General features: G+C 37.4%; 1 protein-coding gene across 1 annotated transcript; it reads right to left on the bottom strand.

The window, feature by feature from the left end:
• Positions 1–36,414: 36,414 nt before the first annotated feature.
• Positions 36,415–38,487, bottom strand: LOC112778415 (uncharacterized). The gene has a single exon (XM_025822732.1). It carries the CDS (start codon positions 38,485–38,487, stop codon positions 36,415–36,417), a length of 2,073 nt encoding a protein of 690 aa, XP_025678517.1.
• Between the last annotated feature and the right edge of the window lie 33,602 nt (positions 38,488–72,089).

Raw genomic sequence — 72,089 nt, forward strand, 5'->3', positions numbered from 1 at the left:
GTAAGCCATAAACCCTTAACACAAAACCATAAACCCTAAACCCTAAAAATCATACACCATAAACCCTAAACCATAAACCTTAAACATAAATCCCAAAACTTAAACCATAAACCCTAAACCGTAAACCATAAACACTAAACCCTAAACACTAAATCATAAACCCTTATCCATAAACCATAAACCCTAAGCCATAAACCCTTAACCCGAAACCATAAACCCTAAACCCTAAATCATACACCATAAATATTAAATCACAAACCCTAAACCCTAAACACTAAACCCTAAACCCTAAACCCTAAACCATAAACCCTAAACGTAAACTGTAAACTATAAACCATAAACACTAAACACTAAACCCTAAATACTAAACCATAATCCCTAAAGCATAAACCCTAAATCATAAACCCTAAACCCTAAACCATAAAGCCCAAACCCTAAAGCCTAAAGCCTAAACCACAAATACAGAAGCCTCGACCCCAAACCATAAACCCACAACCCTAAAACGCTACACCCTAAACCATAAACCACAAACCCTAAAGCATAAACCCCAAACTATAGACGACAAACCCTAAATCTTAAACCATAAACCCTCAACCTAAAACCAAAATCCCTAAATCCTAAACCTTACTCCCTAATGCGTAAACCACAAACCCTAAAGCCTAAACCTTAAACCATAAACCCTCAACCCCAAATCCTAAATCATAAACTCCAAACCCTCAATCCTAAATCCTAAACGATAAATCCTACACCATAATCCCTAAACCACAAACCGTAAACCGTAAACCCTAAACCCCAAACCCTAAACCTTAAACCCTAAACCACAAACACTAAAGTCTAAGCCATAAACAATAAACCCTAAACCATATACCGTAAAACATCAACCCTAAATAATAAACCCTAAACCCTAAACCACAAACCCTAAAGCATAAACCCTAAACCATAAAACCTCAACCCCAAACTATAAACCCTAAACCCTAAACACTACCACAAACCATAAAGCCTAAACCCTAAACTATAAACCCTAAACCCTAAACCATAAACCATCAACCCCAAACAACAAACCCTAAACTATAAACCCTAAACCACAAACCCTAAACCCTAAAACATAAACCATAAACCGTCAACCCCAAACCATAAACCGTAAACCAAAAACCATACACCCTAAATAATAAACCACAAACCCTAAAGCTTAAGCCCTAAACTATAAACCCGAAACCCTAAGCCAAAAATATTTAACCCCAAACCATAAATCCTAAACCCTAAATCATATACCATAAACTCTAAACCACAAACCCTAAACCCTAAATACTAAACCCTAATCCCTAAATCTTAAACCCTAAACACTAAACACTAAACATTAAACACTAAATCCGAAACCTTAAAGCATAAACCCTAAACTCTAAACCCTAAACCAAAAAGCCCAAACCTTAAACACTACACCCTAAACTATTAACCACAAACCCTAAAGCCTAAACCCTAAACTATAGACCACACACCCTAAATCCTAAACCATAAACCCTCAACCTGAAACCATAAAGCTTAAACCCTAAAACCTATACACTAAACCCTAAACCACGAACCATAAACCCTAAACCCTAAATCTTAAACCGTAATCCATAAACCCTAAACCAAAAAGCCCAAACACTAAAGCTTAAACCCTAAACCACAAATCCTAAAGCCTCAACCCCAAACACTAAACCCTAAACCTTCCACCCTAAATCATAAACCACAAACCCTAAATCATAAACCCTAAACCATAAACCCTAAACCATAAACCATCAACCCCAAACCATAAACCTTAAACCCTAAAGCCTAAACACCAAATCATAAACCCTTAGGCCGAAATCCTAAACCCTAAACCATAAACTGTAAACCATAAACACCAAACCCTCAATCCTAAATCCTAAACCATAAATCCTACACCATAAACCCTAAACCCCTAAACCCTAAACCATAAACCATAAACCGCAAACCCTAAACCATAAACCCTAAAACACAAACACTAAAACCTAAACCCTAAACTATAAACCCTAAAACCTAAACCATAAACCATCAACCCCAAAGAATAAACCCTAAACCATAAACCCTAAATGCTAAACCATAAACCCTAAACCCTAATCGCTAAACCATACACCCTCAACCCCAAACCATAAACCCTAAACCCTAAACCCTACACCCTAAACCATAAACCACAAACCCTAAAGCCTAAACCCTAAACCACAAAAAGTAAAGCCTAAACCCTAAAGTATAAACCATTAACCCTAAACATAAACCATCAACCCCAAACCATAAACCCTAAACCACAAACCACAAACCCTAAAGCCTAAGCCCAAATCTATAAACCCTAAACCGTAAGCCATAAACCCTTAACACCAAACCATAAACCCTAAACCCTAAATCATACACCATAAACCCTAAACCATAAACCTTAAACATAAATCCCGAAACTTAAACCATAAACCCTAAACCGTAAACCATAAACACTAAACCCTAAACACTAAATCATAAACCCTTATCCATAAACCTTAAACCCTAAGCCATAAACCCTTAACCCGAAACCATAAACCCTAAATCCTAAATCATACACCATAAATATTAAATCACAAACCCTAAACCCTAAACACTAAACCCTAAACCCTAAACCATAAACCCTAAACGTAAACCGTAAACTGTAAATCATAAACACTAAACACTAAACCCTAAATACTAAACCATAATCCCTAAAGCATAAACCCTAAATCATAAACCCTAAACCCTAAACCCTAAAGCCCAAACCCTAAAGCCTAAACCCTAAACCACAAATACAGAAGCCTCGACCCCAAACCATAAACCCACAACCCTAAACGCTACACCCTAAACCATAAACCACAAACCCTAAAGCATAAACCCGAAACTATAGACCACAAACCCTAAATCTTAAACCATAAACCCTCAACCTAAAACCAAAATCCCTAAATCCTAAACCCTACTCCCTAATGCGTAAACCACAAACCCTAAAGCATAAACCTTAAATCATAAACCCTCAACCCCAAATCCTAAATCATAAACTCCAAACCCTCAATCCTAAATCCTAAACCATAAATGCTACACCATAATCCCTAAACCACAAACCGTAAACCGTAAACCCTAAACCCCAAACCCTAAACCTTAAACCATAAACCACAAACACTAAAGCCTAAGCCATAAACTATAAACCCTAAACCGTATACCCTAAAACATCAACCCTACACAATAAACCCTAAACCCTAAACCCTAAACCACAAACCCTAAAGCATAAACCCTAAACCATAAAACCTCAACCCCAAACCATAAACCCTAAACCCTAAACACTACCACAAACCATAAAGCCTAAACCCTAAACTATAAACCCTAAACCCTAAACCATAAACCATTAACCCCAAACAACAAACCCTAAACTATAAACCCTAGACAACAAACCCTAAACCCTAAAACGTAAACCATAAACCGTCAACCCCAAACCATAAACCGTAAACCAAAAACCATACACCCTAAATAATAAACCACAAACCCTAAAGCTTAAGCCCTAAACTATAAACCCGAAACCCTAAGCCATAAACATTTAACCCCAAACCATAAATCCTAAACCCTAAATCATACACCATAAACTCTAAATCACAAACCCTAAACCATAAATACTAAACCCTAATCTCTAAATCTTAAACCCTAAACACTAAACACTAAACATTAAACACTAAACACTAAACATTAAACACTAAACCCGAAACCTTAAAGCATAAACCCTAAACTCTAAACCCTAAACCATAAAGCCCAAACCCTAAACACTACACCCTAAACTATTAACCACAAACCCTAAAGCCTAAACCCTAAACTATAGACCACACACCCTAAATCCTAAACCATAAACCCTCAACCTGAAACAATAAAGCTTAAACCCTAAAACCTATACCCTAAACTCTAAACCACGAACAATAAACCCTAAACCCTAAATCTTAAACCGTAATCCATAAACCCTAAACCAAAAAGCCCAAACACTAAAGTTTAAACCCTAAACCACAAACCCTAAAGCCTCAACCCCAAACACTAAACCCTAAACCTTCCACCCTAAACCATAAACCACAAACCCTAAATCATAAACCCTAAACCATAAACCCTAAACCATAAATCGTCAACCCCAAACCATAAACCTTAAACCCTAAAGCCTAAACACCAAATCATAAACCCTTAGGCCGAAATCCTAAACCCTAAACCCTAAACCGTAAACCATAAACACCAAACCCTCAATCCTAAATCCTAAACCATAAATCCTACACCATAAACCCTAAACCCCTAAATCCTAAACCACAAACCCTAAACCATAAACCCTAAACCCTAAACCCTAAACCATAAACCCTAAAACACAAACACTAAAACCTAAACCCGAAACTATAAACCCTAAAACCTAAACCATAAACCATCAACCCCAAAGAATAAACCCTAAACCATAAACCCTAAATGATAAACCATAAACCATAAACCCTAATCCATAAACCATAAACCCTCAAACCAAAACCATAAACCCTAAACCCTAAACCCTACATCCTAAACCATAAACCACAAACCCTAAATCCTAAACCATAAACCACAAACAATAAAGCCTAAACCCTAAAGTATAAACCATAAATCCTAAACCATAAACCCTCAACCCCAAACCATAAACCTTAAACCCTAAATCCTAAACACCAAACCATAAACCTTAAGGCCAAAATCCTAAACCCTAAACCGTAAACCATAAACACCAAACCCTCAATCCTAAACCCTAAACCATAAATCCTACACCATAAACCCTAAACCCCTAAACCATAAACCATAAACCCCAAACCCTAAACCATAAACCCTAAAACACAAACACTAAAACCTAAACCCTAAACTATAAATCCTAAAACCTAAACCATAAACCATCAACCCCAAAGAATAAACCCTAAACCATAAACCCTAAATGCTAAACCATAAACCATAAACCCTAATCCCTAAACCATAAACCCTCAACCCAAAACCATAAACCCTAAATCCTAAACCCTACACCCTAAACCATAAACCACAAACCATAAAGCCTAAACCCTAAACCACAAATAGTAAAGCTTAAACCCTAAAGTATAAACCATAAATCCTAAACCATAAACCCTTAACCCCAAACCATAAACCTTAAACCCTAAAGCCTAAACACCAAACCATAAACCCTAAGGCCGAAATCCTAAACCCTAAACCCTAAACCGTAAACCATAAACAGCAAACCCTCAATCCTAAACCCTAAACCATAAATCCTACACCATAAACCCTAAACCCATAAACCCTAAACCATAAACCCTAAACCCCAAATCCTAAACCATAAACCCTAAAACACAAACACTAAAACCTAAACCCTAAACTATAAACCCTAAAACCTAAACCATAAACCATCAACCCCAAAGAATAAACCCTAAACCATAAACCCTAAATGCTAAACCATAAACCATAAACCCTAATCCCTCAACCCCAAAGCAAAAACCCTAAATCCTAAACCCTACACCATAAACCATAAACCACAAACCCTAAAGCCTAAACCCTAAACCACAAACAGTAAATCCTAAACCCTAAATCATACACCATAAATATTAAACCATAAACCCTAAACCCTAAACACTAAACCCTAAACTCTAAACCATAAACCCTAAACTGTAAACCGTAAACTGTGAACCATAAACACTAAACACTAAACCCTAAATACTAAACCATAATCCCTAAATCATAAACCCTAAACCCTAAACCATAAAGCCCAAACCCTAAAGACTAAACCATAAACCACAAATACAGAAGCCTCGACCCCAAACCATAAACGCAGAACCCTAAACGCTACACCCTAAACCATAAACCACAAACCCTAAAGCATAAACCCGAAACCATAGACCACAAACCCTAAATCTTAAACCATAAACCCTCAACCCAAAACCAAAATCCCTAAACCCTAAACCCTACTCCCTAATGCGTAAACCACAAACCCTAAAGCTTAAACCTTAAACCATAAACCCTCAACCCCAAATGCTAAATAATAAACTCCAAACCCTCAATCCTAAATCCTAAACCATAAATCCTACACCATAATCCCTAAACCACAAACAGTAAACCACCCTAAACCCTAAACCCCAAACCCTAAACCACAAACACTAAAGCCTAAGCCATAAACTACATATCCTAAACCCTATACCATAAAACCTCAACCCTAAACAATAAACCCTAAACCCTAAACCCTAAACCACAAACCCTAAAGCCTAAACCCTAAACCATAAAACCTCAACCCCAAACCATAAACCCTAAAGCCTAAAACATAAACCATCAACCCCAAACAACATACCCTAAACTATAAACCCTAAACCACAAACCCTAAACCCTAAAATGTAAACCATAAACCATCAACCCCAAACCATAAACCGTAAACGAAAAACCATACACCCTAAACAATAAACCACAAACCCTAAAGCTTAAGCCCTAAACTATAAACCCAAAACCCTAAGCCATAAACCTTTAACCCCAAACCATAAACCCTAAATCCTAAATCATACACCATAAACTCTAAACCATAAACCTTAAACACTAAATACTAAACCCTAATCCCTAAATCCTAAACCCTAAATACTAAACACTAAACATTAAACCCTAAACACTAAACCCAAAACCCTAAAGCATAAACCTTAAACTCTAAACCCTAAACCATAATGCCCAAACCCTAAACCATTAACCACAAACCCTAAAGCCTAAACCCTAAACTATAGACCACAAATCCTAAATCCTAAAGCATAAACCCTCAACCTGAAACCATAAAGCTTAAAACCTAAAACATATACCCTAAACCCTAAACCACAAACCACAAACCCTAAACCCTAAACCTTAAACCGTAATCAATAAACCCTAAACCAAAAAGCCCAAACACTAAAGCTTCAACCCTAAAGCCTCAACCCTAAACACTAAACCCTAAACTTCCACCCTAAACCATAAACCACAAACCCTAAATCATAAACCCTAAACCATAAACCCTCAACCACAAACCATAAACCTTAAACCCTAAAGCCTAAACACCAAAACATAAACCCTAAGGCCGAAATCCTAAACCCTAAACCCTAAACCGTAAATTGTAAACACCAAACCCTCAATACTAAATCCTAAACCATAAATCCTACACCATAAACCATAAACCCCTAAACCCTAAACCCCAAACCCTAAACCATAAACCCTAAACCCTAAACTCTAAACTATAAACCCTAAAACACAAACACTAAAACCTAAACCCTAAACTATAAACCCTAAAACCTAAACCATAAACCATCAACCCCAAAGAATAAACCCTAAACCATAAACCCTAAATGCTAAACCATAAACCATAAACCCTCAACCCCTAAACCATAAACCCTCAACCCCAAACCATAAACCCTAAGACCGAAATCCTAAACCCTAAACCCTAAACCGTAAATCATAAACACCAAACCCTCAATCCTAAACCCTAAACCATAAATCCTACACCATAAACCCTAAACCCCAAACCCTAAACCATAAACCCTAAACCCTAAACCCTAAACCATAAACCCTAAAACAAAACACTAAAACCTAAACCCTAAACTATAAACCCTAAAACCTAAACCATAAACCATCAACCCCAAAGAATAAACCCTAAACCATAAACCATAAATGCTAAACCATAAACCATAAACCCTAATCCCTAACCATAAACCCTCAACCCAAAACCATAAACCCTAAACCCTAAACCCTACATCCTAAACCATAAACCACAAACCCTAAAGCCTAAAGCCTAAACCACAAACAGTAAAGCCTAAACCCTAAAGTATAAACCCTAAACCCTAAACATAAACCATCAACCACAAACCATAAACCCTAAACCATAAACCATACGCCCTAAACTATAAACCACAAACCCTAAAGCCTAAGCCCTAATCTATAAACCTTAAACCGTAAGCCATAAACCCTTAACACCAAACCATAAACCCTAAACCCTAAATCATACACCATAAACCCTAAACCATAAACCTTAAACATAAACCCTAAAACTTAAACCATAAACCCTATACCCTAAACCATAAACACTAAACCGTAAACACTAAACCATAAACCATTATCCATAAACCCTAAACCCTAAACCATAAACCATAAAGCCCAAACCCTAAAGCCTAAACCCTAAACTACAAACCCTAAATCCTCAACACCAAATCCTAAACCCTACAACCTAAACCATAAACCACAAACCCTAAAGCCTAAACCCTAAACTATAAACCACAAGCCCTAAATCTTAAACCATAAACCCTCAACTCGAAACCATAAACACTAAATACTAAACCCTGAAACCTACACCCTAAACCGTAAACCACAAACCCTAAAGCCACCTTAAACCATAAACCCTAAACCCAAAATCCTACAATGGGTCTATGAAAAAGTACAAGACCACTGATGAGGCATGGCAATTGATCAGTGACTTAGCTGAATTCACTTGGAATCACAGGTAGAAACAAGGCCGTTCAAAAGCCGTTGCCGAAGTATCCTCTAGCAGAGAGACTACGCTCTAACCCAGAGTATCTGTGAAATGACCAACTTGCTGAAGCAGATGCAATTGAATCAACAACAAGTTCAGCAAGCTCAACCTTCTCCACCACAGCAAAGCCAACAGTTAGTCCCACAGAGAGTTTGCAGCATTTGTGCTGATTATAGCCATTATACTGACGAATGTCTGCAGCTCCAGCAGGAAGACAACACCGTGGCAGCCACTCATAACTTCTATGACCTCCCCAACCAAGGGTACAATCAAGGTGGCAATTATAGCCATGGATGGCAGGACAATTCTAACCAGAATTAGAGGGACAACAATAACAGAGGAGGCAAAGATAATCAGGGAAATCAGAGGTGGAATAACAACAACAACATGCAGCAGAACCAGAACCAGCCTTACAGAGCACCTCACCTGAGGTAATCCCAAGGACCACAGAATACCCAACAGCAGACCTCTCAAATTATTTATCCTTCTTCATCTTCTAATGACGACTTACTACAATCTATTGATCGGAGACAACAGACCATGGAAAATAACATTTATGCTACACTAAATGGTCTGAACTCTACTTTCCAAGCTCTTATCTCACAGATTGGATCAATGAATAACTCCAATAACCAGCCTTTGAGCTCCAGTGGAATTCCCTCTCAACCATTACCCAATCCAAATGGTGGCATTAATGCCATCACCCTAAGGTCCGGAACCACACTGCAGGAGAGGAATCAGGAGGAGCCAAGCCCACCAGAACATGCCTCAGCTGAAGAGGTAGTGGAAATAGAAGATGTTGAAGAGGAAGAGGATATACAGGACATAGATGAAAAAGAAGAAGTTCAACCACAGGAGGAAGCACCAAAGGGCGCAGACACTGCAGAAGACACCTGATACGGAAATAATGGATAAACATAAAGACAAGAATTCAAACTGAATAAAAAGATACATTAAAATTGAAATAGAAATAAAAAGGATAGATTGAAATTGAGTACAAAGAGAATCACTCTACTTCCTACCCAATTTCTTGACGCAACAAGAAAGGGACTCCTCAACCTAACTTGTCAACGCCATAGTTTGGAAATTGAATCAAAGGGACTCCTCAACCTTCTACCCAATTTCCCGATGTAACAAGAGAGGGACTCCTCAACCTCAATTGTCCACACCATGGTTTCATCATGAAACCAAAAAGGGGTTTTTAAACCACTAAAAATTCTATGCTACGACTACAATAGCTAAGGAGGTATTTATAACCTCTTATTAGGTTAAAACAAAGAAAACCCTAAAGCCCATAAACATAAGGCCCAATCTAGTAATTAAATAAACAAAATCAAAATACATTAAATAAAATATTCTAAAAATGTAAACTAAAATATCTTCTAAATAACTCTTGAACTCTTCATATCACGAACATTTGAAGCACATATCATTCTCCTCCTCTTCAAAAAAGATTCGTCCTCGAATCTTGTAGGTGGAAAAAATAATATATGAAAAGGACAATAATTACAAGGAAGATAATTTTTTTTTTGGTTTTTTTTCTTCTTTTTTTTTTGTTTTTTTTTTCACTTTAATGCTTCTTCTTTTTTTTTTTACAATAATGAAACGCAAACGAAAATAAGAACACAAGAACAAAAAGAAAGATGCGAAAAACACTGGACTCTTTTTTTTATGATAAAAGAAGCACAAATATAGATTAATAAGAATTAATCTAATACCTGAGCTCTGATACCAAATGATACGGAAATAATGGATAAACATAAAGACAAGAATTCAAACTGAATAAAAAGATACATTAAAATTGAAATAGAAATAAAAAGGATAGATTGAAATTGAGTACAAAGAGAATCACTCTACTTCCTACCCAATTTCTTGACGCAACAAGAAAGGGACTCCTCAACCTAACTTGTCAACGCCATAGTTTGGAAATTGAATCGAAGGGACTCCTCAACCTTCTACCTAATTTCCCGATGTAACAAGAGAGGGACTCCTCAACCTCAATTGTCCACACCATGGTTTCATCACGAAACCAAAAAGGGGTTTTTAAACCACTAAAAATTCTATGCTACGACTACAATAGCTAAGGAGGTATTTATAACCTCTTATTAGGTTAAAACAAAGAAAACCCTAAAGCCCATAAACATAAGGCCCAATCTAGTAATTAAATAAACAAAATCAAAATACATTAAATAAAATATTCTAAAAAAGTAAACTAAAATATCTTCTAAATAACACTTGAACTCTTCATATCACGAACATTTGAAGCACGTATCAACACCACTCCCATTCCATTTCCACAACTTGCAAGGAAGCCCAGGAAGCAGCTGGAACCCGATCCCAAAATGGTAGAGATATTCAAAAAGGTTGAGGTAACTGTTCCTCTTTTTGATGTTATTCAACAGGTACCTAAATATGCCAAGTTTCTAAAAAATTTATGTATACATAAAGACAAAATTAATGAATTAGAAACTATTCCTTTAGGTAGTTCCATATCTGCTTTAATAGGAGGTTTACCTAAAAAGTGTAGTGACCCAGATCCATGTATGGTTAATTATACTATTGGTGGTGTGGTATTTTCTGACTGCATGTGTGATTTAGTAGCATGTGTGAGTATAATGCCTTTGTTTATATATGATATTTTGAGGCTCCCTCCCTTAAAAAGGTCGGCAGCTCGTTTTGTGTTAGCAGATAAAAGCATTATTACAGTGGCTGGAGTTGCTGAAGATGTATTAGTGGGCATTAAGGGGCTCACATTTCCCATTAATTTTTATATCTTGGAGATGCCCCAAAATGATTCAGAGAAGCCATCATCAATCCTACTCGGAAGACCATTCCTGAAGACCTCAAAGTTCAAATTAGATGCTTTTTTAGGAACATACTCTTTTGAAATAGATGGCCGAGTAGTAATCTTCAATCTGAATGGAGTTATGAAGCATCCTTCGGAGGATCATTCTATCCTCCAGTGTGACATCATAGATGAAACCGTGGCTGAAGTTCACCAGGAGGAGTTTGAAGAGAAGTACATAGGACAAGGTCCAAGTGTGGGGACATTCTTAGAGGACAATGACAGTGCTTTACCATTGTTACCAGCTCCAGACAACACAGAGCCTGACCATGATCAGAAGTTAGAATTAAAACCCCTTCCTCCACACCTCAAATATGCTTACCTTGAAGACGAGCAGAAGTTTCTAGTTATCATTGCAAGGGAACTCACTTCTCAACAGGAAGAGCAGTTACTTAGTGTGCTGAGGAGGTACAAGAAGGCAATTGGTTGGAGTTTGGCAGACATAGTAGGCATCAACCCTCAAGTCTGTGAGCATAGGATATTTTTAGAAGAGGGAGAAAGACCTGTCCATCAACCCCAGAGAACACTAAACCCTACTATCTTAGAGGTTGTCAAAAAGGAAGTGACCAGACTGCTGGAAGCAGATATCATCTATCCCATCTCAGACAGTGAATGGGTAAGCCCAGTACAAGTGGTGCCCAAGAAGTCTGGAGTCACTACAGTAAAGAATGAGCACGGAGAGCTCATTGCAACCAGAGTTCAGAACGCCTGGAGGGTCTGTATTGACTACAGACGCCTCAACCAGGGCACTCGTAAGGATCACTATCCTCTTCCATTCATTGATCAAATGCTAGATCGCCTGTCAGGTAAATCACATTATTGTTTTTTAGATGGTTACACAGGTTATTTCCAGATTCATATAGCTCCTGAAGATCAAGAAAAGTCTGCTTTCACATGTCCTTTTGGGACTTATGCTTACAAGAGAATACCCTTTGGCTTGTGCAATGCACCAGCTACCTTCCAAAGGTGCATAATGAGTCTTTTCTCTAATCTTATTGAGGACTGTATGGAAGTTTTTATGGATGATTTTAGTGTATATGGCGATTCCTTTAGCCTTTGCTTAGATGGATTATCTAGAGTATTAGATAGATGTATCAGTACAAACCTTGTATTAAATTTTGAAAAATGTCACTTTATGGTCAAACAAGGTATTGTACTAGGACATGTTGTGTCTAATACTGGCATTTCTGTAGATCCAACAAAGGTGGATGTTATTTCTAGTTTACCTTACCCCTCTTCTATGAGGGAAGTCCGTTCGTTCCTTGGCCATGCAGGTTTTTACAGGAGATTCATTAAGGACTTCAGTAAGGTAGCACTTCCCTTATCCAGGCTACTGCAGAAAGATATTGAGTTCGAGTTCAGTGAGGATTGCAAATAAGCGTTTGATAAGCTGAAGACCGCCCTGACTCAAGCTCTAATTGTGAGAGGACCAGACTGGAGCCAGCCATTCGAAATAATGTGCGACGCCTCCAACCATGCAGTAGGAGCAGCACTGGCTCAGCGTGAAGGTAAGGACCCCTTTGTTATTGCTTATGCGTCTAAAACTTTAGATGCCGCTCAGTCCAATTACACTACTACTGAGAAAGAGCTTCTTGCTATTGTTTTTGCTTTGGATAAATTCAGAGCCTATTTACTTGGTACGAAGGTAGTAGTGTACTCGGACCACGCAGCTCTAAAGTATCTATTAGCTAAAAAGGAGTCCAAACCGAGGCTTATACATTGGATACTGCTATTACAAGAATTTGATTTAGAAATTAAGGATAGGAGTGGTAACCAGAATTTAGTGACAGACCATTTGAGTCGCCTTGAGCACATTACAGATAACCCCACTCCTATAGCTGATAATTTCCCATTTGATAACCTGCAAGTAGTATCTGAGGTAGTCTCTTGGTATGCACCTGTAGCTAATTATCTAGTTAGCTGCACCTTTCCTCCAAACTTTTCTAAGCATCAAAGAGACAAGCTGAAAAGCGAGTCTAAATATTATATATGGGATGACCCATATTTATGGAGATGTGGCACTGACCAGGTAATTAGATGGTGTGTGCCTCAATCAGAATTCCAGTCCATCTTAGAGGCCTGTCACTCATCTGAGAGTGGAGGACATTTTGGCCCTCAAAGAACAGCTAGAAAAATCTTAGACTGTGGATTCTGGTGGCCTACACTTTTTAGAGACGCCGCTGAATTTTGTAGATCTTGTTTCCCATGCCAAAAATTTGGTAATATATCCAGGAGGGATGAGATGCCTCAGCAAATTATGCTTTTCTGTGAAATTTTTTATGTTTGGGGCATTGACTTCATGGGTCCATTTCTAAATTCTAATGGTTATTTTTATATATTGTTAGCTGTGGATTACTTTTCCAAATGGGTGAAAGCAATTCCTGCCGCATTGATGATGCTAACACTGTTGTTTCCTTTGTGAGAAACCACATTATTTGTTGCTTTGGATCACCACGAGCAATCGTGAGCGATCAAGACACCCATTTTTGTAACAGGAGACTAACATGAATAATGAAGAAGCATGGGATAATTCATAAGGTTGCAACAGCCTACCATCCTCAAACTAATGGGCAAGCCGAGGTGTCAAACAGAGAGATAAAGCGTATCTTACAGAAGATAGTCAAACCTCATAGAAGAGACTGGAGCACCAGGCTACAAGATGCACTCTGGGCATACAGAACAGCATACAAAACACCCATTGGGATGAGTCCTTTCCGCTTAGTATATGGAAAAGCTTGTCATCTCCCTGTTGAAATAGAGCACAAAGCCTTTTGGGCAGTAAGGGAGTGCAACATGGGAATTGAGAAAGCCGGAGCTGAAAGGAAGTTGCAACTGCAAGAACTGGAAAGCCTTCACCTAGAAGCTTATGAGAACTCAAGACTATACAAGGAGAAGATGAAGGCTGTACATGATCAGCACATCAAGAGAAAAGAGTTCCAACCTGGGGACTTACTCCTCCTTTACAAGTCTCGACTAAGGCTCATGCCAGGCAAGTTGAGATCAAGATGGGAAGGTCCATACATCCTTCAAGCTCTGAACTTATCAAAGTTAATGGCCATCGGTTAAAGCTGTACCATGGCGAGAAGCTAAGGAAAAACAAGGAGCTCGAGATCTTCCTCTTGGAAGATCCCCACATAGCCGAAGCCTAAGCTAGTGGAGCATCCAACTTACGGACGTTAAAGCAAAGTGCTAAGTGGGAGACAACCCACCATGGTATGATCGTTCTTTTCTTTACTCTTAGTTTTCCCTATTCAATAACTCTTCTCTTTATTAATACATTTCGTGCATCTGTATTTACATACTTTTATTTAAAAAAAAAATATTTCACGCGACGCGACCGCCTCATTGATGCGTCCGCGTCGCATGAGATGGGAGGAAATAATAAAACGAACAGAGAGTCACGCAAGAGCGTGGCTGGAGGCGTGCCAGTGGCACAAATCGCCCCACACGATCGCGTCGCCCACGCGTCCACGTCAAATGGGAACATTGGCCTCCTACGCGACCGCATCACTCATGCGGCCACGTGCCCTGGAATTCGACGTAAAAAGGGTGCACGACCAAAAGTTGTGCTAGAGTGGTGCTGGATTGGTGCTGAACGCACAAATCTTCCCACGCGGCCGCGTGACCGATGCGACCGCGTCATATCCTTCTAATGGCCACTCACGCGATCGCATGCCCCACGCGATCACGTCACCCCAGATTTGGCAAAAATAACATTTCGAACAGAGAGTTGTGCGAGTGCGAGGCTACCCTCGCACCAGTAGCATGAAATGGGTCACGCGACCGCGTGACCGACGCGACCGCGTCAATCAGTATAAGCGCAAGTCGCGCGACCGCGTGCCCCACGCGGCCGCGTCGCTTGCGCCGCACAGCTTCCCTGGTTTGCCAATTATCTTATCTTTCTTTTCCCCAAATCCTATTTTCTCTTTTCCCTCCTTATTTCTTCTTTATCCCTTCTTTCTTCCTTCTTTCTCACTTTCTACTCTCTCTCTCTCTCTCTCTCCCACTCCCATTAACAAGGTTTTCTTTTCTTCTTCCCCCTTTACTTTTCTATTATTCTTCTTATTTTTATATGTTATCTTCTTTTCTTTTCTTTTTACTTTCATTATCCATATTTCCTTTTTCTTTCTTTTTTCCTTTTTACTTGGTGTTGGAAATTTATTTGAGTCATTATTTCTCATTATATGCTTGTAGATTGTTGTAAAATTGTTTGGCAATTATCTACCTTTCTAAAGGGTTTCTTGCATGTTCCCTTTAATACTTTCTATACCTTCTTTACCATGCATGCTATGTGTTTGTGAAAAAGCCAAGATGGCCTTATGCAATTTTCTACATTATTCTATTCTACTATTAAATGCTTGTTTTTCGCAAAACCCCTTTCATATTTTATTCGTTGAATATAATTGTCAATACAAACGTGATGGTTTGTTACGAGTGATGCTTGATCTATGCTACTCATGCCTTTGCCAGCATGCCAATAAAATCTTGCATCTAATTACCCAAACATGCACTTGCTTTTTCCCTTTTGATGAACTTTTCACATGTAGTCATGACCATGTGTTCACTTCATTCATCGTTAATGTGCATTGATTGCCACCCATACCATCATATTCCTTGCTTTACCCCTTGACATTTTGACATACTTCCTCTTTTCTCCCTTTCAGGATAGCCACCAAGAAAGGAAAAGAGAAAGCTACTCCCAAACCACCAGCAAGAAGAGGAACAAAAAGAGCATTAGTGGCAGAGCCCTCTTCAACTACGGTTAAACCCTCAACAAAAAGAAATAAGAGGATTATAAAGGTTGATGATAAAGAAAAACCCTTCCCAGCAAAAGACACTGCGCGATTTCCCGATCGCTACTGTAAGCAGATGTTCCCCATCCTGGCAGAAAGGAGTTACAACAACGAATACCTTCTTCTCCTCCCAAACCATATTGCTACCTTTGTTGAGCCGCAAATTACACAAAGACAATGGGGTTTCCTACAGAGACAGCCGAGGCAAGTCAATCTTTCTTGGGTAGTCGAGTTCTACTCCAACTTCCACCTGCCAACCCTGCAGTCTGTCTTTGTCCGTCAAAAGCAAGTCCCCATTACAGAAGAGGCCATTCAAAAAGCTCTAGGTCTTCCCCCTATTCCAGAAGGATTGGACGCCTTTCAAGAAGCCGCACTCAAGCGCCAGATGTACCAATCTGACTGGGACACCATTCTCAGAGTTATCGCACTACCTGGCAGCCGTTGGATCTACGGATACTATCGTACCCGCCTTAAGGGAATATCGGCTTCAGCACTTACCTTGGAGGCTCGCGTATGGGCACAAATCATGTCCCATTACGTCTTTCTAAGCACTCACGAGTCCTCCTTCACTGCGGACATGGCCGTTCTACTATGGTGCATCCTTACAGACCAACCTATGAACCTACCAAGACACATCCGGAATGCCATGGGACACGTACAAATTGCGGGCAACTTACCTTTTCCCGCCTCGGTCTCAGATCTTGTCTCAGCAGCCGGAGTCTCCTACAGAGCTGGGGACACCAAAGCCATGCTTCCACGGGATGATCAGTATGTCCCTAACGGGAAATACATCAGACCTCCACCAGCCGCCACAAGCCATCCTACTGAACCGGTTGAAGATATTCCTTCTTCAACACCACAAACACCTACAACAGACCAACTGCTCCATCAGATACTCAAAAAGTTGGATCGGCAGGAACACAAAGCTAAGATGAGAGAGCGCCGTAACAAGCGCCGATTCACATACCTCAAGGAGCTGATTATAGGAAAATTCAAGGACTCAGACACCCCGGATTCCACTTCCTTTACCAGCACAGGAAGCCATGATGGCCCCGACTATGGAGATACTGCTACCAGCCCACCTTTGTTTCTGACAGATGGCACCGAGGACGGTGCAAAGCCTTAAGTGTGGGGAGGTCGGTCAGTACCTGACTTTCGGAGGTAATTTCTCTTTCCTAAACACCAATAAATTAGGATATTTAGTTAGTTTTTCTTTTGTAGAATAGGATAAATTCCATAGTAATAGGTTAGTTGCATGCATGTTCTACTTGATTGAAAAGATAATAAGTTTCTTCTAAGACTCTATCTTTGGAACAAAATTTCACTAATTTTAATTAAAACTTTTATGTTAAATTTGCTTGAAGTTGTATTTGGAACATGATTTTTGAGCTAAAGAACACACAACTTGTGAGATTTGAGCCTTTATGCATGGTTACACTATTTAACCATAATTATTTTATTCTCGTGTGTTTACTTCTCTATGATTGTAATCTATATTTTGTTCCATCCTATATGTCCAATGTTTATTATATTTATATGTTTGCATATGATTGATGCCATTAATTGTTTAGCTCACTTATCCAAATTAAGCCTACCCTTTCAATTACCTTTGTTAGCCACTTTGAGCCTTTAAATCCCATTTGTTCTATATTTTACCACATTACTAGCCTTAAGCGAAAAAACAATTATATATCCTAAATTGAATCTTTGGTTAGCTTAAGATAGAATTGTGTGTGCTAATTAAGTATGGGAAATTGTGGGAACAAAAGATAATAAGGGAATGTGTCATGATAATACAATGGGAATTTGGATACCTACTCATGTGAAACTATAAAATCGAAAATCTATGTGCATTGATAAGCTATGTTTATTTCTATGTTTAGGTTTCAAAAAAAAAAAACAAAAAATATTCAATAAATGAATAAGGGGACAAAATTACCCCAATGCTGAGTTAAGAATTCAAAGATCAATGCATGTATGATAAAATTAAGATAAAAAGTTGATACATGAGTATGGAATGTGAAAGGGAAATTCTGGATAGCTAGGTATGAATTCTGAAGTTATATAGAATATATATATGTTATGTTAAAGCTTGGGTTAATTAAAGATTCAGTTTATAAGCTTACTTAGGCATATATGTATCCTTACCATTACCTTGGCCCCATTACAACCTTGAAAAAAGACCTCATGATGTTTGTATTGGTATATTAAATGTTGTTGATTGATTAGGAGAAGAACAAAAATTAGAGAGCATGATTAGAGAAGGATAGAGTGATTGCCCTATACACTAGAGAGATTAGAGCGTACATACATCATCAGTGAGGGTTCAATGCTTAAAATTATATGCTCCCTGCTTTCATAAGCTACCTTCTTGCATTTTTATCTGTTCTTACTGTATAAGAATTGAATTAGTGGAATTTGATTTGTAATTGTTTTGAGGAGCTTATTTACTATTGATCAAGTGGACAAGAATCATATAGTTGCATTTACATATATAGGTTGTATTGCATTGCATGAGTTTTACATGTTCCTACTCATTTATTTTATCTCCTTCAACTAAGCATGAGGACATGCTAATATTTAAGTGTGGAGAGGTTGATAAACCACTATTTTATGGTTTATAATGTGCTTAATTGTGTGGTTTTATCATGATCTTTACCCACTTATTCATATGATTAGCATGCATTTATACTTCCTTCCTAAAATTACTATATGATTGAAAACTTGTTTCCTAAGAGACTTTTAATTATGTATTTTAATTCTCCTTTATTCCATTCGATGCCGTGATCTGTGTGTTAAATGTTTCAGGCTTTATAGGGCATGAATGAGTTGGAGATTAGAAAGGAAGCTTGCAAAAATAGAAGGAACATAATAAATTAAGGAGATGACCAGCGAGAAGTGACGCGGCCGCATGGCTCACGCGACCGCGCGAAAGAGAGGAAATCGCAGTGACGCGACCGCATGGCTCACGCAACCGCGCGGGTTGGAATAGCACAAGTGACGTAGAGGCGTGGACGACGCGCCCACGTGGCAAAGCAAAACGCTGAATGACGCGTCCGCATGAATGACGCGATCGCGTGACGTGCGCGACCTGCATAATCTGCAGAATTTGCTGGGGGCGATTTTGGGCCCTGTTTTGACCCAGTTTTCAGCCCGGAAAAGCATACTAGAGCCAGAGAACATGTAGAAACCAATAACAACATTCATTCTACACAGTTTTAGTTTTTTAGATCTAGTTTTACTCCTCCTCTAGGTTTTCTCTCTACACATTCATAGTTCTTAGGATTTTTATTTCTATTGATCTTTGCATTGGGATATTGAGAAGAGTTATTACCTCATCAAGACTTCGTCATTCTAGTTCGTTTTCTTTACTTGGCTTTACTCTTCCATGTCCTTTAATTTACTCAATTTTACTATTGGATTATTTTAGAATTTATTAATACAAGAATTACTTTTATTTTTAATTGATTCCTTTGAGTTTTATTTATCATGTCTTTCTTTAATTCCCTTTCTTATATTATGAGTTCTACATTCACAATGAGCGAGTAGTTACCTAACTTGATGGGGAGTTGATTGAAAGGAACCCTTGAGTTGGGATGCTTAAAATAAAAATTGTAATTGGGTTTATTGTTGGAATGCTCTCTAGTCACTGACACTAATCCTTTTCAATCGAGCGGATTGGAACTTGTGAATAGAAACAGCATTCCAACTTGTTTGACTTTCCCTTACCTAGTAAGGGATAACTAAATAGAACAACCTTCAATTATCAATTAATCTTGAGAGTACTGCAACAAGAATAGGGCTTCCAACTAATCTACTCCCAGTCAAGGCTTTTATATGAATTGTTTAATTTCTCTAATTTAATTTCCTGTTTATTCAACTCAAACCATTTTGAAAAAATCTGATTAATAAAATAGCACACTTTTCTGCAACTCGTTAGGAGACGACCTGAAATTCATACTCCCAGTATTTTAATTTTGATTTTTGTGACAACCCCTCTAAATTGATAAGCGGATTTCTGGTTGGTTAAGAACTATACTTGCAACGCATATCTCATAACAATTCTTAATTCGCCAATTTTCGCCACGTCATACATCCACTTCGCCTGCCCCGCGAGTTCGGTACTAAGAATGTGATCCTCCGTACCGGGAATCACGGTGAGAGTACCTTCCGGGCTGGAGGATGCCCTCTGCCTCTTGGGAGTAGGGACAAGCTTCAGATCATCATACTCCTAATGGGTAGAAGACGACTGCCCAATACCGGCCGTCTCCTCGGGAATAGGAGAAGCTTGCATCCCGGCAGAGTTCTTGTCGGACATCTTGGTGTCCCGAGGCGAAGGTACAGCTTGATCCTCCTTCTCGGTAGGGTCTTCCGGCTTCCCGGCAACCTTCTCGTCAGCCTTCTCCTCGTCGCTATCCTTCAAGAAGGTCTTAACTAAACTTTTGAGCCCAGTTACCGAAGCAGATATCTCCACTACAACAGACAAACAAATACGTCAGTCGTGAAGTCGGTGATAACAAATTAAACGATAAACAACACAAAAGTAAGACAAAACAGCTCACAAATATAATTCATGGCGACCTCCCGCTCACCCATAAGGAGGTGGGGGTTCACGGGGTTCTTTCTAAAGGCCGCCCATAACACGTCGGCAATTATCTTATTTACGGTGGACATCCCCTTATAGGTCACCTTAATGAAGGTGTTGGACCTCGCCCCGAAGCTCCAATATGTCGGGATGAGGCGTTCCCCCTCCAACGACAACCAAAAGGGATGGCGACCTTTGACGCGACGAACCTTAAAATACTTATCCTTGAACCCATGATAAGAGTCCTCGAACAAGCCAAATATCCTCCGACCCTGAGTAGATCGGAAAGATAAGAACCCTTTCCTCGCTTTCCCCTCCTTGGAAGGGTTGGTAAGGTTGAAGAAAAAGAGAAAGACGTCCACAGACACCGACAGCTCGAGATATTCACACACCATCTTGAAACAGCGGATAGAAGCCAAACTGTTCGGATGAAGCTGCGACGGCGACATGGATATCTGATTAAGAAGTGCCATCTAGAAGTCGGAGAAAGGTATGCGAACGCCCACCTGGGTGAACATGGCTTTGTAAAACCAAATCCAATCGGCAACCCGGGGGGAGTGGAAATTAATCTCATACAGTCGTTCGTTGGGGGCAGGAACGAAGACATCATAATTGGCCTCCTCGTTTGCCCCCCCCCCCCACATAGATACTCGGCTTACCGGAACTCAGTCAACTCCTCCTCGTCCATCTGATTTGGCGAGTCCTTCACATCCTTAGTCACCCAGGCGTAGGGATCGTAATTCACGGCAGAAGGAGAAGCCCGGGAAATGATGCGAGGCATACCTATAGTGGGGGTACCACTCCGTTAGTCTATGAGGTCGGGAGTCCAGAAAAAGCCCAGAAACTATGTTCGTCCTATTCAACAGTTAAGATCAAGCATGGCTAAAAGTCATCTATCACACAAGCTACCTAAAAACCTACCCTAGAATGGCACCCCTCCCCTAACGCATCTACTTGACACTAATGAGCCATCTACCAACAAAAATCAAACAAAACAGCGAGAATACGGAGCAAATACAAGCAATAAACGTACAATAATGAAGCATAAAAGAGAAACGATCAAAGATTGCCTGAATTGGTTGCGAAAACTGAGAAGGAAGAAGGAAAGATGCACGAGGATGCTAGAACGATGCTCTGAGATTTTTTGAGGGAGATAGCAGGGAGATAGCAGGAGCAAGAGTGGGAAGGGAAAAAATCCAAGCAAAACTGTTTAAAACTGCCACCCAGGAAGCGCGAAAGACCTGGGGGCAAAATAGTCTTTGCATACGGGGTTTTCCAGCCCATTATGAGCATTAAATACCCCGCGCGAAGAACAAGGCGACAAGCGGTCGTTCCAGCAACGAACAGACATGCACGCAAGAAGCACGTCCCCTCCACGGACGGACGACCCGGCGACAACGCAAAAAAAAGGAGAGTTGACACGCCACCAACGATCCTCACGGTCGTTATCGGCGCGTCGGGGGCACTGTTACGGCCTGGCTCAAACCACTATCAGGCCGGCCCGACCCGAGCACCACCCGACCCGGATGGTCGGGTAGGAGACGCTCAGTCACTGACCCGGACACGCGTCCCTGACAGCTACGCTACAGCTGTGAGAAGGGAGCATCAGGGAAGGTGGGCCTGTCCTTGATGGGCCCACCTCTGACATGGTATATATGGGGAAGGTCCTGCCCTTCCCCCAAGGTACGTCACATACCACTCAATCTCTACTCGCCTGCACACTTCACTGACTTGAGCGTCGGAGTGTCTTTGCAGGTGACACCCCCCCACTACACCCGAAGAGCTCGGGACCTCACCTACCCTCAGTCCGGAGACGTGCGACCAGACGACTTCCCCTTCCTCGATCAGGATATCAACCTAATCCGTCCGGTATCCGACCTACCGAACAGAAATTAAAACACATTGTGCTATTAGTAAATTTCACCATTCATTAAATTCTTAATTTGTTAATGACCTTATAATAAAAAAACCCATATAATTTATACAGTTTATTTTTAAATACATGAGATAGGACATCAATATTTCTATAGTATCTGTTAATTGTTGTTTTTGTGTTTAAATTATATTTTTTTTGTTCAGTTTTTCTCTTTAATTTTAAAAGATATATGTTGTTACGAAAATTTTATTATAAAGCTATACTTATTATTATTAGTTTCATGAATGTATCAACTATTTTAAATATTTTATTTGTTAAGTATTTATTTTAAAGTTTTTTATTAAATTCAGAATTTTGTTTACAATATATAGTAAGCATCATTTAAAGAGCAATACAGATAATAAACATAATAAAAATTTATTTGTTATTATGATAACTAATAAGCATAATATTACAATAAGTTTAACTAAACACATTTTATATAGTAATGTATATTAATAAAACTTTATATTTATTCAATATAATAAATGTTTTAAATGATTATTATATGATGATGATAAAATATTAGAAATATAAAAAGTGTACTCACCATTCATATTTGTATGGCTTTTAGTATTGTTTGTAGTTGGTTCATAAGAAGCAATTGATTGAGGAATTAAATTAGTAGTAGCAATGGTGTCTCGACGTACACCTATATTTAAAAAAAATACAAATTTTATATGTTATATACTTTTTGAAAAATAAAAAATTAGCGCTTAACAATAAAATAAAGCATGTTAATTAAGTTGGTTAATTTTGTTAATATTCTACGTTAAGAAGATTTAATGTGCAGACAAAATAACTTATATCGATGTGTTTACATGTTTAAAACATATAAAGATACTAACCAGGAGATCTATTACTTGGACCAACTCTGTTACCATGTATTTCTGTACATATATTTTTAAAGAGCAATATAGAAAATAAGCATAAGTTAATCTAATAAGAGAAGAATTAGTTATCATAATATTAGTTAAATTTGATTGCGTGAAACAAAATATCGGTAAATTTAATTATTTTAGAATTAATAAAAAATTAGTGCTTAGCAATAAAATAAAGCGTGTTAATTAAGTTGGTTAATTTTGTTAATATTATACGTTAAGAAGATTTAATGTGCAGACAAAATAACTTATATCGATGTGTTTATATGTTTAAAGCATATAAAGATACTAACCAGGAGATCTATTACTTGGACCAGTTCTGTTACCATGTATTTCCGTACCTATATTTTTAAAGAGCAATATAGAAAATAAGCATAAATTAAACTCATAAGAGAAGAATTAGTTATCATAATATTAGTTAACTTTGATTGCGTGAAACAAAATATTGGTAACTTTAATTGTTTTAGAATTTATCTATATTTTTTTATTATAATACAAATAGTTTTTTCTATGCTTCTATTATTTTTTTTATAGTGTTTTTTTTAAAGGTTTGAATCTTGTCCATTAATGTTTGAGATATTTTAATTTATTTTTTTAATTTGTTACCATAAATTGATGATATGATAAGTATTTCATCAATTAAGACAATTAAGAATACAAAAATATCTTTAAAAAATAATTTATTTGTTATACTATAATGTATTCTTGTTTTTTTGTGTTTACGTTGATAATAAAAGGAATTAATCTTTATTTATGCGGTGTTTTTTTAATCACACGGGATAAAAAATAATAGCTCTTGTAATTTTTTTAACCGTTATATTTGTATGTAAGTGAGATATATTCTAATTTTATTTTTAATTTTTTAGAAATATATATCATTACCAAAGTTCTAAAAAATGAGAACATAAAGAATTAAAAAAAATTAAATTAAAGTGTTGTTAAAAAATTTAATGTTACATTGATTTATTACTTTAATATATAATTTTTATTTTTGATTATAAAATCATTATGATAAACTTTAATATAAAAGTACTTTTTGTCCTTAGTCTTACATGACATTATTTTTTTATTCTTTTTTAATATAAATATAAATATCTAAATATTATATATTATGTTATATACTATATTGTAGGATGAAAATAAAATATTAAAAAAATATTATTATTATTTTGACCATTAATTTTTTTTGAAATAATTTTTATGGATGAATGATGTCTGAAAAAATTAGATACCAAATTTTTAATGTTAACTTTATAACTTCATATATGATTGATGTGTTGTTTGATTAAGAAAGACACTGCAGTGTATAATTTCGTGATATATATGAAATAAACCATGTATAGTAATATTACTTTGATTAATTTTGTTACAGAATATCAATGATAGAATAGCAACCAATTATATTATTTTGATTTCTGTTACTTGTGGCAGTTCTATTGTCATGCGCTTCCATTACTGTATTTTTGAAAAGTAAAATATAATTATTAAGAACTAATTCAATTTATAACAAAGAAATTTAAATTTAGTTATCGTGTTACCTTTAACAAATTGATGATAGGTGGTAGCTCTTGCCATTTGTCTAATTGTAGTCAATCTGGCTACCCCTATGTTTGTAGTTAATCGGGTACCTCCACCTGTGTTTGGCATTGGAGTTGAAATTGGAGTTGTATCAGTTGATATGACAATTTATTTTTCTTATCGAATCATCTCCCGATAACTTGCACGTCTTCTATCTAGGTGTTGTTGTCTTTGTTCTTCGGTCATGTTCTGTCTTCTTCGCCTAGCATAATCTGTCCAAGTGGGTACGTGACTGTTGATTTCGTGAATTCCATTTCTATTTGTCAGAAAGATAGCAAAAACGTTTGCGAAACCAAGATTGAAAGGGAAAGAGTAATTTAATTCTCTTGAGTGTTAAGTATGACTGAAAGTGAGTTAGTTTTTAAATTGAGTACGTACTAACAGTTTGTTATATTGAATCCAGTGTTTAACATAAAAATAAATAGGGATAAAATAATAAGAAAAAATTTGATACCAAATTTTCTTATTCCCATTATACATTAGTATAGTCCATTATATTAGTATAATCCATTATATATTGTATTGGTATAAATTTGATTATGAGTACACTTTTATATGTAATTTTTAAAAAAAATAAATATTGGATATAAAAAATATGTAAACCATGTGTTGTAGATTTAATTATTCCAATGACTTTAGTTAATCATAATAATGATTTATTTTTCTTTATAATTTAAATACTATTGTCCCATTGAAATAACTATTAATAAAATAATTATATTTTTTATACTATCAGTTATTGTACTATAATGATATATCGATCACTTATATACTATTGTATTATGGTCTATTATGTATGAAAAATACTAATAAAAATAATAAATAATTCATATTTTGTTGACGTAATTTTATTTATATCACTATTATCATTATAGTATAATGTTGTTTATATTAATTATTTATATTTTAATAATTTTTAAAAAATATCATGAAAAATTAAAGATAAAAATATAATTAATAAATTTAATTTTAAAATATCATGTATCCTGAGTACGTAGTGTCAGTTTTCTTTATTAGAAGTGGTTCAGTTTTTAAATTCTGTCGTGGGTAAATCCATTTTTTAATAAAAAAGAAACAGTGGCAAAAGAGGAAGAAAGAATTGGATACTAAACCTGTGTATCCCCATTATATATTGTATAGATACTGAGGTAAATCCCTGGTGCTAAACGCCCAAGAGTGGCGTTTAGCGCCACCAAAGTAGTGGCTAATCACACAAATTGTAACAACCCTAGCGTTAAATGCCGCCACTAAGATAGTAACACCTCCTCAATTTGAGTTCATACTGATGCTAAACGCCAGGTCATGGCGTTTAGTGCCACCCTCATAGTGGCTTCACCTTGGAATGCATGCTGCTTGCCACTAAACGCTAGGTCTCGGCGTTTAGCGCCTCCATCACAGTGGCTTTTCCTCGAAATACATGTCTCCTGGCGCCAAACACCACCTTGCAGCATTTTGCGCCGAGGTACCCGAAGTGAAATCCCTTTATAGTGTTCTGAACTCCCTTTTGATTGCACTTGTTTCTATTATCAACACTTTGCATGACCAAAATACACATAAAAATAAGGAAAACTATAAATAACTAGAATAAAGAAAATAAAACCAAAATGAATATAAAATCAAAGGATACTAAAGATTGGGTTGCCTCCCAACAAGCACTTGTTTAACGTCACTAGCTTGACGGTCAATTCTGCTAAGTCAACAGATGAGCGGACCTTAGGCGATCAACTTTGCCTCCAAGATAGTGCTTTAGCCTCTGGCCATTGATAGTGAATCTTCTGTTAGAGTTTTCTTCTTGGAATTCCATGATACGAATTTGATAAATCAATATCTACCGGCAAGTGCACCGGATCATAATCAAGTAATCACTCACTAAGAGTGAGGTCAATCCAACGAGTATTGAGAGGTTAATTAACTTTAATCAATTGGTTATTCTAGTTAAACAATCAGATTAATGTGGTTTAGATGATCTTTAGAAATATTAACAGTAAAATAATTGACTGAAATGTAAGTAGCAAGAAATTAAATGACTAGAAATAAAGAGCAGAAAGTAAATGGCTAGAATTTAAAAGTTCATAAACTTAAATTGTGGAAATGTAAATACGGGAAGAGTAAATAACAAGGAAATTAAATTGCAGAAATGTAAAGGAATTAAGAAAATGAACAATGAAGAAAATAAACAATCAGGAAGGAAGTTAAAAGGAAGTAAGGAAAATAAAGATTATTAGGGAGTGGAGATGCTAGATCTTCCTGAATCAATGAACTTCTCTTTTCTCTTGTTCATGCAATGTTAGATCTCTAGCAGGTCATAAATAATTGGATTCTAATTTCTTGGTAACTCAATTTCTCTAGACATGATCAAATGCCAATTCCTCGATCCAATGCTCATAAAAAGAGATGAAGTTTGAATTCTAATCCAAAGCCACACAAATCCTAAGATCCCAATTTTATAGTGATTACATGTCATAGTATCAAGCTCTGATTAAAAATCAAATTCATTGTGAGAATAGAGTTTCAAACTGAATTACCATGATCCCTTTTCCAAGGTTCACATAGAATTCTAACAGATCCAATCCCTCTTCTGATTGATTTAGATCTTTGAAGATCAGAAACTCTCTCTTAGGTAAACAAAGATAGAATCAAGAAGAGAAGAAGTTAAACATTAATTCATTTCAATTTAGCAGGGCTCCTCTCCCTAATAAATGAGGGGTTTAATGACTCATTGTTCTATTACACAAAAATTCAAATTGAAAAAGTCAAAACTAGAAAATAAACTAAAAGTGAAGTACGAGAAAACGCAAAAAGTAAAGTAAGGTCAAGCGCCCTTTTCTAGTTCTAACCCTCCCCCATTTATACTACTTCTCTACTCTCCAAGTGCCTTCGAAGTGTGCGTCGAGATTGGACTCCTTTGGGCATGGATCAGGACTCCTGCTTAAGGCCTTGGCGTCATTTGCTATAGGCACCCCTTATGTACTAAAGGTCTTCTCCAAAATCCTCTTAAGTTCTCTATTAGAGACCTCAGCCTGTCCACTTGTTTGAGGATGATAAGGGGTAGCTACCTTATGATGGACTCCATATTTCTGAACAAGAGAGTACAGCTATTTGTTGCAAAAGTGGCTGCCCCCAGCACTGATTAGTGGGCAAAGCCACTGCTTTCACCCACTTGGACACATAATCAACTGCCACTAAAATGTAGTTATTTGAGTATGAGAGAGGGAAAGGTGCCATGAAGTCAATGCCACACACATCAAACAATTCAATTTCTAATATACCCTACTGTGGCATCTCACTATGGTTTGGAAGATTTCCAACTCTTTGGCACATGACACAGTTCTTCACAAAGTCCCGAGCATCTCTAAAGAGAGTCGGCCAATAAAAACTGCTCTGGAGGACCTTTGTTGCTGGCCTCTTGATAAGTCTATATTTGATGGTAAATTTTATCTTGAATTGAGTGGATTACATCATATAAACTCACATATGTTCACTTAAATAACATACTTTTGTAATTTCTCTCTAAATTGAACCTAAATGTGGAAACATGATTTTTTGTGCCTTAATTGATCAATTTAATTCCACTTTTATTCTATTCGATGCCTTGATATATTTTGTTGAGTGATTGATGAGTTGAGAATTTAGTGTCGATCTAGAATTTCTCAAAATAGGATCACTTCGTTGCAAGTATAGCCGAATCAACAACTAACTCTCAACATCAAATTTAAATCAAAAGATAGTCACAATCAAAACACAATAACCGAGAGTTTGAAGTCCCGGGTCGTCTTCCCTAGGAGTTGCAATTAAGTGTTCTTATTTATTGGCTATCATTGATTGCAAGAGAAGCAAGAAACATAAATAGCAAGAAAGTAGCTTAGCATGAAAGAAATTAAATAAAAGCAATTAAATGATCATGCAAGAAATCAAGAGAAAGAGAATTCAAATATAATAAAACCTCTTGGCATGGATTGACAGCTAAGGTTACCTATCCTGGTCATTGACCACAAACACATGATGATTATGAAGAGTTAATCCTACTTAGTCAACCCTACATCGAGGATAAGTCAAATAGGCATAGTTGATCCCAATCCATAAGTCCTAGTCAACACTACTAATGGGAGACTTAGAGTCCATGAAAACCAAATCAACTAACTACTCTAATGTATCAAACAAGAATGGACATCAATGACTCAAGGGTCACCAAAGTCCTCAATTCCAAGCCAAAGTGAAGAAAAAACTAAGTAAAAACTAAGCCAAGCATTTTATCAAACACTTGGTGTGCATGAAAATAAAATAATATTAAATTACATTAAAAATAAATTTTAACTACCAAAAGCAAGAAAATGATAATAACAACTAAAGGAAGCAACGATTAACATGAAAACATAAATTTGCATTAATTGAAATTAAAATTAACAAGAATATCCATAAACATAAAAATGACAAAAATAGAAAATTAAGAAGAAGAACTAGGAGAAATAAGAAAATAAAGTAAAGAAACATAAAGGAAACTACATTAAAACAAGAATTAAAGATAGAAATTAAAGAGAAATTAACTAAACCTAACCTAATTCTAGAGAGAAGGGGGAGCTTCTCTCTCTATAAACTAAGAGAAAAACATAGAAAATCTAAACCTAATTGCCCCCATTGCTTCCTCTTGGGTTGGGGTTGAAATAGCTTCAAAAATAAGTTGGATTGGATTTTGGAGGAGTAAATCCCCATAGTAGTCCCTGAGATTTACGTGATTACCTAATGTAGTCCTCAAGATCCCGATTTTCCCACTGTAGTCCTCCAAATGGAGCTTCGAGTACTCATAATGGTCCCTGGGCATATTTCTGGTGATGAGACATCACCGAAGCGCTTACGTGGCGTCATTTTTCCATGCTGGATGACTCCAACGGCTAGCTGAGCTGGCTCATTTCCAATTTATACCCACATTGGTTCCTCCCATTATATTTAACCCTAAATCTCCAAATTTTGATAAACAGCTACAAACAACTCAGTTATATTTGAAATTCAGCAGTTACCTAAAGAATCAATCATAATCCATTAACTAAACTAAAGGAAAGAGGAACAATGTAATGAAGAAATAAGCAACCTTGGCACCTTTCCACATTGGCACCCGAGCCGGGTCTCGGGTGCTTAAAAGTCGACGGTATTGTAGCCTGAAAAGGAAGAAAAGCTCATATTTTCATTAACTAAAGAGAGAAAAATCAGAAGTTTAATTAGACAAATTTTATGGCAAGGTATTATTAGTACCTGAATCTCTAGTGCCAAATGTGGCCTCTGAAAGAAAATGCTACGATTCCAAGAGCATTCAAGGCAAGAAACAAAGATGTAGAAGATGATGGCAATGACAAAGGTTCATAAGAGATGGAGGGTGGCCTTTGTCGGCTCACAGAGAGAACCCAAACCATGGTGGAGTAAGTAATTGCCACTACAAGAAAAATACCCATTCAGGTACACTTGAAAAGTGTAGTCAAAAATGAAAAAAAGTGATGCCTTAGGCAAAGGCTACGTTTTTTAGGCTTCAGAGACGCTTTTGTAAGGGATGCCTATACCAGTGTTGCCTATTCTCAAAGGCTACGCTTTTCTGTATCAAAGGCTATGCTTCTGGCCTTTGAGAATAGGGTACGCTTTTTAAGTGATGCTGTTTAGGACCAAAGGCTACGCTTTTCAGCACTAGTGGTTACCAGAGTTCAAAAGAATAGGCTACACTTTTCAGGACTACTACATCACTTTATAAACGTAACAAGTAGTATACCTATAGCTACTCTATATAAGTGTAGCCTTTTGTCCCTCATTTTTTTTTAATTTCTGTTTATATATATATATAAACAGTAATTTCTAATAATATTTTTATTTAAATCTAATATTTGAGAATATATATAATTATATATATAATGCTATATTTTTAATTAAATTAGTTAATTATTATAAAATAAAAATAAACAGATACATATATATAATAATACTGTGCATACAATAATCTTTAAATAATAAAAATTATCCTGAAACAAAATATATTTATATAATGAATATATAATATTGAGATGATCGTAATTTTAAGTATTCATACATCTCACACTAGAATAAGTATACTCATATAAATCAAAATATGCATGAAACCGCACACTTAGAGTTTACTACTAATAAACTAATAGAAAAAACCAAAATATTATATCATTAAAATGTATCTTCTAATAAAAGGCATCATCATCAATCATACATCTTTCAATTTCTAACACTAGCTCCATCTTTGCTAATAAACCATCATGATAGCATCTCAATCTTCACTCACATCTTCAGAATTAGCCTGCATAATTATATAGAAAAATAATTATGTTTTGAAAAAGTACAAGAAAAAAAATAATTAGCATATTAAAAACTAAAAATTTTCAAATTATTGGAACATAGAAACTAAAAACTAAAAACTGTATACCCTTTTGCTTAAAACAACAATCACATTCAAGGGGATACTATAAGTTATCATAAGGGACATAAAAAACCGAATCATAACATAACTTCATACTAAATGAGAAGTAAAATCAGAAACTCAAGTGCATTGTGCAAGTGACAGCAATAACATTTTTCTTCCTTTTTGGTTTTAACATTATAAGAAGCTCAAACTTTGTCCTGGAGGCACCAAAACAGGGTATCCAATAGTATATTAACACAACAATGATCTTGGAGCAACACAAAAGCACAACAGAAGCCACAAATATTGGTCCACTCTAATAACAATAATAATAAAATAACATAATGAAAAAACAAAACCAGAGAAACCAAATCACAGCTCCTTAAATTTCAAATCAAATTAAAAAGATTTGGCAGCCTCCTAAGTTCTAACAAATACAAATTTTAAACTCAACGGCAGATATTCAGAATCCTAATTAACAATTAACAATATATAAACAAATATTATGGAATAAGAAAGAACTGCTCATACCATATCTATGTTTGGAATATGAGTTGATCCATGAGCGCTATTTGCATCAATTGGAGAGTGTTGGGCGTTTTGTAACAAAGCCTCAATTTCTTCCGGCCTCATTCCAGGTTCAGATCGCTGAACTAGTAACTTAATCATGTTTCGCAATCCATGAAGCTCAGCCTCTTGGTGTTGTTGTTTGGCATCTTGGTGCTGCTGTTTGGCCTTCATGTCTCCAAGTTCAGCTTTCAAAGATGTGACTTGCTCTTGGTGCTGTTGCTTGAGTTCAAAAATTTCTGCATGCTTTTTTAAATCACTTCGTGTAACAGATCTTCCATAGCACCTAACCCGACCTGGTAGGTCTTTTCCAAATAAAGACTCAAAAGCTTCCTCATCTGTTTCACCAGCAGCTTGCCGGTTTTGGAAGTCTTCCTGATTAGAAGAAAGATTTAAAATAGAATTAGTTACTATATCCCGAATTTGATTTATAATCATTAATAATTAAATGAACTCTCATACAATTGCATCTTGTGTTTCCTGATCAACTTCCTTCCTTTTCCGACTTGTTCGAGTAGCAATAAACATTTCAAACCTTTTTGGTTCGTCACTTGTTTCCTTTGTCGCGCGCTACAAAATAAAGCCTTAAATAAGTAAGACTATAATAACATAACTAAAATTAACTAAACAAATGCCAGCACGAATATTAAATAAGTATACCAGAGCCACTCGTACTCTTCCAAAATTAATTGGCCCCATGCGATGTGGAAACTTTTGGTGTTCTTTGTGTTTCTTATTCTTTTCACTCATTGACTATAATTGAATAAAAAGTTAGCACATAGAAACAGAGAATAATATAATTAAATTTTGCATCAATAAACAAAATTACACCATACAAAATAGCAGTAGATATAATTGCACAAAATAAAATTCCAGAAAATAAAATTGCACAAAACAGAACAGAAAATAGAATTGCAGCAAATCAGAATCACAGCAAAAATAGAATAGCAGTCTAATTACGCCCAACTTAATTACCTGCTGCTTCCAAGTCCAAAAAAAAATTTAATTCAGCAAAAATAGAATAGCAGTCTAAAGCTTTATACATTATAGAATTTCTTACAGGACGCAGCATCAATTACAGTAATAAGAGTTACTTCTTTCAGGTCACACCAAAGGAAATATATCCAAAGAAAATTCAATTCAGTTTAGGAACCTAGCAGCAATCGAAACAGTAATAATATATTTGCAATTTAGGGTAGAATATGTGTTTGTACAGCATGAGAGAGGACAGATTCCCACATTATCAATCCAATTTTCATTATTTTTCTTATGTCTTAACAAATAGTAATATATTTGCAATTATAGTACCAACTATTTTACCTGGATTGTAGGATGACTCCAATAATAGATCAATTTTATGAAATGACCTTCTGGTACTTGTGTCGATCGATTTTTCACCATATCTTCGATAGTATCAAAGGGAACAAAGTGCTTCTGCTTAATCCTTCCCTTGAACCGCTTCCAAGCATCCCGAATTGCTTGGATCACCCACTTTTCTCCACTATCTGGGAGGATAAACTTGGTCTGCATATCAACATTGTTATATGCACCTTCTTATATTTAAAAAAAATTGACATTCAATAATAATAGAAAAGTCTTACGTTAACGTAGTTCCACATAAATTTCTTAGCTTTAGGAGTTACAGCATGCCAGCTAGTGTATAAAAGACTAACAAATCTTTTATTTCTACCAATTGTGCCAATGAAACTAGTTAAATTAGACACACTTTGATCGGTGGGTCCTACTGGCTGTCCAATATCAAAAATAACTTCTTCCCGCTGTTCCATAGTTCTTGCATAAATCTCTTTGCAAGTTGTTTTTCTGCGGGTTTTCTTCTTCTTTGGCTCTCCTAGTTTCATGCATTAGGGAAAAAATTAGGGAGTAATTAGTGATGCCAATTGAAAAATTAAGCATTATGATTTGCAAAAGAATATAAAAAATTTGATAGAAATTTCTTACCTTCGTCATCATCAATGTCCTCCATCACATGTGAATAATAATTTTCATCAAGTGGCAAGCTATCTCCCACATCATCACTTAGTTCAGAGCTTAGTCCGTCAATTTCTACAACTATCCCATTTTCTTTTAAGAATTCATCAATAGTTGTAGCCCTTACCCTTGGCTTGCTCTTTTCCTTTCTTGATCCATCTTGCTTCGACATTAAATCTTCAGCTTGTGGGGTAGTGTTTGAGCTAGGCAAAGTAGTGTCATCTTGCCTTTTTTGAGTCCATCATGTGTGAATTGAATGATCTGCTGCTGCCCTTGGTTGACTGTAGGCTGAGTAGAATTTGCCCAACTCTGCTGTTGGCTTACACTTGTTGGCACGCTATTATTCATACTACGAATTGCATCGAGCTTCCTTTTAAGTTCATCTGCACCCACCTTTATAAGCTTAGAATTATTCAAGCCTTGTGTTGACGGTTCACGTTGCACTTCATGCTTTTTTTTCTCAGCCATAGTCACAGTCAAGTGATGCTTTCTTTTTTATTTTCTGGCTGTTGCGCAGGAAGGCTCGGCTGTACTTCCAAGGTTTTAGGCTTGAAATCAGTCCTTTTTCTTATTGTATCGAGTGTGCTTTGTAAATGAGTAAAATCCAGCTTCTTTGATGTAGAAGTCTTCACTCCTTTGGTTGCACTCAACTCTTTTTGACTTTTGACTACATCCAACCTTGGCATAGTTTCCTCCTTGTCATTAGGTGCTGCACCTTGCATCTCATATTGCTTGCGTTCATTTACAATCTTTTGTCTCTTGGCTTCAAATTGACGAAGCAAATTCTTACTTGATGTTGCTTTAAGATCAATAAATTCTTTATTCCTACACAAACTAATTAGTTAACTCGAGTTAATATAAGCAACAAAGTGATATATCCTATAAGAAACACTAACAACTTCAGAATTTAAAACAAAAAGATGACTTACAAATAAAAAGGTGGAGAAAAATTAGTTATACATATGTACATATTAAGCAATAAATTGCTTAGGCTGACCCATCAGAATCAGAATCTCCAATAAAATCTGCCTCATAGTCTTGGGCAGAAGTCACCTGAGGAACCGTTTCAATAACTGTAGGTCGTAGATCAATCCTTTCCAGAATAAGTTCACCATCATCAGCTGGTATGGCAGGGCTCGTTATATACTCGTTTTGTTCATTATAGAAGGTTTGACGGGCCTCAGACTCAGATTCGTCACTTGTTTTGAATAAGTCTCTTGGGACAGTTTCCATAACATAATGTTTGTTATGTTCATATGGATCTTGCACATAAAAACATTGATGTGCTTGAGATGCTAGTATGAAGGGTTCATTCTGGTAGCATTTCTTATTGAAGTGAACAAATGTAAGGCCATATTTATCTCTCCCAGCATCATACCACTCACACCGAAATAATACTACCTTAAAATGTCCAAAATAGTCTAACTCTACTATCTCAAACAGTCTGCCATAATAAGCTACAATGTCTTGAATGGGACTTTTATCTTTAGCACTTGCAAAGCTTGAAGTTAAAGCAGTTAATGTAACACCACTATTTTGTGTTTTTCTCCTTGCCTCACGCTCCACAGTGTGAAACCTGTATCCATTAATTATATATCCAGAAAATTTTCTTGCAACAGAGCTTGGACCTCGTGATAATTCTTTTAGCCAAACAGGCACATCTGGATCCCTTGCCCGAGTTTCAAACTACTGCGAGAAGGTTTTACTGTGAACTTTTGCTTTTCTCCATTTCGTTCCTCGCTGATTGTTAACCTCATCCTCATGCTCTCTGTAGTTAAAAATAGTTATGTTTGATCGACAAAAATCTAAATGCACTTGATTTAGTGAATAAACATAAGTTGTATTAACTTACCTAACATAATCTGTGACTTCTTCACAGTTGTGTAATACATACACATGGGCTTGAGCACTTGAAATGTCATCGAGATTAATTGGTTCTCCATTTCCCACGCCTAACGAACGGCTTTTGTTAGAAAACAACTTTGATGGCACAACTTCGTCGTCATTAAGATCATCATCATTCCGAGGTCGCTTATTAAGTCTTGTTCACACACCTTCATGCAAGTATCTTGAGCAGAAAGTTAAGCACTCTTCAGCCAGATATGCCTCCGCAATAGAACCTTCGGGGCGACTTTTGTTGCGTACATACGACTTTAATGTACACATGTACCTTTCTGGAGGATACATCCAACGAAACTGCACTGGACCACCCAATCTCACCTCATTTGCTAAATGAATTGGAAGATGAACCATTATGTCAAAAAAACTAGGGGGAAAGATCCTCTCAAGGTGGCATAATGTTTCCACAATCTCTAACTCCAGTCAATCTATCTCTTCCAGTGTGATGAACTTTTTGCACAAGCGACGAAAAAAGGAACTTAGTCGAATCAACGGAATGGCCACATGATCCGGAAGGATGCTTTTAATCGGTATTGGTAGTAAATAGTGTAGCAAAAAATGAGCATCGTGGGTCTTATACCCAGAAACTTTTCTTTCTCCTAGATGTACACACCGTGATATATTAGAAGCACTACCATCAGGTAGCTTTGTTGTCTTCAAAACGCCACAAAAAATCGACTTCTCAGCAGCAGTCATAGAAAAGCATGCCTTTGCCAACTTTGTTCTCTTGCCATTATTCACCTCCTTTGGTTGAAGATTTTTCCAGATCCCCAAATCTTTTAAGTCATATCGAGCATTCAAATGGTCCTTTGTCTTGCCTGGGATATCCAAGAGAGTTCCAATTACACTATCAAGTATGTTCTTCTCTATGTGCATGACATCTAAGTTGTGACGCAGTGGGTTCTTGTGCCAGTAAGGCAATTCAAAGAAAATTGATCTTTTTTTCCAATTCCATGGGAAACTATTTGATGTAGTTTGCTTCTTCCCAAAAACATTCTCAACATTTTGTAGCATCTCAAAAATTTCCGTTCCTTCAATAACAGGTGGAGGGGGTCTTAATTCCTGTTTCCCATTAAAAGACCTTGTATTGGTTCTCCATGGATGATCCATGGGTAAAAAGACACGATGGTCCATATAAACTGTCTTCCGACTATGTTTTAGTTGTAGATAAGAGGTATTTTTGTTGCAACAAGGGCAAGCCAATTTTCCTTTTGTACTCCACCCAGACAACATAGCATATGCAGGAAAATCATTGATTGTCCACAAAAGAGCTGCCCGCATTTGAAAGGTCTCATTCTTTGATGCATCATAAGTTTCGACCCCTATTTCCCACAACAACTTCAAGTCTTCTATCAACGGTTGTAGATACACATCAATATCTTTACCAGGTGATTGTGGCCCAGGAATAAGCAAAGAAAGCATACAATATTCAGGTTTCATGGACATCCACGGAGGCAAGTTGTATACCATTAACATCACAGGCCACGTGCTCCATGAAATGTTCATGCTACGAAATGGGTTGAACCCATCACTTGACAAGCCTAGTCTAATATTGCGTGATTCTTTTGCAAAGTCTTCATCCATTTCATCAAAGTTCTTCCATGCCAGGCCATCAGCAGGATGCTTTAACGTCCCATCTTTAACGCGCTCCTCATCATGCCACCTCAGACTAGCTGCCGTCTTTGAGCACATAAATAATCTTTGAAGTCTTGGAATTATAGGAAAGTATCTCAGAGTCTTTGCAGGAATAGGACGACCTTTCTTGTGAGGTTGGTTCTCGCTATTATCACTAGAATTTTCGGTATATCGAGAAGTTCCACACACACGACATTGTTTTTCATCCTTTAGTTCTTTCCTATACAGGAGGCAATCATTTGGACAAGCATCGATTTTTTTATAATCTAGACCTAAATCTCTTATCATAGCCTTTGTCTTATGGAAAGATGAAGGTATGTTAATGTCAGGCATTGCCTCTTTCAATAGCTCAAGAAGGGAAGTGAAGGATGCATTGCTCCAACCGTGCAAACACTTTAATAAGTACAGACGGATGGTAAAAGATAATGTAGAAAATTTCTTGCAACCCGGGTATAACTCTTGACTTGCCCCATCTATTAAATTGTAAAACTTTTTAGCCTCCTCATTTTGGCCTACAGTAACACCCTCAGCGTGAGGCACATCTCTAAATGCATCATTAAGCAGTCCTTCGATGTCATCGCATGCACCTTCTTCATCATCCGTGTCATCATCAACCACCATTGGGATTGTCCATTCCCCGTGATTAATCCATGTTCTATATCCCTTAACAAATCCATCAGCGACTAAATGGTCAAATACCACATCTCTTCTATACCACTCAATGTTACAACACCTCTTACAAGGACATTGAATTTGTTGTCCTTCTGGTTCTCCCTCAGAGTATGCAAAGTCTAAGAAACTAATAACACCATTGATATACTCTTCACTATACCTCGGTAGATCCATCCAATCCTTCGGCATATCACAAAACCTAACCGATAATTTATAAATTTTTTAGGAGGAAAATTTATAAGGGATCGCAAAGTGAAGATAACAAGAATAGAGGAGGAAGGGTGTTATGAAATATAAGGGGAATGGGCAATGAAAAGGACTTTCATAGCCTTGTAGTTAGGTTGGGAAATAGTTCCTAATCTTAGAAGTAATTCTCTAAACATTTTACTAGAAACTCATTTAAGTAAAACAAATAAAGGAAAACAAAGAATTTATTGTGCATAAATATTAAGTTAAATTGCAACTTCAAAACTAACAAAACAATCGAGGTGGAGCTACACATGAATTAATAGTATAATCATAAAGTGAAAAGAAAAAGTATATATTGTACCTTGCCATGGCACGATCAATGTTTTGACAAAATCCACTTGGAAGCTTTAACCAAAAACTTCAATCTGTTTGCTACCAAATAAAATTCTAAGATATTAGAGTATAATCATATTTAGTCTTGATTTATTTTTATAAATTCTAAACTGATATATTTAAAATGTAAGGAAAAAAATTAAATAGTAAAAAATGGTAGAGCAATCTGTTGTTGTTACCATAAATAAAATAAAATAAAATAATATAACAAGCTAATATATATTGCAATTGGTTATTACAGTAGTTGACAAATTAAAATGAGTAAGTAATGAGTGTGTGCGCTCAATTTATTGAGAGAGACAAAGTGACTCAGCTGGGTTGCCACCATTCTATTTTATTTGTTTTCTTATTTTAAATTTTTTAGTATTTATCCGCTCCTCATAACCAAGTATGATTATGCTGCTAAACTTATAAAATAATTCTTTTTTGGGTTAAACATTCCTGACTTTGCCTAAACAAGCAAGGTTTAATTCCAAGTCTCACAAAAGATAGTATACTAGTTAATTTTAAGTATACTTGGCGTTAATTAGTAAATGCATGACTACAAAAATATTATTTATATATTAAAATTAATTATTATTTATTTGTATATATATATATATATATATATATATATATATATATATATATATTATTTAATTTTTTTAATATATATTTTTATATTAATAATTAATTTTAATAGTGGATATTAATGTTTTTTAAATATGGTTGACATGACTAATACGGCAAAATGTTACTAGCTATATATATATATATATATATATATATATATATATATATATTATTTAATTTTTTTAATATATATTTTTATATTAATAATTAATTTTAATAGTGGATTTTAATGTTTTTTAAACATGGTTGACATGACTAATACGGCAAAATGTTACTAGCTAGTAGATACGGTTAACAACCAATGCGGTTTTGGACTGGTCAGCAAAAGGTGCAGTATTGATGGAACCGTGTAAGTGATATAGTTACAACATGCATATTGTGATGAATTGATTATTATAGTAGTTGACAAATTTCATATATATACAGTTCCAACAAATGAATTTGCTATCTATATATATACATATGTATGAATCTTGAAAGGATAGAATTGAAAGAAAAAGAAACTATAAATTAGTACCAAGTCCATGAGGGAGACAAGGGGCATTATTACAATTGCTATCTATGATAACGATAGAATTTGCTATCTATGATTTGTGAATTCATGAAATAATTATAATTTGCTATCTATGATTTGTGAATTCATGAAATAATTATAATTTAGGAAATAAAGTCAAGTCATAAGGGACATTATTACAATTGCATCCAAAAATTTCACCACTGCACCTCTGCTATAATTAAACTAAAAATCCTTGATTTTAACTCCTGTTTTGCACTGATATGAAATCCCCAAATTCTACACCCTTATTATTATTACCAAAAATCCATCTTCCATCCATTGATTAAAGCCAAAATAAGAGGACCAAAAGCCACCATTTTACACTCATCTCTAAAGTGGTTATTGTTGGTACCACAGAAAAAGAATTCATATTCACCATAATGTTTTAACAGCTTTCACTACCTAATTCCCATATCAATTTAGAGTAACCATTTGTGTATTGGTATTTGTGGAACTAGTTACATGATTCTTTTAATTAGATATTTATGGAGCAATTAGTGTAAACATAATATATCCACCCAGATCCAGGCATCCATATATTTTAAAATTATTCATTATAAGATAAGATGTAAGTTGAACAAATATGCATTGTTTTAGCAATTATTAGTGGTATTATTCTTTTGGATCATAAGAATTATTATAATGTAGATTCAGGTAGGAACTTCGAAACTAAAATTGTAATAACAATGTGAAGTTGTTCTTGTGTTATACTGAAAGATAATGTATATCAACAAGGAATTAAAATAAAAGTTGGCTTATGAACTATACATCACTCACCTGCGTAAACGGAATGAAATCCCAATCCCAAATTCACGAGTTCTCCTGCGCCGCAACAATCCCAAATTCACGAGTTCTACTGCGCCGCAACAATAACGGAATGAAACCCTCAAATTATGAGTTCTCCTGCGCTGCAACATTAGCATGCATGTTCATCAATTCATAAATTCACAGTCTATCAAAACCCCAAATTGCAACCCTAAAATCGGAACCCTACCCTCTCAGATTTTAGAAACCAAAAGAAGGTGAATACATACCTCCTTGACGATGGTGAGCGAATAAAGACAGGCTTTCAGTCGAGCAAAGAGTCTTCCTGATGTCAACGCCCAGCGAAGAGAACCGGCATTGAAGATGAGTGGCGGCGTCGTGGTGAGTGGTGAGTGGTGAGTGATGAAGGTGAGTGGTGGAGATGGTGACTCCGTGAACGGTGACGCCGTGAGTGGTCTTCTCTGATTTGGGGCCAGGGTGATGATGAAGGGAATCGTCGTAGCTAGATAGGGATCGCACGTGAGTGTTATGTTTTCAGTGGCCAAGTAATTTTTTTTTATTTGCTTAATAAGTGTCTATACGCGTGAATGTATCATTTGGTGAAAGGTGAAAAAAATTTACTAAGTGTTAGATATAGATAGTGGACATTTGACTTGAAATATATTAGGCAACACTTTTAAAATGCACCTGAAACATGACAAATAGGCTACATTTTAAAAGTGCTCTCTTTGGTGTAAAAAGTGAACCCATAACTCTTAAGTTAAGGCTACGCTTTATAAGTGATCTTTATAATATCTAAGGGATCATTTTTCAAGTGATGCCACAAATGTGATTCCTATTCTCCTACAAAAAGGAAACATGGAGAAAAGCGTAGCCTATTCCTAGAATAGGCTACGCTTTTCAAATGTAGCTTAAAAAAAGTGTGGCTGAATGGGTGTTTTTCTTGTAGTGTGCTGTCACAGAACCTATGAGTGAGAGCCCTGCAATTGAATTGAGGTTTGGAAGCTGAGACAGGACAATGGACTATCCCAGACATTTGTATTCTAACTTCAAGAAGAGATTTTTAAAACTTAAACTAAAGCGCTCATGATGTGTAATTGACTGCAGGATAACATTGAATCACTTTTACAAATGTTAGAGATACAAATAGGACGATTTAAACGTTAAGGACACAAATAGGATTTACCCCAAACGTTGGGGACAAAAACGATACTTTACTCTAATAAATAAACTATATCAAATAAACTCACCAAATGCTGCTTGAGCAAGCTCCATATATCTGTTGTACGTTTTCCCAGAAACAGCTTCATGCAGCTGAACCCAAAGCAATAAAGTGTACAGCTGCCAACAATATGCTATGGTTTAAGAAAGGATTCCCCAAACTATCCACAAAAATCTCAGCTAAAGGCTTAATCCAAATCAAAGCAGTAAATATAACAAACAGTTAGTTTGCATAAAGGATGATGCGACCAAACTATCCACAAGTGATCATGGACAAATTGCAAGGAATCTGATCAATTCCAAGCCAAAAGGGGCGTGCAATCCTAGCAGCAAGAATGAACAACACCAATGAAAGGAATCCCATGAATGCAGCAAGGAGAACCTTCCAGAACCCATCAAGACCAGCAAAATGAAGGTGAGCGTGGTCGAGTCTAAGCCTGAAGATCTGGGCATTCTTCTTGTCGAAATTGAGCTTGTCCTTACTCTTGGGGCGCTTTCTGAGGTCGGGAGTAGGGCCTTTGGGAGTGCTAGGGCGGCGAATGGCAGCACGAAGGCCGTTGGAGGTGGAGGGTTAAGCATCGGGGTGGATGCAGGCTTGGAGAGCATAGAGGAAGAGAATTGAGAGCCTAAAGAATACGATGAAGAATGCGAGGAAGAAGGAGAGCGAAGCGTGCAGAAGTGGGGCTTTGTACAATAACACCAACTACGAGGAACCAATGTGGGTATAGTGGGAAATGATCCAGCTCAGCTACAGCGTGACAAAACGATGCCACGTAAGCACTCCAGTGATGACTCATCACTAGAAATATGCCCAGGGACCATTATGAGTACTCAGAGCTCTATATGGAGGACTACAGTGGGGAAATTGAGATCTTGAGGACTACATTAGGTAATCACGCGAATCTCAGGGACTACTATGGGGATTTACTCTTGTGGCCCAAAATTCTCCCCCAGCGATTTGCATTAATGAGCTCACGTGACTCGGGTCACGTGTACACGTGGCCGAGCTCACACTTGTGCGCGCGCACGCATCACTTGTGCGCATGCACGGATGCTGGAACTTCCAAACTCCATTTCTTCATCGTTTCTTCCCTTTTTCATGCTCTTTTTCTCACTTCTTCAACCCATACTTGCCTTGGAAACCTGAAATCACTTAGCAAATACATCAAGGCATCAAATGGGATTAAAGTGAATAGAATTTAGCAATTAAAAGGCCTAAAAAGAATGTTTTCACTTTCAAGCACAATTTAGGAAGAAATTATGAAACTATGCTATTTCAATGGATAAGTGCAAGAAAAGTTGATGAAATCCACCCAAATAGAGCAAATAAACATCATAAAATGTGGATTCATCACATCCCCACACTTAAACAATAGCATGTCCTCATGCTATACTCAGGAAGGAAACAAGGGGTATTATTCAATGCAAGTAAACTACCTACATGCAATCTATCTACATGAATGCAACTACTTAGTCAAAATAAATCAATTTCCAAGAATACATATATGAACATAAGGTCTAAAGCAATCTTAACCAAGACAAATCCAAAATTGATTAGAGTGATTGAAAAGAATTAACAACTTGCAAGATAAGCAATAATAATAAGTAGAAACTTCTAATTGAGCATTTGAACCCTCACCGGATGTGTATCCGCTATAATCACTCAAGTGTATAGGGTCAATTCACTCATTTTTTTTCTAATCATGCTTTCTAAGATTTGTCTTTCATCTAACAATCAACAATTATTGAATGTATGCATACAAATATCATGAGGGCTTTTCCATGGTTGTAATGGGGCTAGGGTGAAGTGAGCTTTAAATTTGAATCTTTGACTAACTTAAGCTCTCACCTAACCTACATAACAACCTATACAACTCAAAGCAAACATAACTACCCATTCCTCACTTTTCTTACACACTCATGCATTTTCTTTTCAATCACAACTCATATGCATTTTTATTTCTCAAACTTTGGGTCATTTTGTCCCCTTTCTATTATTTTCTTTTTTTTCTCTTTTTTTTTCAAACTAAAATATATATACAAAAGTGACAATGCATATGGTTTAAGTATTTGATGCACGAGCATGTACCCAATTCCCAAGATTTTCAACAACAAAACAAAAATCCACTTTTATCTCAACCAAAGTTCCCAAACTTTTCCACACTTATATGATGCACACTCTCACTAGTCTAAGCTAATCAAAGATCCAAATAAGGGACATTTATTATTTTTCACTTTAAGGCTAGTAATGTGCTAACTTTAAGAACAAAAGGGGATTGAAATAGGCTCAAAGTTGGTTAACAAAGGAAGATAAAAGGGTAGGTTATTTGGGACAAGTGAGCTTAATGAAAAGATGGCCTCAATCATATAAATGCATATATACATCAAGCAATGGACATAAAGAATCAAACAAATCAAAGATTGCAATCATAAAAAGAGAATAACACACAAAAGAATGAAAATAGTGGTCAAATGGTGTAACCATACAATTAGGCTCAAAACTCACATGCTTATGTGTTCTTAGCTCAAAAGGCATGTTCCACAATATATTTCAAGCAAGTTTCAATAAAAAATTCTACTCCAATCAATTAGGATGTCAATTAGGAAAGTTTTCTTGGAAAATTTCATTAAATTAACTAAGCTTATTATATGTACGCAAAGACATGCAATAAACTAAGAAATAATGTAATTAAAGCTCTAAGATATATACAAACTAAGAAGAAAAAATGCAACTAAGAATTCAAAAAAAAAGAATGTGAAAGTGTTAGGATTAGAGTATGTCACCCAAGATGGTCGATCGATGACAACCTCCCCACACTTAAGGGTTTGCACGGTCCTCCGTGAACTCAAAGGTGAGCAAGGGGGTGTAGTGACTTCGGATTGTCACCTTCAGCTGGTAGATCAATCGGCTGCTGCATGCTCTTTCTCCCGCTTCCCTTGTTGCTTATGGTGACTCCTTCCATGAAAAATGGAAAATAGGATCGCAACACAATTAAATGCAAAAAAACAAGGAAGCATGGATTGTTGGAATGAGGTGATATTCACTAAAATTAGTGAGTGAGTTAGTTTGTGACATAATCGAAACAAGTATGTGCATTCTAAGTTGCGCGCAGTTTAGAACACACACACTAACATATATAGAAGACTATGCCACACTTAGACAAAATAAGCATGCACTTCACTCATTCTAGTGTGCTTGAGATACTTAAAAAGAAACTTGTATGCCAAGAAAACAAACAAGCAATAAAGAAGCATGAGAGCATTCAAGAAAGAATCAAGGAATTGTGAAATGGGCAATAAAGCACACCTAATTGACATGAAGTGGAAAACATGGCAAGCATAATCCACAAAGCTTAAAAAGCTCAAAAAGTGTCATTAGGCAAGCTTATGATCCAATTTCACAATTCTCAATGTTAATGCATCAAATAGGTGACTTAAATAAAAATCAATCATAGCAAACATCACCTAACAAAAAATGCATCAACTAAGAACAAATTGCCAAACTATAGATAATGAAATCAAAATACATGGTGGCCAAACACATGCAATTTAGAAATCCAAAAATATTCATGAAGACAATGTCATAAGTCCTTAGTATGAACAAAATTAACATGAAGAACTCAATACCAAGCAATAAAGTATGACCTCAATAAAGACATCCAACAATAACTAGCAATAACAACATCGATAATTAAGCAACAATATCTCAACAGAATCAATAAATCAACTCAATTATCCAACACTTGGCACCAAAACAGAGAATTAAACTTAACTAACTAAATAACTAACTGACTAACTACCTAACTAACAAACTAACTAAAGATGAGTGTCGTGGGTGGTGAAGTATGGTGGCGAGTGGTGGTTGAAGGAGGGAAAGAAGAGAGGAGAAGAGAAAAGAAGAGAAGAAGTAGAGAGAAGAGAAGAAAAGAAGTATAGTAGGAGAAAACAGGGGCGTGCGTACGCACACAAGGTCATGCGCACACACAAGGGGTCACGCGTACGCGTGAAGAACGCATGCACGTGATGCGTGTGAAAAAGGGAATCGACGCATACGCGTGAAAGGGAGAAAATGGAAGATGACGTGTACGTGTGTCGGACGCGTACGCGTCGATGGCAAAATGAAAAGGGTTGTGTGTTTGTACTATGTGTGCCAACGCTGCGAACAGAGGCCTTGTTTTGATGTGTGTCTATGCACAGGCCTGTGCCCACGCACAGAAAGGCAAAAAAAATATTTTTTTTAAGAAAATAAAACATAAAAAATTAACGCCTGATTAGCCATCTGTGCGTACGTACACAGGTCCGTGCATACGCACAAGAGCCAAAAAGAGGGGGAATGCGGACGCACAAGGTGTGCGAGCACTCCAAGCAGGGGCTGTGCAAAGGGGTGTACGTACGCACAGACATGTGCGAGCGCACTGGTGCAGAAATTGGGGTGGTGTGCGTGCGCACATGCTCTGTTTTTCTCAAAAAAATTTTAGTGCCTTAAGGCACCAAACTTGACATCCAAAATGGCTTTTCCAACCCCAAAATTTATTCTACCCTAAAAATGCAAGATCAACACAAAAATTCTACCAAACTAAGCTAATTAAAAGAAGTGAAAATTCAACAAACAAATGCTAAAAGAGAGGGAGAGTTAGAAAGATGTTACCAAGTACTTTTATTTATTGTCTTTAAGTTAGACAATTGGGAGAGCCCTTGCTATGGTGGCTTGTGCTTGACTTCCCCACCAATGCTTGAATTTTCAATGTCCTCCGGAATCCCAATTCTAACCATTAACAAAAACAAAAGACAACCAAAAAGCAAGCTATTTACATATTAACATATTTCCAATAGCCAACAAATTTACAGCATGCAACTCCCTGGCAACAGCGCCAAAAATTTGATGAGTTGAAAATTTAGTGTCGATCTAGAATTTCTCAAAATAGGATCACTTCGTTACAAGTATAGCCAAATCAACAACTAACTCTCAACATCAAATTTAATTGTAAAAGATAGTCACAATCAAAACACAATAACCGGGAGTTTGAAATCCCGAGTCGTCTTTCCTAGGAGTTGCAAATGAAGTGCTAAGATTATTGGCTATGATTGATTACAAGAGAAGCAAGAAATGTAAATAGCAAGAAAGTAGCTTAGCATGCAAGAAATTAAATAAAAGTAATTAAATGATCATGCAAGAAATCAAGAGAAATGGAATTCAAATGCAATAAAACCTCTTGGCATGGATTGAGAGCTAAGGTTACCTATCCTAGTCAATGACCACAAACACATGATGATTATGAAGAGTTAATCCTACTTAGTCAATCCTACATCGAGGATAAGTCAAATAAGCAGAGTTGATCCCAATCCATAAGTCCTAGTCAACATTATTAATGGGAGACCTAGAGTCAATAAAAACCAAATTAACTAACTACTCTAATGTATCAAACAAGAATGGACATCAATGACTCAAGGGTCCCCAAAGTCCTCAATTGCAAGCCAAGAGTGAAGAAAACACTAAGTAAAAACTAAGCCAAGCATTTTATCAAACACTTCGTGTGCATGAAAATAAAATAATATTAAATTATATTAAAAATAAAATCTAACTACCAAAAGCAAGAAAATGATAATAACAACTAAAGGAAGCAACGATTAACAGGAAAGGATAAATTTACATTAATTGAAATTAAAATTAACAAGAATATCCATAAACATAAAAATGACAAAAATGGAAAATTAAGAAGAAGAACAAGGAGAAGTAAGACAATAAAGTAAAGAAACATAAAGGAAACTATATTAAAACAAGAATTAAAGACAAAAATTAAAGAGAAATTAACTAAACCTAACCTAATTCTAGAGAGAGGGGGGAGCTTCTCTCTCTAGAAACTAAGAGAAAAACATAGAAAAGCTAAACCTAATTGCCTCCCTTGCTTCCTCTTGGATTGGGGTTGAAATAGCTTCAGAAATGAGTTGGATTAGGTCTTGGAGGCCCAAAATTCGTCCCAGCGATTTGCATTAATGAGCTCACGTGATTCGGGTCACGCGTATGCGTGGCTGAGCTCACACTTGTGCGCACGCACGCATCGCTTGTGCGTACGCACGGATGCTGGAACTTCCAAACTCCATTTCTTCATGGTTTCTTCCCTTTTGCATGCTCTTTTTCTCACTTCTTCAACCCATACTTGCCTTGGAAACCTGAAATCACTTAGCAAATACATCAAGGCATCAAATGGGATTAAAGTGAATAGAATTTAGCAATTAAAAGTCCTAAAAAGTATGTTTTCACTTTCAAGCACAATTTAGGAAGAAATCATGAAACTATGCTATTTCAATGGATGAGTGCAAGAAAAGTTGATGAAATCCACCCAAATAGATCAAATAAATATCATAAAATGTGGTTTCATCAGTGATTTTAGGTTCAATTGGCAAGAATGACTTGGAGAAAGTGGAAAGAATGCATGTAGATGGGAGAACACATGAGGAAACAAAGGAGAAGATCACACCAATGTGTGCAGACGAGATTCGGCCAGTGTACGTACGCACAAGTCCTGACATGTGATTGCATTAAAAAGTCTCGTGGTTCGCAACTTTTGGTATCTTTTGGCCTAATTCTGCAAAGTTTGAAGCTAAAATGGAAGAGCTAACAAGGGGCCAACATACCATATCATACATACACCATATTAGATAATTTTAGGGAGCTTTAGTTTTAGTTTTTCTTAGGATTTTCTCTTAACTCTCTTAGGGTTTAATTAGGATTTATATTAGAATTTTATATTTTCTCTTTGATTATACTACTTTTGTTGCACTTTCTTATAGTTAAAGTTATATATATATATATACCTTTTGAATCTTTGAGTTCTTGGTGATTAATTTGATGTTTATTAGTTATTACATGTTTGATTGAGTTGCCATTATTGATTTTATTCATTGGTTGGTTATAGTTTCAAGTATTTTTGTAATATAACTATGTTTGGTCATTATGCCCACCAAGCGTTTGTAAAAATGTCAATTTTGAATATGTAGTCGATTTTTACTCCTTGGCTTGGGAAAATAGATACATGGGATACTAGATTCATAATGTCAAATATTTAGTTGAAATTTTGGGTTATTAGTTGCTCTTGTTTATACTAACGCTAGCTTTTCACTAAGTTAATTTGTAAGTTAGCTTGGACTTGTGGATTAAGAACAATTATGCTCACTTGACTTACTCTCGATGTTAAGAGTTGACTAAGTGGGATTAACTGTAACACCCTAAATACCCCAAGCCTTACCTCATGTTGTAAAGCAAAGGATAATTAAAGGTCATGAAAATTCTAAGGCATATACAAAAGCTTAAAAACAGAGTTTCAAAAGCGCGAAAGGTTCACACGAAGTTACAAGCCTAAAGGCACAAGATAAAGATACAAGATAACAAGGCCTATGTAGATATGTAAGTATAATAGTCATAAAGATACTAGCCTCAGCCTGCGGAGTTTAAGCTGACTAGTTATATACAGACATAACAGAGTTCTGAAAGTTAAAACAGCATATACTTTATCTCTCTCAAAGTTGGCCTCTATGGCAAATAAAGATATAAAAGTGAGAGTACTAAACAAAATATCCAAAATGACTCCAAAATATGATAAAGATCCTCCGCTCTGTCAGCATCACGTAACTCACCCAGGTGGGTTATGACCTGTAGCTGAAAAACAACAACGAAATATGGTATGAGAACCGGAGATTCTCAGTATGGTAACAGTACCCAATAATGTAAGATATAAGATTCCAGGACACCAGAGCCAATCCTAGAACTTCACATCAAGCATAAGATTCAAACTTAAAGCAGAACTAAATTCAAAACCATAACTTTAAAACCATAATAAAATGGGGTAATCCAACTTAGGGGATTTCTAGTCTAACATTTATATCGCTGTCCCACAGTGATAAACCCCATATTTAGGGTTTATCTTGTGTTGGATTTAGAGCATTTTGCTAACCTTTTCTTACATTTAGCCAATGAATTAGCATGGTTTTGTGATCTCTCCCTTACTTGTGCCTAAGTGTAAAAACATGCTTTCGAAGCCTTTAATTTGACAATATTATTTCTTCCTTGATTCCATAAGATGCCTTGATGTGTTTGCTAGTGATCTCAGGTTGAAAAAGAGCTAGAAATGGATCCAAGAAGTGAGGAAGGAAGCATGCAAGTGGAGAGAAGCATAAAAAGTCAAAGAATTAATCCCAGCCAAGGACGCGCGTGCGCACCAGGCGCGTCCACGCAACTCGCGAAATAGGCCAGAGACGCGTACGCATGCTGTGCGCATACGCGTCGCAGTCCGCTCGTGATTCCTTTAATGCAACTCGTGCCTGGCAATTTTGAAGGGTTTCTGGACCCATTTGGAGCTGGATTTTTGGCGGGAAAACACTCAAAAGGACCAAGGATTAAAGGGGAGGGGGGATGCATTCATACTTTAGACACACTTGAGGCTAGTTTAGTTTTAGTTTTTAGAGAGAGAAGCTCTCACTTCTCTCTAGGATTAGAATTAGGATTAGGTTTAGTTCAATAATTTAGATCTAGGTTTCAATTCATGATTTCCTCTTCTTCTACCTTTCAGTTTTATGTTGTTACATTCATCATTCTTCTAGTGTTGTTATTTCTTTCTTCTATTTTGTTTGTAGATCTACTCTTGTTCATTCTATTTTCTTTTAATACAATTTAAGGTAATTCATGTAGATCCTGTTTCCTTTGATTGTTGTTATTAATTCCTTGCAATAAGTAGTTGTTAGATTTCATTGTTGTTATCAAATTACTTTGCTTTCCTTTATTACCTTCCAAGTGTTTGATGAAATGCTTGGTTGAATTTTAGTGTAGATTTTATTCCTCTTGGCTATGGTAGAGTAATTAGTGATGCTTGAGTTATCTAATTCCCTTGTTGATTGATAATTAGAAGTTGCTAATTGATTTGGATACCACTAAAGCTAGTCTTTCCCTTGGGAGTTGGCTAGGACTTGTGGAATCAAGTTGATTCATCCACTTGACTTTCTTCCATGGTTAGAGGTTAACTAAGTGGTAGCAATGGACAATTGTGGTCATAATTGAGGAGGATAACTAGGATAGGACTTCTAATTCTCACAACCTTGCCAAGAGCTTTCTAGTTGTTACTTTATTTTCATTGTCATTTACCTTTCATGTCTAATATCTCAAAAACCCCCAAAGATACTTCATAACCAATAACAAGGACACTTTATTGCAATTCCTAGAGAGAACGACCCGAGGTTCAATACTTCAGTTTATAAATTTAGGGGTTTTAAATTTTTATTGTAACTTCTTTCGCCACACCCTTGACTCGATATCAGTGAGAGGTATTCAGGTGCCCATCACTGAGCAGGCTATTGAGGACGCCCTTACCTGTAGCTCAAGGCAGGTGATACTGATGCCTTCGAGCAGGCCGAGGTGGAGCTACACTGTATGACTTTCGATTTTGATGCCTTGAGGGCAGTGGTAGCTACCCCGGAGGCTCCCTGGGTCATGGATGCAGAAAACAAGGCACACAAGGGTATGCGGTTTATCTATCTGAGCAAGGAGGCCAGGATATGGCAGCAGATTTTCGCCCACTATGTTGATCCTTGTGGCTATGTTGATCCTGATCAGCTGTGTGCTGGAGGGGAAGGAGGTCTATTACCCCCGGCTGATCAGGCGGTTCATGTGGTGGGCCCACATCCGAGGTATCTTTCCATTTTCCGTCCTTGTCACCCAGATGATTCAGCGGGCCGATGTCCAGTGGCTCCCAGAGGACGTATCACCACCCCCACCGCTCCCTGAGAAGGAGCCAGTGACCATTCCATGGGAGTCTTGGGTGAACGAGAATCCTCCTTCCCGGTGCCGATCTCGGGCTAGAGCAGCAGAGGAAGGAGCTAGACCTTCTTCATCATCAGCCCCAGCATGACCCTCTACATCAGCAGTTGCAGCAGCACTTCCTTTACCACCACTACCAGCACCTCAGCCGACCTAATTGCTGGTTTAGCATCTTTTCTGATTCATGGAGCGCGGCCAGCGTCAGATCATGCGTTGCCTAGATCGGATTGACCAGATGTTTGTGGCCCAGGGCCTTGAGCTACCCCCTTTGCCAGAGTCTTTTGGTTCGGATGAGGAGGCCCACGAGGAGGGGCATGCGGATTTACATGATGAGGATACTCACGAGGAGGTACTGGTTCATGTGGAGGCACCATCCCAGACCCAGGCTACTCAAGAGACACCTCCGCCATAGCCCCAGCCAGCGCCAGAGCTGACCGGTGTACCTCTCCCTGAACCTAAGGATTAGCATCGAGGATGATGCTTGATCTTAAGTGTGTAGAGGTTGCCGTTGGCACCATTGGTGGACCGGTAAACATTTTGGCGTATTTCCTAGTTATATTCTCCTAGTTATCTTGTTTTGCACACTGTTGTATATATTGTTTATTTTGGATTACTTGGGATACTTTTGCCTTAGTTGTTGCATACTTTGTCGTTTTGGATGTTAGATATTTTGGATGCTAGATTTCGTACTTTAGTTGGATTTTTTCTTATATAGTTATCTTTTAGCTTATGGTTGTGATTAGAAACTATTTTGGAATTCTTAAGACCTAGTTAACCCCTTTTGCATATGAAACCTGTTTTGATTGAAAAGAAAATGGTGAACTAAGGAATTTTTGGAAATTTTTAATCACAACATTGCATTAATAAGCTTAGTCAAAATGATGAAATTTTCAAAAGAATCCATCCATAGAGCACACCCCCAATTGATTGAAAAAAATTTTTTGTAACTTGCTTGAATTCATACTTTGTGAAGCATGTATTGAGCCAAGAATACAAGCATGTGAGATTTGAGCCTATTGATGTGGTTACATTTTATAACCACCTATTTTCCATTCTTGTGTGTGATTGTTCTCTCCCGATGATTGTGATCCTTAATTTGTTTAATTCTATATATCCATTTATTCCTTGTATTCATGCATTTATATGTTTGAGGCCATTATTTCAATTAGCTCACTCACCTAAATCGTCTAGCTTCTATCCTCCATTGTTAACCAATTTTGAGCCTTTGCTTAACCCAATTGTTCCTATTTTAGCACATTACAAGTCTAAAGCGGAAAACAATAAAGTCCCTTGTTTGGATCTTTGATTGGCTTAGGCTAGTGAGAATGTCATATATTCGAGTTTGGGGAATTAGGAACATTGGTTGGGATAAAAGAGTGTTTTGCATTTGTATTTGAAAAATTGGGTGCATGCTCATGTATTGATTAAATGTATAGACCTTATGCATTGAAAAAAAAAGAAGAGAAAAGAAAAGAAAATAAATAGGAAAAGAAAGAAACAAAGAAAAAAAGAAGGGAATAAAAAGGGGACAAAATGCCCCAAAGCAAGGCTCAATAAGGATCAATGCATAAGTGTTGGAAAAAATCAAAAGAAAATGTATGAGTATGTAAAAAGTGAAGGATGGTTAGTTAGGGTGGTATTTAATTGTATAGGTTAGGTGGGAAAGTCTAGGTTAACCAAAGATTCAAATCTCTAGTCCACTTAACCATATATGATCCTACCTTGGCCCTAACCCCATTACAACCTATGAGAAAGACCTCATGATGAATGAATGCATACGTTGAATGATTGTTGATTGTTAGATGAAGAACAAATTTTGGAAAAGCATGATTAGGAGAGGATTGAGTGGACCAACCCCTAAACACCGAGCGAATAGAGCAGATACACATCCGGTGAGGGTTTAATAGCCCAAATACATGCATTCATCCTACTATCTATATTCTTGCAAGTTTGAGATTCTTTTGATAATTCAATACAATTGTGGTTTGGACTTGATCCCTATTACTCTAGCTCTTATGCTCATATATATATTCTCTTGGAAGTTGAATTATTTTGACCAAGCATTAGCATTCATATAGTTAGTTGCATTCATTTAGATAGTTGCATATAGGTAGTTTAGTTGCATTGAATAAATGTCATACCCCTTCGCTTCATTCTTGGTCAAGCATGAGAACATGCTTGGTTTAAGTGTGGGGAGGTTGATAAACCCCATATTTATGGATTATCTTGTGTTGGATTTAGAGCATTTTGCTAACCTTTTCTTACATTTAGCCAATGAATTAGCATGGTTTTGTGATCTCTCCCTTACTTGTGCCTAAGTGTAAAAACATGCTTTCGAAGCCTTTAATTTGACAATATTATTTCTTCCTTGATTCCATAAGATGCCTTGATGTGTTTGCTAGTGATCTCAGGTTGAAAAAGGGCTAGAAATGGATCCAAGAAGTGAGGAAGGAAGCATGCAAGTGGAGAGAAGTATAAAAAGCCAAAGAATTAATCCCAGCAAAGGACGCGCGCACGCACCAGGCGCATCCGCACACCTTGCGAAATAGGCCAGAGACATGTACGCGTGCTGTGCGCGTAGGCGTCGCAGTCTGCACGTGATTCCTTTAATGCAACTCGTGCCTGGCAATTTTGAAGGGTTTCTGGACCCATTTGGAGCTGGATTTTTGGCGAGAAAACACTCAAAAAGACCAAGGATTGAAGGGGAGGGGGGATGCATTCATACTTTAGACACACTTGAGGCTAGTTTAGTTTCAATTCATGATTTCCTCTTCTTCTACCTTTCAGTTTTATGTTGTTACATTCATCATTCTTCTAGTGTTGTTATTTCTTTCTTCTATTTTGTTTGTAGATCTACTCTTGTTCATTCTATTTTCTTTTAATGCAATTTAAGGTAATTCATGTAGATCCTGTTTCCTTTGATTGTTGTTATTAATTCCTTGCAATAAGTAGTTGTTAGATTTCATTGTTGTTATCAAATTACTTTGATTTCCTTTATTACCTTCCAAGTGTTTGATGAAATGCTTGGTTGAATTTTAGTGTAGATTTTATTCCTCTTGGCTATGGTAGAGTAATTAGTGATGCTTGAGTTATCTAATTCCCTTGTTGATTGATAATTAGAAGTTGCTAATTGATTTGGATACCACTAAAGCTAGTCTTTCCCTTGGAAGTTGGCTAGGACTTGTGGAATCAAGTTGATTCATCAACTTGACTTTCCTCCATGGTTAGAGGTTAACTAAGTGGTAGCAATGGATAATTGTGGTCACAATTGAGGAGGATAACTAGGATAGGACTTCTAATTCTCACAACCTTGCCAAGAGCTTTCTAGTTGTTAGTTTATTTTCATTGCCATTTACCTTTCATGTCTAATATCTCAAAAACCCCCAAAGATACTTCATAACCAATAACAAGGACACTTTATTGCAATTCCTAGGGAGAACGACCCGAGGTTCAATACTTCGGTTATAAATTTAGGGGTTTGTTACTTGTGACAAACAAAATTTTTGTATGAAAGGACTATTGTTGGTTTAGAAACTATATTACAAGGAGACTTATTGTGAATTCTAAACCACACAAAAGTCTTCTCATCACACAGCCTTCGCCAGCCTAACCACCATGCGATCCCATCATCACTGCCTACCGAACCTCCTCAATCCCAGTAGAAAACACAAATAATTCATACAAGTAAAGCACAAGTAATTATCAAGTATAGCAGGTAAATCAAGAAGAACTTAAGCATGTTATACAATTAAGCATATTATGCAAGTAAACAAAGCAAGCAACCATATAGAAGATGCATATGATGAATGCCTGCCCTATTGGTTGTGATTTCACATTGTCAGTTCAACTGCCAACCGAACACATCCCCATGGAAATGTTGCCTTTCAGTCACGAATAAAATGGGTAACCCCAAGGATATCGTGCCCAGCACACAGTCCAGGGATATAGTGCATTCACACACTCTTGTGATTCCGAAAGGATGCGAGCGGGATACTCAGCCATAGACCTCACATATCAACGTAAGCGGGACTAACCACTGCCCTTACACTGCCGCCGCGACCTCGACAGACGGGATTAACCTACCGTCCCTACCAGGCGCATAGCGTCTCAACAATTCCAGTATAAAACAATATACATCCATATTCTATCGGTGATTACTCTCAGTATTCAATATTTTCTCATTTATCTTCGAGTCTTAGACTCGTGTTAAACATTTTCAATTCTCATTTCCAAAGCTCATCATACTCATCATCAATATAATACTCTTCCAATTCACGCAACTATTCTATCCTCATTACACCAGAAACCTAAGTCTCTGTCTTCTAAATTCATAAAGAAATTCACCTATTTAAGTCACTATTTTTTCTCTATTAATCTTAAGGCCTAATTATTAGATAGTACTCTTAAACAGAAGTTTAAAGAAGTTTAGAAAGTTAAGGAACCCTTAAAAATGAAGAAAAATTATTTTTCAGTAAAATAGGGTTTGTGCGTACACACGCCCTTGAGTGCGTACGCACACTTAAAATTTGGACCATTCCTCGTATGCATGCATGTGCCGCGTACACGGGAATGCTGGACAGAGACCATCACTCGCGTATGGTGCATGAGGCCACATATGCATCCTTGGATTTTGGCCTATCCTGCGTATGCATGCATGTGCCACGTACGCAAGAAGGCCTGGCAGAGACGCACGCCTGCATATGGAGGTACTTGCGTACGCATGCCCCTCCAGATTTGTAAAATTTGGCAAAGTTGCAGAAATCAATTTTAAACACCAAACTTTAAACGTTCATAACTTCCGCTACAAAACTCTATTTTCCTCAAACTTTATATCATTTTAAATATCTTTAAACAAACTTCAATTTAAGATAAATTTTAATCAATTTCGAAAACTGAGACTCAAGTTATGATCCGTCAAAGTTCAATAAAATCAAGTTTCACAAAATCTAACAAGGTTCTCTAATTTTCAAAACTTTGAACCCAACCAACTCTAAACCACAACACACATCAATTCCCATTAGAACTTACCATTTTGTCTCAAATCACCACTCTTACCAAATTTCCACTTAAAATACACTATCATCATATGTTTCAACCCCAATCATCAAATTCCTCATACTAAAACCATTTTTCTACCAACACACTCATCAAATGTCATTCTATCATTACCAATCATCATAATTAGCATCATTCAACCTCAATCTCAATATTCATCACCATTTACCGACAACAACAATATAGTTAATCAAAATTATCAAAATTCATCAAATCCTCATACATCATTTCAACAAATTTCAACAACCAATTCAATCCTATTGGTGCACAAATTGTGAATCACACTTTTCACAACTCGTACCACTAACTAGCAAGTGCACTAGGTTGTCCAAGTAATACCTTACGTGAGTAAGGGTCGAATCCCACGGAGATTGTTGGTTTGAAGCAATCTATGGTTATCTTGCAATTCTTAGTTAGGAAGTCAATTATATTTATCAGTTGAATTGCGAATAAACAAGAGAGCATGGGTTAAAGGTTACTTGTTATGCAGTAATGGAGAATATGTTGGAGTTTTGGAGATGCTTTGTCTTCTGAATCTCTGCTTTCCTTTGTCCTCTGATTCACGTACGCACATCCTTCTATGACAAGCTGTGTGTTGGGGCATCACCGTTGTCAATGGTTACATCCCCTCCTCTTGTGAAAATGGTCCAAATGCTCTGTCACAGCACGGCTAATCATCTGAGGTTCCCGATCATGCTGGAATAGGATTCACCCTCCTTTTGCGTCTGTCACTACGCCCAGCACTCGCGAGTTTGAAGCTCGTCACAGTAATTCAATCCCTGAATCCTACTCGGAATACCACAGACAAGGTTTAGACTTTCCGGATTCTCATGAATGCCGCCATCAATCTAGCTTATACCACGGAGATTCTGATTAAGGAATCTAAGAGATATTCATTCAATCTGATGTAGAACGGAGGTGGTTGTCAGGCACGCGTTCGTGGGGGAATGATGATGATTGTCACGTTCATCACATTCATGTGAAGTGCGAATGAATATCTTAGATAGGAACACGCATGTTTGAATAGAAAACAAGAATATTTGCATTAATTCATCGAGACACAGCAGAGCTCCTCACCCCCAACAATGGAGTTTAGAGACTCATGCCGTCAAAGAGTACAAAGTTTAGATCTAAAAATGTCATGAGATATAAAATAAATCTCTAAAAGTTGTTTAAATACTAAACTAGTAGCCTAGGTTTACAGAAAATGGGTAAACTATGATAGATGGTGCAGAGATCCACTTCTGGGGCCCACTTGGTGTGTGCTGGGGATGAGACTTAAGCAATTTACGTGCATAAGGTTGTTTTGGGCGTTCAACGCCAGGTTTGGATCCATTTCTGGCGTTGAACTCCAGCTTTTAATCCTTTTCTGGTGCTGGACGCCAGAATTGGGCAGAGAACTGGCGTTGAACACCAGTTTACGTCATCTATCCTTGAGCAAAGTATGGAAAATTATATATTGCTGGAAAGCCCTGGATGTCTACTTTTTAACGCAATTAGAAGCGCGCCATTTTGAGTTTTGTAGCTCCAGGAAATCCACTTTGAGTGCAGGAAGGTCAGAATCCAACAGCTTCAGCAGTCCTTTTTCAACCTGAATCAGATTTTTGCTCAGCTCCCTCAATTTCAGCCAGAAAAATACCTGAAATTACAGAAAAACACACAACTCATAGTAAAGTCCAGAAATATGAATTTTTCCTAAAAACTAATGGAAATAAGCTAAAAACTAACTAGAATATCCTAAAAACTATATGAAATTAACCCCAAAAAGCGTATAAAATATCCGCTCATCACAACACCATACTTAAACTGTTGCTTGTCCTCAAGCAACTAGACAAATAAAATAGAAGACTAATAAGTTGAGAAGCAATAATATCTCAGAGTTTTTGAGTGAAGCTCAGATTCTAATTAGATGAGCGGGACTACTAGCTTTTTGCTTCTGAACAGTTTTGGCATCTCACTTTATCCATTGAAGCTCAGAGTGATTGGCATCTATAGGAACTTAGAATTCAGATAGTGTTATTGATTCTCCTATTTCAGTGTGATGATTCTTGAACACAGCTATTTTATGAGTCTTGGCCGTGGCCCTAAGCACTTTGTTTTCCAGTATTACCACCGGATACATAAATGCCACAGACACAAAATTGGGTGAACCTTTTCAGATTGTGGCTCAGCTTTGCTAAAGCCCCCAATTAGAGGTGTCCAGGGTTCTTAAGCACACTCTTCTTTTTGCTTTGGACCTTGACTTTAACCGCTCAGTCTCAAGTTCTCACTTGACACCTACACGCCACAAGCACATGGTTAGGGACAGCTTGGTTTAGCTGCTTAGACCAGGATTTTATTCCTTTAGGCCCTCCTATCCACTGATGCTCAAAGCCTTGGGATCCTTTTTATCTGCCCTTGCCTTTTGGTTTTAAGGGTTATTGGCTTTTTACTCTTGCCTCTTGGTTTTAAGAGCTTTTGGCTTTTTCTGCTTGCTTTTTCTTTTTCTTTCTATTTTTTTTCGCCTATTTTATTATATATATATTTTTTTTCTGCAAGCTTTGTTCTTTGCTGCTTTTTCTTGCTTCAAGAATCATTTTTATGATTTTTCAGATTATCAATAACATGTCTCATGTTCATCATTCTTTCAAGAGCCAACATATTTAACAGTCTTAAACAACAAATTCAAAAGACATATGCACTGTTCAAGCATTCATTCAGAAGACAGAAAGCATTGCCACCACATGTTACTAATTAGAATTTTTCTTATTGAAAACTCGAAATTTTATTGCCTCTTATTCAAAAGATCTACTATTTTATTCATGTTTGCTGATGATGAGAAAAATAGACTATAACTTAATTGGAGATAAAATCAAAATAGACACTAATTACTACTAATGATCATGTAATGAAGACATAAACATAGATAAGCACTTAACATAGAGAAAACGAAAAACAGAGAAAGTAAGAACAAGGAACGAGTCCACCTAAGTGATGATGGCATTTCCTTCTTGAGGAACCAATGATGTTCTTGATCTCTTTTATGTCTCTTCCTTGCCTTTGTGGCTTGATTCCTAGTGATTTTTTGGTATTTCTATCCTCAGTTGCTTCCAATAATTATGTGGAGGGAAGTGCATCCCCTGAGGTATCTCAGGGATCTCTTGATTTGCAGCCACATGTTCTACCACTAAGCTATAGATCCTTCACATAATTGTTTTACCACACCAAACTTAGAATGTTGCTCACCCTCGAGCAAAAGAAGAAGGAATAGATGAAGAAGAAGATGTGGAAAAAAACTAGGATTATGAGGAGGGAAGGTGGGGATCCTGTGGGGTCCACAGATCTTGAAATGATCCTGTGAGGTCTACAGATCTTGAGGTGTCAAGACATTTACATCCCTGCACCAATTTAGGCATGCAAAATGCCCTTGCACACAACTCTGGGCGTTCAGCGCCAGGTTGGTGCCCATTTTGGGCGTTCAACGCCCATTTACTAGCCATTTCTGGCGTTGAACGCCAGAACCATGCTTGTTCTGGGCGTTCAGCGCCAGGATGTTGCCCATTTTGGGCGTTCAGTGCCAGAACCATGCTCTGTTCTGGCGTTGAACGCCAGGCAGGTGCTTCCTCCAGGGTGTGATTTTTCTTCTACTGTTTTTGATTCCGTTTTCAATTTTTTAATATTTATTTTGTGACTCCACATGATCATGAACCTAATAAAACATGAAAAACCATGAAAATAAATAAAAATTGGGTTGCCTCCCAACAAGCGCTTCTTTAATGTCCTTAGCTGGACCTTGCTGAGCTTTTAATCTAGCTTCAACCTTGAGCACTCTTGCTCAACATTGCCTTCAAGATAGTGCTTGATTCTCTGTCCATTAACAATGAACTTCTTGTCAGAGTCAATATCTTGAAGCTCCACATAACCATATGGTGATACACTTGTAATCACGTATGGTCCCCTCCACCGGGACTTCAGTTTCCCGGGGAATAGCCTGAGCCTAGAGTTAAACAACAGAACCTTTTGTCCTGGTTCAAAGATTCTAGATGAAAGCTTTCTGTCATGCCATTTTTTTTTATTTTTCTTTATAAAGCTTGGCATTTTCGAAAGCAGTAAATCTGAATTCCTCTAGCTCATTTAGCTGGAGCAATCTTTTTTTCTCCTGCTAATTTGGCATCAAAGTTTAGGAATCTGGTTGCCCAGTAGGCCTTATGTTCCAGTTCCACGGGCAGGTGACATGCCTTACCATACACGAGTTGGTATGGAGAGGTCCCTATAGGGGTCTTGAATGCTGTTCTATAAGCCCACAGAGCATCATCCAAGCTCCGTGCCCAATCCTTTCTACGGGTATTTACTATCCGTTCCAGGATTCTCTTTAATTCTCTGTTAGAGACTTCAGCTTGCCCATTAGTTTGTGGATGATATGGAGTAGCCACCTTGTGGCGAATCCCATACCGAACCATGGCAGAGTAAAGCTGTTTATTGCAGAAGTGAGTGCCCCCATCACTGATTAGTACTCTAGGGACACCAAACCTGCTAAAGATATGTTTCTGGAGGAACTTCAGCACTGTTTTAGTATCATTGGTAGGTGTGGCAATGGCCTCAACCCATTTTGATACATAGTCAACTGCCACCAGAATATAAGTGTTTGAGTATGATGGTGGGAAAGGTCCCATGAAGTCAATTCCCCATACATCAAACAACTCAATTTCCAAGATTCCTTGTTGAGGCATGGCGTAACCATGAGGCAGATTACCAGCTCTTTGGCAACTGTCACAGTTACGTACAAACTCTCGGGAATCTTTATAGAGTGTGGGCCAGTAGAAGCCACATTGGAGGACCTTGGTGGCTGTTCGCTCACCTCCGAAATGGCCTCCATATTGAGATCCATGGCAATGCCACAGGATCCTCTGTGCTTCTTCTCTAGGCATACACCTACGGATTATTCCATCTGCATATCTCTTAAAGAGATAGGGTTCATCCCACAAGTAGTACTTTGCATCAGTAATTAATTTCTTCTTTTGTATCCTGTTGTACTCCTTGGGTATGAGCCTTGCAGCTTTATAGTTTGCAATATCGGCAAACCATGGTGTTTCTTGAATGGCAAATAAATACTCATCCGGAAAAGTCTCAGAGATCTCAAGAGAGGGGAGGGGCGTCCCTTCTACTGGCTCTATCCGGGACAGATGATCAGCCACTTGGTTCTCTGTCCCTTTTCTGTCTCTTATTTCTATATCAAACTCTTGCAGAAGCAACACCCATCTGATGAGCCTGGGTTTTGAATCCTGCTTTGTGAGTAGATATTTAAGAGCAGCATGATCAGTATACACAATCACTTTTGATCCTACTAAGTATGATCTGAATTTTTGTCAATGGCGTAAACCACTGCAAGTAATTCTTTTTCTGTGGTTGTGTAATTTTTTTGGGCATTATTTAGAACGCGACTAGCATAATAAATGATGTGCAGAAGCTTGTCCTGCCTCTATCCCAACACTGCACCAATGGCGTGATCACTGGCATCACACATTAGCTCAAATGGTAATGTCCAGTCTGGTGCAGAAATAACTGGTGTTGTGACCAGCTTAGCTTTCAGCGTTTCAAACGCCTGTAGGCACTCTGTGTCAAACACAAATGGCGTGTCAGCAGCTAGCAGATTGCTTAGAGGTTTTGCGATTTTTGAAAAATCCTTTATAAACCTCCTATAGAATCCTGCATGCCCCAGAAAGCTTCTGATTGCCTTAACATTGGCAGGTGGTGGTAATTTTTCAATTACCTCTATTTTTGCTTGGTCCACCTCTATTCCCTTGTTTGAGATTTTATGCCCAAGAACAATCCCTTCAGTCACCATGAAGTGACATTTTTCCCAGTTTAAAACTAGGTTGGTCTCTTGGCATCTTTTCAGAACAAGTTTCAGGTGATCAAGACAGGAGCTGAATGAGTCTCCATATACTGAGAAGTCATCCATGAAGACTTCCAGAAATTTTTCCACCATATCAGAGAAAATAGAGAGCATGCATCTCTGGAAGGTTGCAGGCGCATTACACAGCCCAAATGGCATCCTTCTATAAGCAAACACTCCAGATGGACATGTGAATGCTGTTTTCTCTTGATCCTGGGGATCTACTGCAATCTGGTTATAGCTTGAGTAGCCATCCAAAAAGCAGTAATAATCATGACCTGCCAGTCTTTCTAGCATCTGGTCTATGAATGGTAAAGGAAAATGATCCTTTCTGGTGGCTGTATTGAGCCTTCTGTAGTCAATACACATGCGTCACCCTGTAACTGTTCTTGTAGGAACCAGTTCATTTTTTTCATTATGAATCACTGTCATGCCTCCCTTTTTTGGGACGACTTGGACAGGGCTCACCCAGGGGCTATCAGAAATAGGATAAATAATCCCAGCCTCTAGTAATTTGGTGACCTCTTTCTGCACCACTTCCTTCATGGCTGGATTTAGCCGCCTTTGTGGTTGAACCACTGGTTTAGCATTATCCTCCAATAGGATTTTGTGCATGCATCTAGCTGGGCTTATGCCCTTAAGGTCACCTATGGACCACCCAAGAGCTGTCTTGTGTGTCCTTAGCACTTGAATAAGTGATTCCTCTTCTTGTGAATTTAAAGCAGAGCTTATGATCACTGGAAAAGTGTCACCTTCTCCCAGAAATGCATATTTCAAGGATGGTGGTAATGGCTTGAGCTCGGGTTTAGGAGGTTTTTCCTCTTCCAGAAGAAATTTCAGAGGCTCTTTCATGTCCTCTGAATCCTCCAAATCAGGCTGAACATCTTTAAAGATGTTTTCCAACTCTGATTCGAGACTCTCAGCCATGTTGATCTCTTCTACCAAAGAGTCAATAAGATCAACTTTCATGCAGTCTTTAGATGTGTCAGGATGCTGCATGGCTTTGACAGCGTTCAACTTAAACTCATCATCATTGACTCTCAGGGTTATTTCCCCCTGTTAGACGTCAATGAGGGATCGTCCAGTTGCTAGGAAGGGTCTTCCTAGAATGAGAGTAGCACTCTTGTGCTCCTCCATTTCCATCACAACAAAGTCAGTGGGAAAGGCGAATGGCCAAACTCTGACAATCATGTCTTCAATCACGCCTGATGGGTATTTAGTGGAGCCATCAGCAAGTTGGAGACATATCCTGGTTGGTTTAACTTCTTCAGTTAAGCCAAGCTTTCTGATAGTGGATGCAGGTATTAGGTTGATGCTTGCCCCAAGATCGCATAAAGCTGTCTTGGTGCAATTACCTTCTAATATGCATGGTATCAGAAAACTCCCAGGGTCTTTAAGCTTCTCAGGAAAGCTTTTCAGAATGACTGCACTGCATTCTTCAGTGAGGAGAACTCTTTCTGTTTCTCTCCAATCCTTTTTATGACTCAATATCTCTTTCATGAACTTGGCATAAGAAGGTATTTGCTCAAGTGCTTCTGCAAATGGAATCTTTATTTCAAGAGTCCTGAGGTAATCTGCAAAGCAAGCAAATTGCTTATCCTACTCCTCTTTCCGGAGTTTTTGAGGATAAGGTATCTTGGCTTTATATTCTTCAACTTTAGTTGCTGTAGGTTTATTGCCTACAGAAGTGGTTGAAGAAGCCTTTTTAGAGGGGTTGTTATCAGCATTTGTGTGTGTCTGATCCCTCACTGGCAATTGAGTGCCAGAGTTAGAAACTAGAGTAACGTTAAACGCCAACTGCTTGTCTGTTCCTGGCGTTTGAACGCCAGAACTGTGCCTATTTTGGGCGTTCAGCACCAGATCTTGCCCAATTTGGGTGTTCAACGCCAGATCCTTGCCCATTTCTGGCGTTGAACGCCAATCCTGCCTTGTTTCTGGCGTTGAACGCCAGTTTTGGGCATGGTCTGGGCGTTCAGCGCCAGCCTTCCACCAATTTTCTGGCGTTTTAGTGCCAGAATTATTTTTCCCTGGGCTCTTACTATCCTCAGGTGAATTTTGGGTGGTTTGCTCATTCCTTAGTTTTTTGCTGCCTTGAGGTGGGGTATTTAATGTTTTCCCACTTCTTAATTGAACTGCTTGGCATTCTTCTGTTATTTGTCTTGATAGCTGCTACTTTGTTTGCCTAAACTGTTCTTCCATATGTATATTAGCCATTCTTGTCTCTTGTAGCCTGTCTTTAAATTCGGCTAGCTGCTTTGTTAGAAAGTCCAATTGCTGATTGAATTCAGCAGCTTGTTTTACAGGACTGAGTTCAGCAGTTACTGTTTTAACCTCTTCATTCATGGAAGGGTTGCTGCTTAGGTACAGATGCTGATTCCTGGCAACTGTATCAATGAGCTCTTGAGCCTCTTCAATTGTCTTTCTCATGTGGATAGATCCACCAGCTGAGTAATCTAGAGACATCTGAGCTCCTTCTGCAAGCCCATAGTAGAAGATGTCTAACTGAACCCACTCTGAAAACATTTCAGAGGGGCATTTTTGTAGCATCTCTCTGTATCTCTCCCAGGCATCATAAAGAGATTCATTATCTCCTTGTTTAAAGCCTTGGATGTCCAGCATTAGCTGTGTCATCCTTTTTGGAGGGAAATATTGATTCAGGAATTTTTCTGTCAGCTGTTTCCATGTCCTTATGCTGGCCTTAGGTTGGTTATTCAACCACCTCTTAGCTTGATCTTTTATAGCAAATGGAAATAGTAATAGTCTGTAGACATCCTGATCTATTTCTTTATCATGTACTGTGTCAGCAATTTGTAAAAACTGTGCCAGAAACTCTGTAGGTTCTTCCTGTGGAAGACCAGAATACTGGCAACTTTGCTGCACCATGATAATGAGCTGAGGATTCAACTCAAAGCTACTGACTCCAATGGAGGGTATGCAGATACTACTCCCATATGAAGCAGTAGAGGGGTTAGAATATGACCCCAGAGTCCTCCTGGACTGTTCATTTCCGCTTAGGTCCATGATGGAGAAAGGGAGATGATGTAAAATAGAGAAAATATTTTTTATTTATTTATTTATTTATTTCAAAAATAAAATAAATTAATAAAATAAATAAGAATAGGTGAAGATTTTCGAAAAAATGAGGGAAGAGAAAGTGGTAAGGAAGTTTTGAAAAAGATATGATTTGGAAAAGATTTTAAATTTTGAAAAAAAATCTGAATTTTTTTTTTAAAAAAAATAATTTTCGAAAATTTGTTTTAAAATTAGAGAGAAAAGATATTTTTGAATTTAGTGAGGAGAGAGAAAAATAATAAAATAGCACAAGATTTAAAATTTTTAGATCTAATGCTCCTTATTTTCGAAAATTTTGGAGGGAAAACACCAAGGAACACCAAACTTAAAAATTTTAAGATCAAGATACAAGGAAAACTCAAGAACACTTTGAAGACTCACAAGAACACAAGAACATGAAGAAAGAACACCAAACTTAAAATTTCTAGAAAAGCAAGCCAAAATTTTCAAAAACCAAAGGAAAATCAACAAGAAAACACCAAACTTAAAGTTTGACATACAATTTAATAGAGAAATTATTATTTATGAAAATAAGGTTTTGAAAAGAATATAAAAGATTCTAACCCAATTACCAAGAACACAGATTAACGCTCTAGCCAAATGAGTTATGAATGTAACACTTGTTTTGAAGAAGTATATATATATATATATTTAACCAAGAACAATAATAAGAGACTCTAAACCAAAAAGAAATATTTTCCTAATCTAAGAAACAAAATAAACCGTCAGTTGTTCAAACAGGAACAATCCCCGGCAACGGTGCCAAAAACTTGGTGCACAAATTGTGAATCACACTTTTCACAACTCGTACCACTAACCAGCAAGTGCACTGGGTCGTCCAAGTAATACCTTACGTGAGTAAGGGTCGAATCCCATGGAGATTGTTGGTTTGAAGTAATCTATGGTTATCTTGCAATTCTTAGTCAGGAAGTCAATTATATTTATCAGTTGAATTGCGAATAAACAAGAGAGCATGGGTTAAAGGTTACTTGTTATGCAGTAATGGAGAATATGTTGGAGTTTTGGAGATGCTTTGTCTTCTGAATCTCTGCTTTCCTTTGTCCTCTGATTCACGCACGCACATCCTTCTATGGCAAGCTGTGTGTTGGCGCATCACCGTTGTCAATGGTTACATCTCCTCCTCTTGTGAAAATGGTCCAAATGCTCTGTCACAGCACGGCTAATCATCTGAGGTTCCCGATCATGCTGGAATAGGATTCACCCTCCTTTTACGTCTGTCACTACGCCCAGCACTCGCGAGTTTGAAGCTCGTCATAGTCATTCAATCCCTGAATCCTACTCGGAATACCACAGACAAGGTTTAGACTTTCCGGATTCTCATGAATGCCGCCATCAATCTAGCTTATACCACGGAGATTCTGATTAAGGAATCTAAGAGATATTCATTCAATCTGATGTAGAACGGAAGTGGTTGTCAGGCACGCGTTCGTGGGGAAATGATGATGATTGTCACGTTCATCACATTCATGTTGAAGTGCGAATGAATATCTTAGATAGGAACACGCATGTTTGAATAGAAAACAAGAATATTTGCATTAATTCATCGAGACACAGCAGAGCTCCTCACCCCCAACAATGGAGTTTAGAGACTCATGCTGTCAAAGAGTACAAAGTTTAGATCTAAAAATGTCATGAGATACAAAATAAATCTCTAAAAGTTGTTTAAATACTAAACTAGTAGCCTAGGTTTACAGAAAATGGGTAAACTATGATAGATGGTGCAGAGATCCACTTCTGGGGCCTACTTGGTGTGTGCTGGGGCTGAGACTTAAGCAATTTACGTGCATAAGGTTGTTTTGGGCGTTCAACGCCAGGTTTGGATCCATTTCTGGCGTTGAACTCCAGCTTTTAATCTTTTTCTGGTGCTGGACGCCAGAATTGGGCAGAGAACTGGCGTTGAACGCCAGTTTACGTCGTCTATCCTTGTAAAAGGATGGACAATTATATATTTCTGGAAAGCCCTGGATGTCTACTTTCCAACGCAATTGGAAGCGTGCCATTTCGAGTTCTATAGCTCCAGTAAATCCACTTTGAGTGCAGGGAGGTCAGAATCCAACAACTTCAGCAGTCATTTTTCAACCTGAATCAGATTTTTGCTCAGCTCCCTCAATTTCAGCCAGAAAAATACCTGAAATTACAAAAAAACACACAACTCATAGTAAAGTCTAGAAATATGAATTTTTCCTAAAAACTAATGGAAATAAGCTAAAAACTAACTAGAATATCCTAAAAACTATATGAAATTAACCCCAAAAAGCGTATAAAATATCCGCTCATCACCTATCCTAAGGTCCACTAGTCTAAGTGTCCAGAAATATTACATATTCCATAGAAAAAATCAAAATCATACCTTGGTCGATTCCCAATATGCACAACACACCAAATTGAGCACAACTCAAGCTTTCAATCACCACCAATTAATCCAAAACTCCAAATAAACGCCAACAACTGGAAGAACTCAACTAAAATCATACCAAATACCACAAATCAATACCTAGGGTTCCTAAATACACAATTTTAGAGGGGTAAAGAGTTTTCTTACCTTTTTCGACAGTGTTTGGGGGCACAAACCACCAATAGTCCAGCCTTAAATACCACCTAATCAATTGAAAACACAAAATCTACTCAAAACCAAAACCTTAAATTTAGAATTTCTTAGGGCTATAAAATGGAGAGTGAAATTAGAAATCTTACCTGAACGGACTCGGCAAGAGCTTTGCGTAGCCGCTAACGGCACACGAATCAGAGCATTGTAGCTCGAGTTATAGCCGCCGGAAATGAAGGATGAATAATAACACTCTCTTCTCACTTGTGCTGCTGGTGTGTGTTGTGTTTTGTGATGAATGAGGCTAAATGGCCTTCACTTGTGTGTTTATATATGTTGGTCTTGGGCTCAACTTGGGTCCGGTCTAATCCGTTAGCATTTTTGGCCTGTTTGGCCAAATTTTGGGCCAAACCTTTAAAACTAGCACCCGGTTTTTAACTTTAATTAATTTTCTAATTTTTTCTACTGTTTTTACTTCTCTCACACAGTACCGAACAAATTTAAGATGGTACTACTGGATAATTTATCGGTACACATTTTTACGCAATTTTCTGCAAAAAATTACATTTTCCAACACAGAAAAATTTACTGAGTTCAAATATCATATTTATATTTTCTAATTAATGTTCTAAATTTTTGGAACCTATTTTGGGCCATTAAATTAATTAATTAAGCGATTAATTAATTGCGGTTCTTACATTAACTCATTGTAATTGCCATAATTGTGGTTATGACAAGGAAAGAATTCCTTAATCCCCAATCCTAAGCCAAGGTTCCCCTTATGCATCATACCATATTTTCACTAGTTTTGATCTTATTCCCTCCTACTTAGCATTAATTATTCTTTGATTCATTATTAGTTCATTATTTGCACTATTATTACTTAGTTACCATTATTCACTTACTTGCTTGATATTATTGGCTCCTCTTACTTCTTTGTTTGAGCCATTGATTCTTTAATTCCTTTAATTTCTGCTCTATACTTGGAAACCCCTAACTTTATAACTAAACTTGTGTACTCATTTGCTAGCTCCGTGGGAAGATGACCTAGGAAGTAAAAGTCCCAGTTATTTGAATTGAATTGTGACACTCCTTACTCTAAACTTTGATTTGAGCCAATTGTTGGTTTGGAGCTATACTTGTAACGCAATTTTTATTCCTAAAAAATTTTGAATCTACATTTGGCCCAAATGAAGTTTTTTGGTGCTGTTGCCGAGGAGCTTATGCAATTGAGTGCCACATTTTTTGTTGCTGTGAATATGTGAATAGTGTGAATAGTGTGAATATTTGCTTTTTGTTTGTCATTTGACATTAATTGGTAGCTAGTTCCTTTGTTTTGGTAGTTTTTGGTAGTTTTAGTTGTTAGCTTACTTTTTGGTTCTTTAAATCCAACCATCACAAATCCAATAAGCCTACCATGAACCACCTCAACCACACCATCAATCATACCAACCACAATCCCACCGTACTCACAATCCAATCAACAATCACACCCCCAACTAACATATCAATCCCCGCATCAATTAAGATATCAACCACCACACACTAGACCCACCTTCCACCAAAATAGCCAACCATCTTCTTCAAACCAACCCCATATGAATGATACACTTCAAACCTTCATCCAAGAGCAACGGGACTTCCACAAGAAATAGAAAATCTATATGGCAACCATTGCTGAAGCCTTGTCCCAATTGACTCTATCTCCTTCCAACAATCACAACACCTCCCAACCATCTATCTCTAGTGGCTTACCCTCTCAACCTCAACCAAATCCTAAGGGAAGTATTAATGCAATCACCCTAAGAAGTGGTGCAAGGTTGGAGGAGGTTGGTCTTAAGCCTATACTTGTGAGGGAAGAGGTATAAAATGAAAAAGTTGAGGAGGTGGTGGAGTTGGGTGAAGATGAGAAGGAAGATATTGCAAGAGAAGAGGAGGATTCATTGAAGTCCAAGGAACCAAAGAGGAAAAATCCCCTTGAGGAGCCTACACCAATACTTTTTCCATCGGTGGCCAAGAAGGGTAAGAAGCATGAGGAACTTGATCATAATGTGGTACAAATTTTTAAGAATGTGGAGGTCACCGTTTTCCTTTTTCAAGCCATCCAACAAGTTCTAAAATATGCCAAATTCCTAAAGGAGGTTTGTACTCATAAGGAGAAAATTGGTGAGCTAGAGAAGAGTCCGGTGAGCAACTCTATCTCTTCTTTCATTTCAAAAAAGTATGGTGATCCCGATCCTTGTTTGGTAACTTGTGTTATTGGTGGAATAAATTTCATGAATTTTATGTGTGACTTGGGAGAGTGTGTGAGTATCATGCCGCCTTCCATCTATGAGAAGTTGAACTTGGCACCGTTGAAGCGGTCCGGAACTAGATTTGTGTTGGCGGATAAGAGCATAGTGTCGGTTGTGGGTATTACGAAAAATGTGTTGGTGAACATTCAAGAATTGTTATTTCTGGTGGATTTCCAAATCTTGAAAACACCTCCAATTGACTCGGATAAGCCATCTTCCATCCTACTTGGAAGACCATTTTTTAAGACATCCCAGTTCAAGTTAAATGCATTTTCGGGAGCTTATTCGTTTAAAACAAAGGAAATGTGGTGAAGTTCACATTGGAAGGAACCATGAAACAACCACATAAGGTTTATTCTATATTTGGTTGTGATCTTATTAAAGAGGAGGTAATTGAATCCCATTCTAGAAAAGATGAGGAAGTGGTTGTCAACAAGAGCTTGAACATATAAGGATTGAGCAAAGAAGATGAAGAAGCTCAACCAATGCCTACAAATCAAGAAGACAAGGAGCCTATCTCCCCATTAAAGGATGAAAAAGCTAAGCATACCAAGAAGTTGGAGATTTTCCTCCTTGGGCATGCCCTAAGAATGGATCATTAAAATCATGCCCATCCAACTTAAGGACATTAAACAAAAGTGCTAGGTGGGAGACACTCCACCATGGTAACATCTTTCTAACTTCTTTTTTTTTTATAATTTTGGTTCATTGAATTTTGCCTCTCTTAGATAGCTTAGGTCTAGTTTAGTTTTAACCTTTATTTGATTAAATTTTAGTTTTGATCATGTGTTTGTACGGTACTACATGTTTTGGGACTGAAAACCTTTGTTGCATATCATGTTCTTCTGAACACATAGTTTCGTGCATATGCACACATACCCCAATTCCTGTGATCTTCGCGTACGCAAGCATGGTTGCGTATGCGATCTCGCTTTCAGCCTCCCTACCGCGTGCACACGCAGACGTCTGTGCGCTTAAACACATGAGCTTTTACCCTTTGAAAAAGAATTCTTTAGTGTGTGTACACACCCAGCTGTGCATGCACAACACCATTTTCAGCCTCCCTGTAGGGTGCGTGGGCACACGCTTGTGTGTGCGCACACCCTGCTTTTTGCCCCTAGTGTACGTACACATGGACCTGTGTGCGTACGCATTGAAAGAGCCCTAACGCACGTTCAGACCCCGTTTCCCTTTTACTTTCTACTTCATCACACTGCAACCACCCAATCCACACCGCCATTCACCACCACCCCTTCCACTATTTCTGTCCGGTGATCCCACTACCGCCAGTGACCTCCACGGCCACCGTTGCACTCTCTCTCTTTCTCTCTCTCTCTCTCTCTCTCTCTCTCTTTCCTTCCCTTTCTTCTTCTCTCTCTTTCTCC

This window comes from Arachis hypogaea, chromosome 19, assembly GCF_003086295.3.
Source record: "Arachis hypogaea cultivar Tifrunner chromosome 19, arahy.Tifrunner.gnm2.J5K5, whole genome shotgun sequence".
NCBI lineage: Eukaryota > Viridiplantae > Streptophyta > Magnoliopsida > Fabales > Fabaceae > Arachis > Arachis hypogaea.

What these genes read in the sequence shown, in the direction of transcription:
- LOC112778415 (XM_025822732.1), bottom strand. Translation starts at nt 38,487, where the DNA reads ATGCCGAAGGATTGGATGGATCTACCGAGGTATAGTGAAGAGTATATC.